We start from the raw sequence: 63,083 nt of genomic DNA on the forward strand, positions 1-63,083 counted from the left end.
AATAACAATAAACCAATTATTATTTTTACTAATGTTATTTTAGTTATTTATAACTTATTTATTTTTTATTTTTAACATTTATAGAAATAAATTAGTATTTTATTTTCTTATTTTATTATGAGGGTTAGTTTCTATAGTTTCTAACGCAATCATACATTCAAGAGAAAAAATTTACAATACATAAACCAGATAAAATAAATATTTCAATTATCTTATCATATCCTATTGTCACATTAAACATTCTCTTAATTTTATTATAATTTTTTTCTAATTAAGAGGCTTTAATTTAAATTTGTTTTAGGCCTTGGAAAATGCTGAGTATAGTATAGCATTCACTAGCATTTTCCATTTTAAAAAAATGTATATTTATAACTTGCGCCACTTATATGGTAATAAATTATAAAAGGAGGAGTTTCCTAAAGGCATGGAAAGAAAATCTTCAAGATTCGGAGTATTGGTTCTTGCAAAATCGGAAGTCAACGCAACAATCATACACTCAAAAGAAAACCCGTTGACTAACGATGACGTGGCAGAGAGAGAAAAAGAGATCCGTGAGTTAGTTAGTCCTTGGAGAATTCAGTTACAGTGATTCTTGAAATCATTTCTGTTAGGCGAAGAAGTTCATACATTTTTCTGCGTTTCTCTTTTCATCATCCATCGTCTCTGTTATCGCTTCTTTTCTGCATTTTCTCAACTGCTCCGTTCTTTCTTCTCCAAAACGCCTTCCATCAAAGTCGTTTTGCTCTATCACGACGTCATGGCTTGGAGACGTTTCGCAAAGCAGCTTACTCCTTCAATCTTTCGAGCTCGAACGCAGGTTAGGGTTTACAATGTGATCTTTCTTTTTCTTGAATTGGAGACGTTGTAATGGAATCAATGCGTACATTTAGGTTGATGCTTGAATTTGTGAGTTATGTTTGCAGGTTGAAAGGCGTCAATCTGAATTGGGAATAATCAAAGATTTATTGAGTCGAAATCATGAATCTCGTAATAAGTTTCAAGGTAATATTCATAAATTATAGCAATATATAACAAAGTTTATACAGAAAAAAACGGCAATAAACTGCATTACTCTCAAATTTATGTAGGGAGTAGGCTTTTGTTCTCCCGGGAGAGATCTCAGTTCAGGTTTCTAGGAAATTTGGCCGGACCACCGAGTGATTCATCTAAAGCCAAGAAGGCCTCTGATGATCAGAATGATCCTGAAGTTGTGATTAGAGCATTTGAAAGTGATCCATCTCTGCATACAAATTATTTGGCTTTTTCTGAGTATGTCGAAGCATTAGTAAAAGTTGGCAGGATGGGAGAAAGTGAATTTCTCAAGAATTTGATAAGAGGTGACTAATTGACTAGAATTTTCTCATTTTTTCTATTGAGTATGTTTGCATCTCATTGTGCTTTGCTCTGTTTGATCTTCTAACCTTGCTCAAGGAATTAAGATTTTTCCCCCAAGTAAAATGATTGAATGTGTGGATCTATTTGCATTGCATTTAGAAGCTTAACTTGTTGTGTATTATGGTAACTTTAGTCATAATCTTTTGTTGGGGATTATGAAGTTTGATTAGCATTTCACTTATAATCATTGTGAACAAGAGAGTCGTACTTTTATCTTTGTTGGAATACTGCGGTTCTTCGTTTCGATCACAATCATGATACCTCTTTTGACCTTTCGTTTCGTATAATTTCATAAAAATTGAATTTCATGGATGGGATGTACCAAATCCAAAATCTTATGTAGATCTATGGTGTGTGCAGAATTCAAAACTTGGCATTGCAACTATCCACTTGTCCAAATTTGTTATTTGGCTACTTTTTGAAATAACTTTTTGAATATTCCTTTATTTTGCACATTTTACCAACTAAAGTTAGATATCTAAATTTTCAGCTATTCCTAGTTCAGCGAGAAAGGAAGAAAGTAGTACAGGTGGCCTAACTGTTCTTAAAAATGTGAAAGAGCCTACAAAAGATGAAATTCTTGGAAATTTCAAAGACAAGCAATGGCATACAATTTGGTTGATTGCTCTGGCCTTCATCTTAGTTTGTGGTGTAGGAGCTTTCATCGTGTATGAAAGAATTAGTAAAGGTATTTTGTGTTAACATAACTTACAAACCACTGAATTTGATGGGCATGTCCTTTGTTTTGTTTTTTACCCTTTTTTCTTTTACATTTTTCACCTTTCTTAGGACTTCGCATGTATGAAGAAGTGCAACCCAATATGCAGACAAGTACTAAATTTAGCGATGTGAAAGGTGTGGATGAGGCAAAGGCTGAACTTGAAGAAATTGTTGATTACTTAAAAGATCCTAAGGTAGGCTTTTCCAGCATAAATCCATGCTCTCTCTCTCTTGCATGCATTTCTCACACTCGATTGAAATATTTATATGATTGACATGTGTCCTAAGCTATTCCAATACATTTGATTCCTTATATGATGCCATGGGAATTTTTGTTATTCTTTGGGTCTGGAGATGTTGATACAAAGTTATGAAATAGTGATAATTCTTTTGTTGACGAGAAAATGTCGTTTTAATACAAGACGCAAATAGTCAAAGTTGTTGAGAAATCAGTTCTATTGCTTTGGATAATAATTTCAAAACAAATTGGATGTATATAGCACATACTCTTATCGTTTGGTTTTCTACATGCTTCCTCTTAGTTACTAGGGTTGAAGCTTTCAATATGCTAACTCAATATCAAAATATGCCTAATATAGTGTGATAAATGTCTGTTGGTAACTGTTACATTAGTTGGACTGAGTTTGTAAGCATAAATAGAGCTTCTTGTTGGGTTATGCTTCAAACTTAAAACCCCAAAACAAAATTTTCCAGACTCTCATTTGTGTTTCTCATTCTGATTCTTCAAAGTTTCAAACGGTGCTGCCGCGCTCACTTTCTTCTCATGTTGCATGCTCATTAATTCTGTTCTTTTGTATATATTTCTTTCTCCTTGGTTTTTTTTCTGCTCTCTTTTCTTTTAATTCTTGTTTATGTCTTCATTTCACAGTAATTATTTTTGTTCTACTTTTTCTTTTTTATGCTGTTATTTTCTCTCTCATTTATCCTCTTTCATTTATATGTTGTACTAGTTTTCATTATCCCCTACCTTCTAACTCCCTACAGATTCCAGCATGTTCCCTAGTATTTATAGTCAGATTTTGTAATATATTTATTTATTCTATTTACATGCTTTTTCCATGGATTGCAATTGTTTTTATCATGTTTCTCATCCGACTCAGTTACTGTTTTAATTGGTGTCCAAACCTTTTCTTATTTGAATCTGACAATAAGTTCGCGTGACAAGTTTTAACATAAATGCTTAAAATGGTTTGTGCTCTATGTTGAACCTGAATTTTGTGTGACTCTCTTGATGTCATATCCAGTTTTCTTATGTATATCATTTTCTTCAAGATTAGATTCTGTAGTGTTTTGTACTATCTAGAGATTACTCTGTTCCCTTTTCACAGCGCTTTACTCGTCTTGGTGGTAAACTCCCAAAAGGTGTCTTGCTTGTTGGCCCGCCTGGCACTGGTAAAACAATGTTGGCAAGAGCTATTGCTGAAGAGGCGGAGATTCCTTTCTTCTTGTGCAGTGTAAGTGAATTTGAAAAGATGTATGTCGGTAGTGCTGCACAAAGAGTGAGAGATCTTTTCACAGCTGCAAAAAAGCGCGCCCCTTGTATAATCTTTATTGATGAGATTGATGCTATTGGTCGAAAACGAAATCCAAATGACCAAATGCACGTGCCTATAAGTCAATTGCTTGTTGAGTTAGATGGATTCAAACAACATGAAGGCATAGTTGTGATTGGTGCTACTAATTTTGAGGAGTCACTAGATAAGGCTTTGGTGAGACCTGGGCGATTTGATCGCCGTGTTGTTGTTACCAATCCAGATTTAAAAGGACGACAACAGATTTTGGAATCTCTGATGTCAAAGGTATTCTTTTACTCTATTGTAAGAATATTTTTCTTGTATCTTGGGTTGGATGGCTTAAATTTTTTGAGGTACATGTGCAGTGCTTGGTGCAATGCCTAATGTAATGTAGAATTGTTAGAACTTAGAAGGAAATTTTTTCACCTGTGTTTCTTATTCCAATATGATTCAGGTTCTCAAGGCAGATGATGTTGATCTGATGATCATTGCTCAGTGTACACCTGGGTTCTCCGGTGCTGACCTTGCAAATTTGGTTAATGTTGCTGCCCTAAGGGCTGCAAAGGTTGGCACCAATTCTGTGAGCATCCATGATTTAGAGTTTGCACGGGAGAAGATTATGATAGGAAATGAACGCAAATCAGCTGTTACATCTAAGAAGTCAAGAAAGCTTACTGCTTTCCATGAGAGTGGCCATGCCTTAGTGGCAACATATACTGATGGTGCGCGTCCTGTTCACAAGGCAACTATTGTTCGGCGTGGGGGGACTCTAGGCACGGTTTCTCAATTGCCGGACAAAGATCAGAGTAGTCACTCTCGTAAACAGATGCTTGCTAAGCTTGATTGTTGTATGGGGGGTCGGGTTGCTGAAGAGCTAATTTTTGGAGAAACCCAAGTTACTTCTGGTGCATCCTCAGATCTTGCGAAGGCAACTTATTTGGCCAGGGAAATGGTTACAAAGTATGGTATGAGTACTGAAGTAGGTCCGGTCATTCACAATTACCTTGATAATGGGAGAAGTATGAGCTCAAAAACTAGGCTGCTTATTGAGAAAGAAGTGAAGAACTTACTGGAGAGAGCTTACAACAATGCAAAAACTATCCTAACCACCCATGAAAAGGAGCTTCACGCACTTGCAAATGCTCTTCTGGAGCACGAGACACTTACAGGAAGTCAGATAAATGATTTACTTGCAAAAGTCAAATCCCAGCAGTCGGAGCCGCAGTCACGTGTAACCAAAACCAGTGAGTAGGTAAAGATTAAAAAAAGGTAGTGTGGCATTAATAGATTGGAGTGTGATCATAGCATTCATCTTCTGGTTATATCTAGCCCACGTGTTGCTTCCTAGCAGCTAGTGGATTTGTTGGCTTGTTGAGAATGTCTCTGCAGGGAAAACTGACTCACATTATTGGGTCCTGTCCCTTCCACTCATTTTCAATCTATTTTTACAAATGACACACTTTTTCCGTTCAGTTTTAGTTTTGAACTCTCAGCTAATTACTGTATATTGATAGAAAACTCTCTCAATATTATACATGATGCAAATTACTCTATGCTATTGGCAAACAATGGTTACAATGCACACTCTGTCTTTTATGTTAATGACAATGAATTTTCTTGCTATTGGAAAAATTCAAAATGCAGAGATTATCATTTATTTTGAGAAAGTAAAAAACCTTTAAAGTTGTGGAGATGGCAATGGGTACCCATCATGGGCATGGATACTAGTCCCTTGCTGGTGCAGTTACCATGCATAGATAAAAATTTATGCACCGTGCATAGATTAATATGAACCTTTGGATCATTGGATCAAATTCTAAATATCAATTGTTATTATTCAATATTCAATACTCACTACTCAATACTTAATACTCAATACTCAATACTGGATTAAAAACATGATCCAATGGCTTATATAGGCTTATGCACGGTGCATAAGAAAAATCCTTATGCATATTAGTCAAAGCCCCTTGCTACCTGTCCCATTTAAATTTAATAAATATGATATTCGTATTGCGTACCCGCTCAATGCTCATACCCGTGTGGGTATCCGTTAAACGGGTATCTGTGAATTTTGAAATACCCATGAATATTAAACGGATATTCATGAATACTATTATTTAAATATTATATATATATATATATATATATATATATATATATAATTATTTTTTATCCCTATTAAAGACAATATTTTTAAATTTAACCCATAATAATAATAATAACAAAAATGAATCACATTCGTTTTTTAATCAAATAAATAAATTCAACAAAATAATAATAATTACATATTCAACTAAATAATTCTAATAATATATAATAATAATAATAATAATAATAATAATAATAATATTTTTATATTAAACAAATTAATATTTAAGTAATTTTGTTAATTATTAATGGATACGAATATCCGTGGGTACGGATACCATCAAATCCGTGTCCGTAGTGAAACAAGTAACTAAATATATATATCGTGGATACCCATTAAATCATTAAACTTGTATTTGTGTTGAATCTTACCCGTGAGTATCTATGAGTATGATTTTTTTTTGAGAAATGCTAACGACACTCTCTTTTCAACACTCTCTCCAATACTCTCCTTCTTATAGGTTCAAACATGTGTGGGTCCTACCACTTTATGTGGGATCCATTTCCAAAATGAGGGACCCACACATGTTCTAACCAATAAGAAAGTGAGTGTTGGAGAGAGTGTTGAAAAGAGAGTGTTGCTAGCACTCCTCTTTTTTTTTTGTCATCCATAATTACAACGTATCGAGTATTTTCTTTTGATTTATGATGAATTGTAAGCAAACATTTATATTTGCTTATTATCATGTTTTACTTGTTGATATAGTATTTGTAGACAAATTATGCGTACTTGATTGGTGTTTAATTCAAATTGTAATAATGTTTGTATGTGTGATGGTTTCTTTAATGTTTATTTTATTCATATTATTTGTTTTGGATTGGACAAAATAATCCCATATTTCTTGGAATCAAAGGTAAGACTAATTTATACCTAACATTCACGTTATTTAATTTAATAATGCGTCTTTTTTAAAGAAAAAAGATGGTGGGATTCTCATATTCAAAGTAGACAATACTAAATATGCAAAATCGCGTGTTAGGTCGATACTTCAAATGTGTTGAATCACGTGTATGGTCGATACTTCAAATATGCTTAATCATGGTTTGGTCGTTACTTCAAATGTGTTGAATCCCGTGTTTGAGTTTGACCGATGATTAATTTGTTTACTTTGCCATGGCATTACTTATATAAAATTTAGAACCACCCCAAATGATAGATCCTCTTACCAGTGGTTTTCACAAATCTGAGTGTTAAAACAAAGATTCAACTTAAATGTATGATACTTCAAGAACAACTATCCTATACATGGTGTGAAAGACTATTCTACTATAAAATATATTTAATTGTCAAATATTTGTTTAATGCATAAACTAAATCATATAATCAAACATTAATTTATATTTAATGGTCATTGACGCTCTAGGAGTATTGTTCGATTCTCCGCAATTGTGATTGTGATTGCGAAGGTGATGACAAACTTGACCTCTAAACCAGATTAGTTGGCCTAGTAGACTAGATACTAGTAGTGAAAACAAAAAAAAAATTATATAAATATATAGGGCATATCATATGAGAATGCCATATTTATATGAGAATGTGAGAATGAGTCTGAACCATTGGATTTTAAAATAAATGGTGGAGATTATGAGTGAATCTTTTTTTTGTCTCCTACATTTTGAAATAAATGATGTATTTATTAGAAACTTGTTGGTTTTTATTTTGAGATAATCAAAATAAAGAAAGTTTATTTTAGTTGTGTTGACATTATTAAAGCAATGTATTCGGATCCAAAAATGTATATTATTAGAAATGTGATAACTATGTCGTGATCATCATAATAAAAATTTAAATAATAAAAATTTTATGTTAGATTATAATAACAAACTAGTAGGTAATTCGTGTGTGACACGTGAGGGAGTGGTAATTCGTGAATGGTGTATGGGAAGTGGTGTTGCCGCTCTTTTTTAAGTAAGAGATCAATATTAATTTAGTATAGATATATTTAGTTATATATTAAATTCAGTTATATATTGGGAGCAGCTTGCCGCTCCCAATCTTCAGAAAAAATTTATATTAATTAAGTGGTGAAAAAATAATTTTTATGTAATTTATTCGTTAAAAATAAAATAAAAAATTTAGAGAAATTTAGTTCTTGCAAGATGAACTGAAAATTTATTAATCATTGATTTTACAAAATATGAGAAGCAACAAATAACACGGTAACACAACTTTTTATAGATGAATCTTATATACATGAAACTTATTGTTTGTTGAAATAACATCGATTTTGAATTTGGTCCTATTGGATTAGTCGTTCGCAAAATCGGATACGAAGATTTAAAAAAAAAACATCAATTTTGAACCGAATTTGTCTCCCGCTCTAAACATATTCGATTTACAAAAGTTATCTCATTCATATGCCAATTTTGTTTTGTACGAATCTGCGATATTTAATAAAGTAAGCAACTTTTTCTTGTCGCTATCACTACACAGAAGAAGACACTGATAGTCATAATTTCTTAATATTGATCAAAGTCTTCCTGTAATTTCTAAAAAAATAAAAAGAAGTCAGAAAAAAAGTTAAATAAGAATATATCATATTAATAGATATTGGAAAAATTATAAGAACTTAACTAATTTCGACAAATTGATATTAATAAGGGTTGGTGAAACATCGAATGCAAAAATGTTTTTATGGCATAAGCATCAACTGTGACATATGATATAATGATAAGAAACTACCTTCTACTTAGTTTAAAAGGCCGATGAGAATCAAATGGTGACATAGTCATTCTTGGAATATAAGTGATATTTCTAATATTTTTTTCAGGCATGATTTTTGACTCAAGAATATGATCTGCCATCTTTGTCAAAATAAGTCTTGTACCATTACATAAGCCTTCAGACTGGTCCAAATTCCTCATCAGCATTATAGGTGTACCTATCTTTAACTTCAACTTATGGTTGGACAAATAAAAAAATCTAAGGATGTCTAAAAAATCTAGTGTGATAGCTTCTTAAATCTGGATGTCCCTAACTTCAGCTTTGTCCACACTATTAACACTTAAACATTACCTTTCAAGACCTAAATAATTATGAAGCAAACATTTAAAAATGTTGAAAGTGAATGGTAATGATCGTGTGTGGACCGCAAGTGCACTGTTGTGTCAAGTAGTAAAAAGAATCGAACCCATAGAGAGATAGGTGATTACCAATTCTTACTTCAACTACATTTATCTAAAGTGATCGAAAAAGAATGGTTTGATGCAATTGAAAATAGATTTTAACAAATAATAAAAACAAGACTATAAGCTAAGAGTATCCATCAAGACTTACCCCTATGGTCATCCATATTCCAATCACAAGAATTTATAAGTTATTTTTATAGAATTTCTTGTTAAGTATGTGCGACGCCCACTTTCGTGGCATGTACATCTAAACATGTTTCAGACACAATTATGCATATCAATCAAGAGTGTACATGTTGTCATGTAACGCCGCATTCTAAATTGTTTCTCAACTGAGATAGTGTTGCCTTGTCAGTGGCACCTCAAAACCATTTTTTTAGCAATTCTTTTTTGGATGTTGGATTATTATCTTTCGATACAAGATCAACATCTGTTTTGCCTTTGCTTTCACAACCGATATAGACATGGATTAGAATTCGAATCCTAAAATAAAACAACCCTATAATACTCGTGTTTAAAAAGGTTGACACTAATCACTAAAATAAAACAACCTTATAATACTCGTGTTTAAAAAGGTCGAATCACTAATTTCGAGCTTAATTGACACTAATCATTAATCATGACAAAAATATAAGTTATAGATGTCAAAACGTCACAAAAGTCATCCAAAGATCAATAGTTTTGTAACTGCATGAGGCCTGACATGGGCCGTGTCAGGGGACACGGGTTAGCTGTGTTAGCCTCTGGCTGCTTGTATAGGGGTTCTTCAAAGGGTGGAACATGACCCGTGTCGTGGGAAACGGCTTGGTCGTATTGGACTCACGAAGTTTTCGCTCGAAACGCTCCTTTGTGTGCTTATTTATTGTTCGTTTTGGGACGATGTTTGAGGTTCAATTACAATTGGGCTGAGTAAGCGGGCAAGGGTTACCCAAATTAGAAGGTGAAGTGTCCTTTTATTGCCTTTTTCACTATTTTGGTGCTTAGATTTTATTTTTTTCCCAATCAATCATACATGATACGTGAATCTAAAGTATGCCAGACTGCCATAATAAACTATTTAGGTAATACTTCTCAAGATTCAATTACTATGGTACAAAACACGTGCTAAACTCGTAACCTATTTGGGAAACTAAGGGTGTACGTGTAATACCGATTTTATGTATTTTCCACGAGCCCCTAAACTTAGCCAATCTTCATTACAAACCTATATACGTTCTCCATAAAACAATCAAGTTTAACAACTTTTTTAGGAGAAAAATTATGGCTCAATTTTTTGGTGTTTTAACAATGGTATATGCAACTTATTTAATCAAAATTATCCTACCAACACAAAATCACACAACAAACAAATAAGACTATAAATGCAATAAAATAAGGGAAATACCCTCCCCCTAAACTTAAACTGGACATTGGCCCAAATGTTTCAATTCAAGTAGGGAGAAGTAGAGAGAAACTCGTAAACACCTCACTAAGGAGGTGGGAAGCACAACGTGAGGTTTTGTAATAACCTTTGTATGTCTTTAACCATAGCACTTTGTCGTTCTTGTTCTTCGCCTTGCCTCTGTTATTCGACCCATTGCTTATGTTGCTCTGCCATCAGATACTCAATTTTTGAGTTCATCCATCCCTACTGGTCCTGATACTGACTAGATTGTCTGGTTTCTTGATATTTAGAGGGACTTGAGCCTCATTTCCATCCATAACACCACCTGGATGGTTAATTTCAAGTTAGGGAAACCTTTCTCCTTAGATTCCTCTTTGGGGGGGTTTCCAACAGTATACAACCAATTTTTCTGAGCTCATATTCTTATTTTCTGCTTGGAAGGTAAAAATTAGTCTTCCCATGCACCATCAAGCTATATGATTCACCATTGTGGTAAATCATCCACATCTATAAAAGGGACTCCAAATCACAGCATGCGCGACCCGTAAGAGGGAGCTCGATGTCCTCATAAAAAGCGATATACACATGTCACTATATCTATCATGGCAGAGTTAGCTACGCGACTTAGCTGTTTGGCCAAGAAAGCACAAACATTAACAGAATCTGTGACAAGCAGAAGGTTTGGCCTAGAAACATTAAGTCGTCTAGATAAAACTGATTATTGGAAACTCAAATATGCGCACAATTATAAGAAATGGATAACAATGATAAGCACGTTGATACACACAATTCTCAATCAATCGTTTCAATACCCTTGCTATGGTAACCTATTTCCAACAAAAATAGTAAGAAAAACGTAAATTGACAAATTATCAAACACTTGGCGTGCGATCGGTTTTTCAGATTTTCCTTTCAAGTTTGTTTATATCGAAAACCTCTTATAATCACTTAGATTGTAAGGCAATAAACAAATTAATATAGCTTTTACCAATCAATGGAAAATTGTGAGGAATCGATCACTTAATCAATGTATTTATCAATTTGCTAATGAAAATTTAAATGCAAGAGATAAAGAAAAGGACACGAGGATTTGTTTAGACAGTTCATCGGTCGTCCTCGCTATGGCTACGTCTGCCCCCAATTCCAAAGTGGAATTAAGATACCAATCTTACTATGCAAGAAATTCTTTAGAAGATAAATGTAGCAATTCAACCCTATAAACCCTATGTTTGATGTTGATCCTTGCACTTATCTTCCCTTGATCTGGCTTATATCAAGTCACCCAAAAAGTCAATTGATTCACCGTATCGCCCTACTCCTTTTCAAGAAACCATAATTTTTCAAAGCTTTCAGTCGGTCGAATCCAAATTTTGAATTATTGTCACCCAAGATTACCAATTGATTCATCGTCTCACGCCACTCATTTGCAAGCATCTTCTGTTCTTCAAAGCTTTCACTCGATCGAATCCAAATTACGTAACTCTTATAGAAACCCCCAAATCAACACCTTGAACTTGGAGGAAAAAACCTCACAATTTTCTCAATGAAACCCCCAAAGATTCTCAACCCAGTTACTCGGTACATCTACCTAAATTATGTGTAGTTTGCTCGTGTGTATGCATAGATGGAAGGTTGAAGATAAAGAGCAATATTTGTATGTGTTTATAGGTTCATCAAGTTTGGAATGATGCATGTATGTAGTATTTATAGTAGTGCAAGTTGGAGGCAAAAGGGAAACCTATACATTTGAAAAAGAATGCAGTTTTTTAGAAAAACTACAACATGTGCCGACACATATAAGTCATGTATCGAAACATATTAATGCATGTGTCGACACATTCAAATAGATGTTCAGGCTTTAAAACTACAACACATGTGTCGACCTGAAAATTGTATGTGTCGACACATAGAAGTAATTTTCTTAGTATGTGTCGACCTAAAAGACTCTATGTGTCGACACATAAAAATACAAGCTACAGAATGTATCATTACAGTACATGTGTTGACGTATACAATGTATGTGTCGACACATACACTTGTATTTTGAGTAGGGGTGGCAAAACGGGCCGTGGCCCGCCGGCCCGACCCGCGCACCCACCAAAAAATGACGGGTTGGGTTGGGATTTTAGGCCCGCCGCTCGCCAAAGTCCGCCCCACCAAAACCCGCCGCTCGCCATAGCCCGCCCCGCCAATATCCGCCGCCCGTCAAAGCCCGCCTCTCCTCCAAAATACCCTCTTTTTTAGTTAATTTTAGTAATTCCAATTCTTGATGGTTTATTTTATATATTTATTTGTAAATATATGTGATATTATTTTAACTAAAATTTGTTAAAAAGTTGCTTTTATAAAAAATTGTTTTAAAAAATAAGTGAAAAATTTAATTTAAAGGTTAAAAAAATGAAAAAAATATATAAATAAAATTAGGCGGGCGAGCCCGCCGCCCGCCAACCCGCCATCTTGGCGGGGCGGGCATGATTTTTATGCCCATATCACTTTGCGGGCATGCCCGCCCCGCTCGTTTTTTGGCGGACTTAAGGCGGGGCGGGCGGCGGGCGGGCGGCCCGTTTTGCCACCCCTAGTTTTGAGTAAAAATTGATTTTTAAAGCTTGCAGTTGAAGTTTAATGCCATGTAACTAATTTTTTATGCATGGTGACTTTTTCAAACATGTTCAAAGTACATTATAAAATCCCAATGCAAAGGTACACATAATGACTTAGAGATACAATCCAATATACAAAAATGCTAAAGTTTTCCTAAGTTTTGACATCATACAAAACATCTAATGGGCAAGTGCACTCACATAAGATTTTTCTACTGAGTTAAAAATCCTCCAACTATAATATATGGCTCAAACAATTCTGTTTTTCTTTGTTGTTAAATTGCTCCTTGATTGCTTTACTTTCATTATTAAACCATCTACTGCGTTCTTTAGTTGCACACAACCCTCAATGTTGTGGTTGTTTCTACTGCGGTAACGATAACATATATACTTTTCAATGTTGGGATATTCATGGATATGTTTGGGAATCTCCACTTCTTCTTTGTGGAATTCAACATCGATACATTCTTGTTGAATTCGTTTCATAGAAGTTTGAAGGGGCGTGTAATATTGATACTTAGACGGGAGCAATTTGCTTCCTCTATTTTCACAGCTGGATCAATTATCCTTTATTCTCCCCCATTTGCTCGTTTGTTCTATGTTTCCCATTGGTTAATAACCTCATCCTTTTCGATACTTATTCATAAATGGGTTAAATATGTTTTTGGTCCCTATAAAATAATCAAAACTTGTTTTTGGTCCCTATTAAAAAAATAACATGTTTTGGTCTCTACAAAATTATTATGCACGTAATTTTAGTCCCTACTTTTAAATCGATGTGTATTTTTGAATGATTATTTTACAAACATGTTTAAACGTTATAAAAAGTTCCTCGAAAAAAAGAAACTCAAAATTTGCATTACTTTTTTTTTTTTGCTATTCGCACCGGTGTCGACCCACCACAGGTGGGCCACTAATCCGGCTCGTGCGGAGAGGCATGCGCACTGGCCAAGCAAGATTGTTCCGCCTGGGAATCGAACTCGGTATTCCCCGAGTACGTCCTTGGACGGGGCTCCTTGCCAATGGAGCTCAACCGCTTGGTTAAATTTGCATTACTTTTATCATTATCTTTTGAAATTTAAAAAATTCATATTTAATTCTTCTCATTTTAAAAATTTTTATAATTTGGTAAAGAAATATTTTATAGTATTCTAAACACGTATAAAAAATTATTCAAAAACTTAAAAGTTTAAGGGTAATTAAACAGTTTTCAAAATTTTAAAAAATAGCAGAGACTAAAACTGCATGTATAAAAATTTTATAGGGACTAAAATATGTCATTTTTTTAATAGGGACTAAAAATAAAATTTGAAATATTTTTAGGGACAAAAAACATACTTAACCCTTCATAAAATTACTTGCAACCAATTTTTCTTCATGTTGTATATACCTTCATGCCATTGCTAGCAATTTGTAAAGGATTTTGGAGCCCTAATCCTGATGCTTTCGGCGAACTTAGATCATGATTGAAGCCCCGAGTCTTAGAAGATATTCATTCATCTCGTCATTAGTGCTTTTAACAAAAATGGTTTCTTGGTTAAATCTTCCATATATATATATATATATATATATATATATATATACACACACACACATACATATACATGACCGCAGAGGTCTTCCATTTTTATGCCTTATTTTGCTTAAGGTCTCCACTGATTTTGGATGCCTTCAGATATTGTGAAATGAGCGGTGAACCGCATGTAGATTTCTCCCCACATGTCAATGACTTTGTTTCTCAGGCCCCATAACCATGCCATAATATCGATCTTGAAGGTAAAAACAAATATCTTACACTTCTTTGGGTCATTTGCCTTCAAATTTTGTGAAATGAGCGGTGAACCGCATGTAAAGTTCTCCCTAATGTGTCAATGGCTTTGTTTCTTAGGCCCCATTACCATGCCATGATATTAAGCTTGAAGGTAAAAACAAATACTTTACATTTCTCTGGGTCTTTTGCTCCTCTAAAATTCAACAAGAAATATATGAGTTCCATATGTTCAGTTGGATATGTCATTCCACCGTAAGTCCCCATCTCCAATGATTTATGGAGTTCTTTATAAATGAGGATAATTGTTTGTCCTTTTACTTAAGGAGTGTCTTTGTTGCCCTTAGAGCCATCATATGAAGAAGAAGCCGATGTATGTCTACGACGATAATGACAATTCCCAATGTGTTATCCCCATGACTCAAATATAGAGGGCGAGTATCCTCGGAGTAAGTGAGAACGTGTTATACACCTCATATGACTGTGTGATCAGTGATCACGATATGATTCAATATAATATTCATTGTGATACAGCAATCCTCTATAATCGACCTGGATCAGACCTCTCACAAGTCTACGAGACTCTGATTGTGCTTAGTGGATGGGTCACCCGTCTCAATTTTTCAGAATCGTTCGTTATGTAGTTCTAAAACTATTGATAATTTAATTATAACAACGATTTTAAGGATGTATGCCTCAATTCCGTGAAGTCATGATTTTACTATCAAGTTAAAATCTCAATATAAAACAAAAAACATATACGTAATTTTGTACAAGTAAAGTTAACTTTCAATTTCCATGCTTTTTACAAGAAGTAGGAAGTGCTTAATGCTACAAAAGCTAGAAGAGACCCTTAACTTTTCCATTAAGTGCTATTGAGTAGGGGTAGCAAATGGGTCCGCACTCTCTAATATGTCCGTTATGTTTTTTTTTGGTTTATGCGGGCTCAAACATTTATATGTTTTTTCTTTATATTTTTATACTTAAAATTTGTAGTTCTCACCCCATTTTTTGTGGGCTTTTGTGGGACGGTCCGTAATAGTAGGAGTGGCAAAACGGGCACGGTCCACGGAGAAGCCCGTTTTACCCGCACTTTTTCGCAGGGCGGGGCGAGGTTTTAGGTCCGCTCCCTTTACTGTGCCGCCCCACCCCGCCCTGTTTTTTTGCGGGCATGAGTTTTTTCATACAATTTTACGATTTTTAGGCCTAAAAAATTCAATGCCCGCGGACTTTCCCCGCCCTCACTTTTTTGCGAGGCGAAGCAAAGTTTTAGACCCGCACTCTCAACTATGTCCGCCCCGCTCCGTCTCATTTTTTCGCGGGTTTTTGTGGGCGCGGGCCTAAACGGGGCGGGCATGCCCGTTTGCCACCCCTACCTAATAGTGTGGGTATTAATGCAAATTTCTCTTTTTATTTGATTAAAATTTTCTATTTAAATAAAAGGTTTGTGACGTGGCATCTTGTGATTCGTGGGATTGATCCAACGACTAAAGTAATTGAAAATTTGTTCACCTTAGACAATCCTTTTCCGCATAAGGTCTCTAAATTCTGACCATGTTTTACTGAAACACCAATCTCGCAAGAAAACAAGAAAATTGCGAAACCGAGCCAGTGCAGAAAACAAGAACAAAAGCTTCACAAGGTTTAACCTATTAAGGCTAGCAATGTTGTTTCGGTGCTGAGAACGAAGATAATTCGTTTGATCTTTCATTTCATATCCAAAACGCCGTTAATCACAGTCGTTTTGCTCTGCTACACAGATTCGATTCTATTAACCTAATTATCAAGGTCACATGGCTTGGAGGCGTTTGATAACACAGGTCAGTTATTCAATCAATTTCAATTTCATATAATCTAATTTCCCTTTTTTTCTTATCGTTTGGGAAACCCTAATTTTGTCTATGTTTTGTATGGTATGGCTTGTTTGGATAAACAATTTAATTTGTAGTTTATTGCCTATATATAAATAAATTATTTCTGTAGTTAAAGATAATTGTTTTTGTATAAGTTAATAAGTTCCAATAAGCCAATTCAAACATACCTTATATATTGCTTAGGGTTAAAGATTACATGTATGTTAATCAGCCTATCTGGGCATTGGTTGGGGTTTGTTTTGTTTTGAATTGAAAGAGTGCTAAAGGTGTTGTTTTTACTAATGTACCGATAGCTTAATTGGACTCCCAATTTAGTTTTTATATTTATAAAGCCGATTTCGATCTCTATTATGTATCTTGTATTACTTTTATGTATTATATAATTTATAATTTATTTTTCCAGGTTGAAAGGCGTCAATCAGAATTTGGAAAGGTCAAAGATATATTGAGTAGAAGCTATTTATCACATAATAAGTTTGATGGCTGTTCAAGTAAGAAGCTTTTGTTTCTAAAATATAAGTTTTTGTTTCTCTTGTTTGCTGACACTTTGTTTTTCTGAATTAGTTATGCCCGTTGTTTACATCTGTGTTTTAAGTTATTAGGAAAGTATTATTGGCTTTAACTATTGTTTGCTGGACTCACTTTCAAATTTATGTAGGGAATGGGATTTTATTCTCCCAGGAAAGATCCCAGTCCAGCTATCTTGGAAATCTGGCCCGACGACTACGCGATTCATCTGAAGCTGAGGAAGCCTCTTATCTAAAAGAACTTTACCGTCGAAATGATCCTGAATCTGTGATTAGAGCATTTGAAAGTCAGCCATCTCTGCATACGAATTCTTCGGCACTTGCTGAATATGTTAAAGCATTGGTTAAAGTTGATAGGCTGGATGAAAGTGAATTACTCAAGACTTTGCGAAGAGGTGACTTTTTGGTGCTCATTTTCACTTGTCTGTGTTTACATGTGACCATACTTTGCCTTTTCTCTGTTTGACCAATATTTTGCAGACCTTCTATCCTTGTTCAGGGAATTAAAGTAGTGTATTCAATTAGGATTTGGAAGGATTTTAAAAGATTTTTATAATGAAAAAGTCTAGTGGTATTCATTCATTCAAGACTTTTGTTTAATTTATAACAGGTCAATGTTATTCAGTTATTGTTTTCTAGACTTTTAAAATTGAGTACAGAAATCCTGTGGTATTCAATGAAGACTGTTTTCAACTTAAAAGAAATCTCGTGGTATTCAAATAATTTCTAATTTCAATTGTTTGTTTAAAAAATGGAATTTAATGGACAATTTTACCAAGTTTCTAATTTCCTCCCGACCAAGAAACAAAACATAATCTTGAAGTGTTTATAATTTGATTGGAAAGCTGAGTTAATTGCTATTATGTCATGGTTGTGCCACAAAATAGAATCTAAACTTGCTGAGTGTCATGATTTAAGGTTAAACATTGCTAAAAAAGTTCACTTGACAATATTCTTTTTAATGATTTGAATATTACTACTTAACTTTCTTCTCTCATTTGCTGTTAACTTTTTGGTGATTTATATTTTGAGGGAATCCTGTTAGCAAATATTTTGGATAAATTATGACAGCAATATTTTCTTGAAATACTCCCTCTGTCCCAAATCACAAGCCCCCTATAGCAAATTTCACATATATTAAGATAAATTGGTAGTCTAGTTAATGCGTCCATTTTATGTGGGAGTATTACTAAATTTTCCTTTGGGTATATATGTATTCAATATTGACTTTTCATATTCCAACCGTCCTTTGGGTATATACGTATTCAATATTGACCTTTCATATACCAACTGTTCTTTGAGTATATATGTATTCAATATTAACTTTACATATTAGTAAATATTAATTAGGGTTATGTTTAAAAAATGCATCTAGTAATTTAAAATGAGACTTTTATTTAATTGACAATTTTTTTCCAATGAGTACTAATATAGTAAGGGACTTATGGAACATAGCAAGCTAATTGGTATATGTTTTGGTCCTGGATCTTGTTTTCCCCCAAAACCAGTGGAAGCCATTGTGTACATGGTAAAGTTAGCCCAATGGCAATAGGCCACATTGATCATAACCTTTAGATGGGAATTATGATGTTTGATTAATATCTTACTCTATTAATCATTAGGAACAAGAGAGTCATACTTTTATCTTTGTTCTAATGCTGCAGACTTTCAGTCACAATCATGGGATCTCTTTTCACCTTTCATTTAGTGAAAGGAATAGGGATAATTTCATAAAACTTCTTTTCATGGATGGGATAAATAAATGATGGATGGACGGAATCCAAAATCTTATATAGATCTATGTTGGGGTCTTCAGAATTCAAAAGTTGGCATTGCTATTGCACACTCGTCAAAATTTGTTATTCTTCTTTTCAATCAGCTATTTGAACATTCCTTTCTTTTGCATATTTACAGACTACATAATATAACCTGGGGTATCTAAATAATATTTACCGACTACATAATATAACCCGACGTATCTAAATAATATTAACCGACTACATAATATAACCCGAGCTATCTAAATTTTCAGGTATTTCCAATTCTGTGAGAGAGGAAGAAAGTAGTTTGGGTGGCCTTGCTGCTCTCAGAAATGTGGGTAAATCTACAAAAGATGGAATTCTTGGAACTGCAACTGCTCCTATTCATATGGTTGCTGCATCAGAAGGTGGAAATTTCAAGGAACAGTTATGGCGTACAATTAGATCTGTTGCCGTGGCCTTCCTCTTGATTTCTGGTGTAGGAGCTCTCATTGAGGATAAAGGAATTAGTAAAGGTATACTGTGTCATTGTAACTAGTAACTTACATACCTCTCAGTTTAATTCAATGTTCATTCTGAATTTGATGGGCTCATTCTCTGTTTTTCTATATTACTTTTCATTTTTTAGGTCTTGGTATGAATGAAGAAGTGCAGCCTAGTGTGGAGACAAGTACTAAATTTAGTGATGTGAAAGGTGTGGATGAGGCAAAGGCGGAACTTGAAGAGATTGTTCATTACCTTAGAGATCCTAAGGTAGTGTTTTCTGTCTCAAATCCATGTTCTCTCTTGCATGCGTTTCTCACACTCGAGCATGAAATAGTTATTTGATTGAGATGTGTCATAAGCTATTTCAATCTTGTTGGTTACTTATATATGACGCTACATGAAATTTGTTATTCTTTGGGGCGTGAAGATGTTGATACAATGTTATGACTTATGGAATAGTGCTAATGCTTTTGTTGATGAGAAATATGCCATTTTAATACAAGCGGTATATAGTAAAAATTGCTGAGAAAAATCAATTTTATTGCTCTGGATAATAATTTCTCAACAAATTGAATATACTCTCTGCCTTAGGTTTTCTATGTGCTTCTTTGTCATTTTTCATGAATTGCTTGGTTTGTAACTTTCAATATTCTAACTCAATATTGAATTATGCCTAATATAGCGTGGGTAGCTGTCTGTCTGTAACTGTTAGATTAGTTGGACTGAGTTAGTTAGCAGAAATATAGCTTGTTGCCAATAAATGTGAGGAGAGGTTGGCGGCAGCTAGGACTGGACAAAAATAGGACACAGCCTAATAACCGTGAAAATAGAGTAAAAAAACTGTCTTACAGGTGGATCAGTTGTCGTGGCAGAAACAAAAAGTCGGTGTACTGTGTCAATATACCAAAAGTCGCTGTAGTTGAAAAATATAGCCTGTAACCTATTAATTTTGGGAGTTGGGAATTAGTAAAAAAATAGATACTCTTATCAATTCATCATTTAGATGATCTTTGATTTTGGACACTCTTCTATTTCCAAACAGAACTCCTTTCCAACTATCCAACTTTCATGCACTTCAAGTCGTCATTCATCAACCACTGTCACGAGCATCATCTTTCTCCTTGACTCTTTTCACTCTTAAGCCATGTTTTTTATACTCTTTCGGCTAGAAAATAGCACCACCGCAACATACTGCGACTCCAAGCAATTGGTGCACACTCGGAAACCTTAATTTGACCACCGTTAGTTAGTCACTCGAAACAACCTCCCTTTTAACCTTCAAATCTGTACTGTTTTATTTTTCCTCATCCTTTTATATCGTTAACTGATCATACTACCTACCCGTCAAACCTGCACTCTGTCCAAACGACTACCCGCCTTACCCGTTCCCTCCATTGGATGGAGATGGGTGCTAATTTTCATTCCATTGTTTGCTTTGGGTTAGAATTTTGAGCCGGATCCAACCGGTTCCTACCCCAAGCGGTGGCTGTGGACAAAAAAAGAGAAAAGGGTTGGGTTACGCATCCTGACCTAGAAACGCTGGCCCAGTGGTTAAAACTCAACCCTGAAATTAACTGCCAAACTCTCAAATGATGCTGGTGCTCACTCTTTCTTCTCTCGAAGTATGCTAATTAATTCTGTTTTTTTATATTATACCTATTTGTTTTACCATTTTTTTTTTCTGCTCTCTTTTCTTTTAATTCCTGTTTATATCTTATGTTTTAGTTGGTATGCATTTTTCTCTGCCCTATAATTCTCTACCAATTTTAGCATGTCAATCAGTTTTTTTTTTCTTCCGTTGCATTTTTTGTCCAAATTTTTGTGTGCATCTGTTTATTCTATCTACATGTTTTTTCCATGGATCGCAATACCATTTACCTTGTTTATAACCATAATCTGCTGTTTGCCATAATTAGCACTATTTCTTAGAAAATCAGGTGCCTTTGGCTGGGAGGTGTGCAGACCCTTGAGGATCTGCGTAATTGTAGTTGTAATTAGAAAATTGTTCTGTGTCTCTTTATTGCTATTATGTGCACGGTAACTATGCGACAGTTTCCCTATTTACTGCACTACCCTGCTGGTGTTTTATCCGGCTACTTAACGTAGTTTGTCCTGGAACAAACTGGAATAACGGGTTTGAGATTTACTTCTGCGTGAAACTTATTCTGTCTCATCTGGCTCAGTTCCTGTTTCCATTGGTGGCCAATATTTTTCATATTAGAATCTGACAAAAAGTTCGTACAAGATGTTTTAACATAAATGCTTAAAGTGCTCTTTATAGAACTTAAATTTTGTGTGACTATTGTTATCACATATCATTTTCTTACTTTTTAAATTATATTGTATATACTTTTTTCTTGATCATATTCTGGCCTGTACTGTTCTGTACTATATTTAGATAACTCTTTTCCCTTGTCACAGCGCTTTACTCGTCTAGGTGGCAAACTCCCAAAAGGTGTTTTGCTTGTTGGCCCGCCTGGCACTGGAAAAACAATGTTGGCAAGAGCCATTGCTGGAGAGGCTGGAGTTCCTTTCTTTTCATGCAGTGGAAGTGAATTTGAAGAGATGTTTGTTGGTGTTGGTGCACGAAGAGTGAGAGATCTTTTTACTGCTGCAAAAAAGAGGTCGCCTTGTATAATCTTTATTGATGAGATTGATGCTATTGGCGGAAGTCGAAATCCAAAAGACCAAATGTACATGAAGATGACTTTAAATCAAATGCTTGTTGAGTTAGATGGATTCAAACAAAATGAAGGCATAATTGTGATTGGTGCTACTAATTTTCCTGAGTCACTAGATAAGGCTCTGGTGAGACCTGGGCGTTTTGATCGCCATGTCGTTGTTCCCAATCCAGATGTAGAAGGACGGCGACAGATTATGGAATCTCACATGTCAAAGGTATGCTTTTATTCTTCTGGAAGAATATTTTATTTTGGGTTGGATGTCTTAAGAATTTTGTGCAGTGTGTGCAGCCGTGCACTATATTGGTGCAAAAAATTGTGTAGTATGATTTCCTTCAGCTATGTTAGGATGTCTGCTGGATACGCCACATCACATGAGCTAACAGCCTAACATCCATGACAACTCATGATACTTTTTGAATCATGTCTATTTTTATTCGAGTTTCTAAATTTACTTGTGAATGTGCACAGTTGTGAGATATAGTAAGGCTGTGTCAGATATGGACTTCTCAGAACTTAGAAGACAACTTCTAACCCGTGTTTTTGTGTGATTCTTTGCCCAATACAATGCAGGTTCTGAAAGCGGATGATGTTGATCTGATGATCATTGCTCGGTGTACACCTGGTTTCTCTGGTGCTGACCTTGCAAATTTGGTTAATGTTGCTGCCCTCAGGGCTGCGATGAATGGTTCCAAAGCTGTGAGCATGCATGATTTAGAGTTTGCCCGGGACAAAATCATGATGGGAAGTGAACGCAAGTCAGCTGTTATATCTGAGGAGTCAAGAAAGACTACTGCTTTCCATGAGGGTGGCCATGCCTTGGTAGCAGTTCACACTGACGGTGCGCTTCCTGTTCACAAGGCAACTATAGTTCCTCGTGGGATGGCTCTTGGCATGGTTTCTCAACTGCCGGACAAGGATCAGACTAGTCACTCTCGTAAACAGATGCTTGCTAGGCTTGATGTTTGTATGGGAGGTCGGGTTGCTGAAGAGCTAATTTTTGGAGAAAGTGAAGTTACTTCTGGTGCATCCTCAGATCTTTCACAGGCAACTTCTTTGGCCAGGGAAATGGTTACAAAGTATGGTATGAGTACTGAAGTTGGTCCGGTCACTCACAATTACTATGATAATGGAAGAAGTATGAGCTCAGAAACTAGGCTGCTTATTGAGAAAGAAGTGAAGAACTTACTGGAGAGAGCTTACAACAATGCAAAAACTATCCTAACCACCCATGAAAAGGAGCTTCATGCACTTGCAAATGCTCTTCTGGAGCATGAGACACTTACAGGAAGTCAGATAAATGAATTAATTGCAAAGGTCAAATCCCAGAAGCAACAACCGCAGTCACGTGTTGTCGAAGCTCAGGGAAATTCTCGGCCCAATCCAGCAGCTGCTGCGGCAGCAGCGGCCGCTGCAGCCGCAGCTTCTGCTGCTGCAAAAGCTCAAGGAGTTGCACCAGTAGGATCTTAGCGCAGAAAACTGGCGATGCTAAATAATCACTACCGGATTAATATGTGCAGATAGTAATTAATCGGTGTTTTTGTGGGTTCCATCAAATTCAGTCCATGGAACTCGACTGTGTTTTTGTGGGTTCCATCAAATTCAGTCCATGGAACTCGACTGTATTCAGGGTCAGGCTGACCCCATATTTTAGTGAGTTGAAATATCTTGTAGGAGTTCCCATTATTATTTTTAATAATTGTCTTGTTACTTTTATATAGGATTATTATCCGTCAGAACTGCAATCATATTTTTATCTTAAACTTTCACGTTACTCTTTTTTCTCATTATTTATTCTCGTGTGAGATGATGAAGATGGACACATGTTTGAGATTTTTCAGAACTAATTTGCAGTCTGAATAAATGCTTTAGAGAAGATACTAACTTCAAGAACTAATTTGTTAGATAGAACCAATCATTCTTTTTTATACTTCCTTTTTCTTTATCTACAGGATAGTAATTTTGAGCCATTTTGTTAAGTTCCGAGACACGAAAATGGGTTCTCTCTAATTTTTTTCATTCAGCTCCTATTCAGCTCTAAATCCAACGAAGTTAAGCAAGAAAATAATAATGACATAGAAGAGAGATAAGCACAAAATATAATCTAAAGGTTACAATTATGGCTGAACAAAGGGCAGGAGAAGAAAAACTGCGAGGATCCATATCCCAGAGACACATATGTCAGTAACTTTGCCATTGTCCTATTTGTAGCTATTTTGTAATTTTATGCTATTAAAATACTTGATGTGAATTTGTTAGCAGATTTTATTTTCAGTTTTAAAACAATAAGTTTATGTTATTTTCTTTTTAGTCTATCAATTTGAATAAAAGAATATTACAATTAATCACACAAAAATAGTTGCAAGCATTTAAAGATAAAACACAATCTCTCTTACTTAACTAAAAAGCCTCCTATGATAAAAAGGCCAATCACTTATTTTTTGGAGTGTAACCAAGGATTAACTCAACTCGTATGTGCTAATTGAGTTTAATGTTAGTCAAAGATTAAATAATTGATTTAGGGTATTATTTATTTATATATATGCATTTATGCATATATGCTTATCGGTACTATATTTCTATATGAACTTAAAATTAGTATTAAGTAGAAGCAAATAATAAAATTAAGGATAATAAAGTAGTGAGATCACATCAACTTTTTCCTCCAAAAACCCTCTCAATGTGAAAAGGAAATACCACGAGATTTAATTCAATAAAATATCTTCACTATAGAAAAGTATGATTACAAACTTTCTTGATACAAGAAAATATATTTAAGATTCTCTCTTTCTCTCAAAGAAGTTAGAACCATATTGCTCATTATCAGTTCAAGGAAGATAATGATCATCAATGCTTAGATTTCACGACTATTTGTAAATCTCATCTTAATATTTCTTATGTTGGAATGTGCAGCCTCAACCTCAAGGTTCAAACAAATTATTTAAACCTTCAAATGTCGATCCCCTTTTTAACATATTGAAATTATTTTGATGACTTGACTATGATTTATCACAAATTAAAGAGAGAATACCAAAAAAATCTCCATGTCGATGAGAAATGCACTTTCATTGCCAAAACATAAGCACTTTTTGGATATTTCTCTCATATACCTTAATATCCACTTTACAATATTCCACTGCTATTGTCATATGTTTGATAAAAGTATACTCATAATTCCAAAATATATATATATATATATATATATATATATATATATATATATATATATATATATATATATATATATATATATATATATATATATATATATATATATATATATATTAATTCCACTGCTATAGCCTATTTTTTAGGAGAAAAATATGCTATGTATTTTTTTTTATTATTTTATTTCATTTAGTATCACCGTTTGATCAATTATTTTATTTTGGATATTTCTCTCATATACCTTAATATCCACTTTACAATATTCCACTGCTATTGTCATATGTTTGATAAAAGAATACTCATAATTCCAAATATATATATATATATATATATATATATATATATATATATATATATATATATATATATATATATATATATATATATATATATATATATATATATATATATATATATATATATATATATTAATTCCACGGCTATAGCCTATTTTTTAGGAGAAAAATATGCTATGTATTTTTTTTTATTATTTTATTTCATTTAACATCACCGTTTGATCAATTATTTTAACGGTTGAAATTTGGTGTCAAATTAAACTTTGACACCTTTGGTGTCATTTGATCCTATATATATATATATATATATATATATATATATATATATATATATATATATATATATATATATATATAATGGCTGGTTTTGTGCAGACCACTTTGCATAAAAGGTTACTCTCAAAATGGGCCGAAGCCCATGGGCCGGCCTATTTGGCCCGAAAATTTTTAGGGCATGCGCCTCATTTTTCGAGCCCATTTACATCCGGGCCTTTTTTAGCCCGACCCTAAAAAGCCCTAAAAAATATGGGCCGGCCCGTATGGGCCATGGGTAGCCCACCGGCCCGAAAAAATTAAATATTTTTAATATAATTAAAATTTATCCTTTCCTAATTATAATTATTATAAAAATTTATAACATTTTGTTGTTATAATTATCATAAAATTATAATTGTTATGAATATTTATAACTTAAAATTTGTTGGAACAAGTTATTTAATTATTTGTGCTACATTATATAATTTGTGATGTATTTTGGATAGTTTAAATTAAGTTAATGTGTTGTTTTACATTTTAATTATTAACTTATATGGATTATTTAGAAATTATAATTTTGTATATATATAAATATATATATATATATATATATATATATATATATATATATATATATATATATATATATAGGGCATATCATATGAGAATGTTTTTTTTATATGAGAATGTGCGAATGAATCTGAACCATTGGATTTTAAAATAAATGGTGGAGATTATGGATGAATCTTTTTTTTTCTCTCTCTCCTAGATTTTGAAATAAATGATGTAGGAGAGAGAAAAAAAAATTCACCCATAATCTCCACAATTTATTTTAAAATCCAATGGTTCAAATTCATTCTCACATTCTCATATAAAAAAGGCATTCTCATATGATATGCCCTATATATATATAATGTATTCTTGCATGCAATTATATGGTTACTTACAAAAATAAGGAGAAAATTTTAATTTTTTATAGAAATGGGCCCGTTTAGGGCCGAAGCCCATTTAGGGCCGGGTAGCCCGCAGCCCAGACAGGGCTGGGCCTGGGTAGTAAAATTAGAGCCCATTTAAAAATGAGTTTTTTGGGCCCGGCCCTATAAAGCCCGAAGCCCATATGGGCCGGGTAGCCCATATTGACAGCTCTACTCTCAAGTCTCAATAGAAGAATATGACACATTGTTCATTTCTTGATTTTCTTGGTCGTTGTTTGGGCATTTACCTTACTATGTTTTAAATGACCAGGTAGTGAAAGATCCACATGTATGACATTATGCATGTTAAATCTCTAAAGAATTTATTGTTTTAGATTTCTTATGACATCCATAACACTCTTTTAATATCATCTTTAATAATCTTCATTCCAATGATCATTTCCGCGACACTCAAATCTTTCTTAAAACATATTGCTTAATCGTTCATCTATCCTTTTTTCCAATAATAATCATATCATCAAAAGTATGATGAGCTCAAAATTATCGTAATTCTTCAAAAATACACAGTGCTAAGTTGCTATCTTTATGAACTTATATTTGGTTATAAAGAGATCAAACTTCTTGTACCATTATCTTGATACTTGTTTCAAATTATAAAGACTTGTCTTCAAACAATACACAATGGGTTTTTTATTGGTTCAACAAAACCTTCTAGTTGCTCCATATACATTTCTTCTTCGATGACTTCATGTAAGACTGCCGTTTTAAAATTAAGTTGATATATCTCAAAGTCTAATTTTGCATCTAAATCAAGATATTTTTGAAGTCTAATTCTCCAAGTCTAATAAGCCAAAAGAACCAGAAAAACCCACAGATCATTTAAAACAAGGAAGCTATCATAAGTGACCACTACCACAACTCCACCCAAGACAACCAAACTAGAGCTCCAAACTACTAATCCACCAACAACAGAAAATGAACCATTAGACAAAAAAACCAACCATTGTGGACCTCAGGAGAGAGACTGATCTCTAGAACAACTATTGATTTAAGCATGTGATAGGGTTCTTAAGCCAATCTGAGAAAAGAAAAGAGATCACAATAATCTGCAAGAAAACCAAGTCCAAGCCAAAAAGATACTATCCACCATCTCTTTTACATTTGTTGAAACATCGTTGAAAAACTTATCATTGTGCATAGCCTAAATGGTCCAAACCCCTTCATGCCAGATCATAGAGAAACCCCCTATAACCTTAGCCATATCACCTAGAGAATGAAATAGCTCAAAAAGATAACTAGAGTTCATAGAAAGAACAATTTGGAAGCCCATCCAACTAAAAATCCTATACCAAACACTGGGCTCAAGACTATAGGTAACAAACAGATGGGAAGCATACTTAATCCGCTATGTGCACATGATACAAGAGATCACCTTCAGATCAATTAATACTTTCCTCTTAAAAGATTCTCTCTGGACGGGAACCGATCTTGCATAATCTTCTAAGAAAAATCTTCACCTTGGAGGGCCCCCAACTATCCTAGGTCAAGGGAAGGGTTGTGAACTCTTTCGCGGCTCAGGTAGCAACAAGAGGGACAAAGCTTAATTGAAAGTGATAAGCAGATGCAACACAAAAAATACCTCCCTATTATGCCTCAAAACCCACCTATGTCTCTCCTCATGAAATCGGACATCACGAAGAATCGAGAAGAACTCAACAACTAAAGGTTCTTCATGAATAAGAAAGGGGCTCCTTTATCTCATCTCTCAAGTAAGGTTACCTTCCACCCACCTACCTATCTCTCCCACAGCCCCATCTAGAGAAAGGATTGCTACAATAGATGTCATCTTCACCACTGGTGCAAAGATTTCTTCAAAATTTATGCCTTTTTTTTAATGACATTTGTTTATGACAATCCTTACTTTGTACTTGGGGTTTGAGTTTGTATCTTCAAACTGAGTTTGAACGCCCACTTGTTTTAAATCCCTTTATTCCTTTTGGTACCTTTATCAAATCTCATGTTTGGTTATCCTATAGATATTAATTTATTATTCCATAACTTGTGTCCATTTCTCCTTATCTTCAATTTTAATAGTTTTTATGAAGCTTTGACCCTTTCATCATTGTTAGTAAATTATAACTTGAGGTTATTGTTCTATCTCATCATCCTTTACCAACCGTTCTTCTTGCATTGTCTGGTATTGTTCTATATGACCAGGTTGCTTTATATGATAGAGCTTTGTGGAACTATCATACTAATTATTCTCTAAATTAAAGTTGTGTAATAAAATGGTCTTGGGACTATTATATTGAATGTCATGGATCATTTGGTCTTCATAAAATACCACATCTCTAATTCAAACAACCATCCTCTTTGTAAGATCCTATAATTGAAACCCAAGTTTATCTCTTAGTGAACCAAGGTATATTCATCCTTTAAATTTCTCAACAATGGTTCAATTCATAATTTAAAATAAATTATTCATATGAGGAATATTGGGAGGTAGCTTATCATGTATAATTCTATGGGTATTTCAATAATCCTCAAATGAAACCATGTACTCCACACCATTATTAGACAACAAATATTTCAACTTTCTTCTAGAAGCTCGTTCAAAAGAAGCATGACACTCTTTGAAAACATTTAAAACTTGATCTTTTGAATTCAATAGATACATTAAAACTTCCATATAGTCATCTTAAATGAAGGTGACATAGTTTTAACACAACTAAGAACCATTCATATGTTGCGCATACATTTGAGTAAATTAGATCTAGAATTTTCCTTCTTCTTCATGTACTATCTAACCTTTAAAAAGATATTATACGTTGCTTTACTTCTATAAAATATTCACATGATTCAAGTGTTTGATCCTTTATATTTGGAAGAAGATATTAAGAATATCCAAACCTTTATGTACTTCCAGTAAATACAATAAGGTGGCAAAACCTTATTACGTATTCGACATCAAAAGAGCCATGTACTTCAATTTAAGAAGCTAACGAATGATACTCCAAACTACGAGGGTTGTGATATTTATAGATACAATCTATGTTTCGTATCATGGAAGGAAACAATATTTCCTATACTTCTCAACGAATACATGGGAATAAGGAGATATGTTTTTCCTCCTAGATTGAAAGAGCGATTTCCTCCTTTGTAACTTTGACAAAAATAACTTTTTTGGAGACACCTTGTCTATCACATTTGGTAGAAGTTGACTAGAAATGGACACAGAATCGGTTGGGGCGACCTAAGATCTAGTACGAAAACCCATGCTATAGTCAGGTGACCTGAGTCACGCCCGTCTGTTTCCTCTTATGGCCCTTTCCTGACTTCCTTGGGAAGATAAAATCATGGAGTGTTCTCCTTTAAGTCCTATTAAAAGTCATCATATCCCACAATATCTTAAGCATGAGGTTGGAGAGGGTGAAGTGATTAACTTGGGAAATGGTTCCCTTTAAATTAAATTTAGGGAAGTGAATCTTAAGAAAGGCCTAAAGAGCGAGTTCCTCAAGCAAGGCTTTTGAGGGAGATCCCTTCAAGCAAGGCTTGAAGGGATGATTCCCTTAAGAAAATATTAAAGGGTGAGTCCCTCAAGACATACTTGGAAGGAAAGTCCCTTAAGTAAGGCTTGAATGGGTGTTTCCCTCAAGCATCAACGCGGGGAACATGCAAAACATTAATTGCCCTGTCATGATGAGTCTGTCTAAGGATGACACAAACATTGTGAGCTCTTATACAAAGTTCATACATTGATATTGGAATGTATATGCCCTGAACATTTATAATAGGCGTGAATATATTATCGAACAATGATAGCTTATACGACCTAGGCACTTGGCTTCATAAATAGTTGAGTCTCACTTGCTTCTCCCTCCTTTCTTCACACTTTCTTCATTTTTGTAGTAAAATTCATTAAAACTTTCCTTCCAAGTTCAACTTCCCCATCTTTGACGCATCATCACCATCAATCAAAACATGTGTTGAAATTTTCCTTTTCCATTGTCCTCTTTTTCTAGAATGAAGATTATTTGGAATTTAGACGAGAATAACAATGTGATAGAACATTTTAATCGTGTAGATTATATATATAGATGGGATCACCGTGTTAGGAATGCGAGGTGACAAAAAAGGAAATTTGATTACAATCTTGTAGAATTAGGGATGTTTGGCAATTACGGTAGTAACTATGATTCTAGTAGTGGTAGTGACCCCTTTTCCACTATTCTTTCTTTGTAAAATCAAGACCATTGATGTTGTCCAACTCTTCAAAACATTTGGGAGTTGAAGATTACGAGACGATTTATACAACCCAGGAGAAAATGGGTTCGTTTTGTAAGAGCGTAAACCTATCTAGCTCAACGGACAAAAAAGATGTCCTCAAAGAACATTATTTAAAAGAGTAAAAGGTTAATATGGCGTCCCCTGCTGACTCTGAAGAAAACTTCTTCTACATGCACCCCATAAAATATATGATCCGGGGGGGGGGGGGGTGATCCCCTTCACATTAATTGAGTTTGAGGTTCTTAGTGCCATCAACATCGCTCCTCTAAAAAATATCACCCAACAGACATGCCTTCATCAAGGCGTTTGAGGTCATGTGTAGGAACTTAGAAGTCACACATTCGGTATGAGTCTCAAGGCTGATATAATCACATACTATTCGCCTCTAAGGCCCAAATGAAAGTTATCCCAATCCATATTTCCTCAAACACTTTCTAAGTGGGTTGGGATAACTCAATTGTCATAGTTATTTATGCCAAAATGAAAGTTATCCCAATCCACAGTCCCTCACGTACTTTCTCACTCATGTGTCATTGTTGTTGATATCATAAATCTTTGCTTATATGTCTTGAGCAATATTGATATCTCCCTTGTCTAACTTCCCATGCATAATATACAAGGAACCTTTGTAGTTTCAAGCTTCTCCATAATTACTTGAAGACTTAGTTTTGATGAAGACAACATATTTCAAAAAGGATGAGCAAAGATAAATGGATAAGAACATCAAGATTTACAACTTTCATGAAGATTAAAGACTTGGTTTGATTGATCTTAAAATATTGGTACAAAACTAAAACTCTTTTACATTGATATCGTTTAGTGCTCAAAAGATATACTTTCATACAAATGCATTATCAAAGTTTATACAAATGCACACCATAAAGTCTTAGCCCTTTTAAAATATGTTTTTAAACATCTTTAGTATGATGTAACCGGTTACCAAAAACATGTAACCGGTTACATTGCTGGCAGTAGCGTTTCTCTTTTGTTATTGATGTTTTTCAACATGATGTAACCGGTTACATCATTTAGGTAACCGGTTACATGGTCGTGAATTTGAATTTTCTGGGCATAACGTTATCATGTAACCGGTTACATGCTTTAGGTAACCGGTTACATCTGAACCAGTGGCACTTTTTCAGAATGTTTTGAAACCAAACGAATTTGTCTTTCAAGCCATTAACCATTGCATTGTTTCATCAATATGCAACCATTCTAAAAGGTGTAAAGTCACCTATATATTCTATACATTTTCAGATTTTATTTTTTACCTCTTTCATAATATTCACAACCTTTTTCTCACAAATATTTTCAAACAAAGTGTTCCATATTATTCAAATTTCATTGAGAAATTTTCTGCATTGCTACATATCATTTCAGAAAAATATTCTCATACATTCATATACATTGAGCACTAACATATCCTTGTGAATTGTTTTATTTGAAAGAGAAGATCAATCCAAGATTGATATTGCTATACAAACTTCTACTCAAATTATACTTAGAAATTATATCTTATTTTTCAGGATTGTTGAAAATAAGATTGTTTTGTTCCCTTACTATCCAGGATTGTTGGAAGTAAGTGTTGTGTTTGAAGAGGATTGTTCTTCATCCACATTAGTATTGTTTTGATCTTAAAGGTGTTAAGAACCTTTGATCACCCTATAGGTTAGATAGTAAAGCATAGGCTTGTACAATAATTCTAACTATAGTGAAATCTCTTTCGTGTTGGAAAGGGGACTGGAGTACTCTCGGATTGTGAGGGGAACCAGTATATATCCTTGCGTTCTTTACTTTTCCGCATTTTATCGCTTTCATCACCTTTACCAAAGAAAAGAAAAGAACCATTCAAAACCTTCAAACACTTAACCAAAAATTAGTATAAGTATTCTCATAAAACCTATTAAATTTTTGAAAGCCTAATTCACCCCCCCTCTTAGGCGCACTCTTAAACTTACAACCTTGGTTTTCTCTCACGAGGAACAACCATGCTTCCTTTACAGATCTTCCATATATCACATTCGAATTGATTTATCATGCTAACTTCATTTAACTTACATGCTGAGAAAATGTTTAGACGCATGTCTCAGACATGACTTACCTCATTCAACACAAGCTTATTTCCATTGTCTATAATGAGAGTTACTTCACCAATACCAACGATATTACGTGTAACATGGATTTTCATCTTCATAGTACTAAAATCTCCTTTCTGGTATGATGATATCTCTTTAGGAATTGACACTCAAATTTTCTATGGTCGGGTTCACCATAATTATACCAATTAAATCTAATGTGAGACTTGAATCTATCTTAGGATTTTTTGCGGCTACCATTTTTTAGATTCTTACTCCTTCCTCTATTTTCAAATACATTGGCTTCGAACTAATTGTTCAAGCCTCTTTCCCTCCGTCTTGCCACTTAATTAACATGCAGTCATTAACAAAATCCATGTTTATCTTTCAGATAGTAAATTGAAGAAAAAAGTATTTGCAACTCGTCATTTGTCTTCATTTCAATCCCCTTCAACAAATTTACAATATTGTTGAAGATATTTAGATACTCAATCATCGTCAGATTACTCCATTTTCATAGGTCGTCTAACAAGGTGAGCTTTGTTTCTAGGTGTTTAATTTTAAAAATGATTCAAACTTTATCTATAACTCATGCACACTAGTATACATCTATAAATTCTTCTTTCTTTATATATATATATATATATATATATATATATATATATATATATATATATATATATGTTAAAATTATTTTGATGAAATGACTATAGTCTATAACAAATTAAAAAGGAAATTCTAACCGAAATAAGTTAGATTGTGATAAAGTTTTTGATAAAGTTACTAGTTAGTGAATTGTTTTACAATAAATAATTTTGTTACTAGTTAGTTAATTTTCTTTTTTATCCAATGAACTTAGAGGTCATATTTCTAAATGGGACTGCAAGTCTGCAACCGAGACAAAAGATATACATCCAAACATTATGCATTCTTTATAAATTAATAACTAGTGTCTTACCCGTGCGTTCCCACGGGTACCCGTCGTTTTCGCGCATTGTGATTGAGGGAAATAAAAGATGATAGGGAAAGTGTTATTTTGTTCAATATAGATATTATTGTTGAAGTAAATATCCTAAAAACAAATATGTAAAATATAGAAATTTCTTTTCAATAGGTTGGACCAAAGTTTGGGATATATTGATTAATAAACATTATTTTCCTCTTAATATTCAGTATTTCGATCAGTAACTTCGTGTTCCCGTTAATATTTAATATTTTGATCAGTAAGTCACGTTCTCGTTAATATTGAATATTTTATTTAGTAACTTCATGTTATAGTCAATATTTTGATAAGTAACTTCATGCTCCCGCTAATATTCATTATTTTGATTAGTAACTTCCCGTTAAGATATTTTGATCAGTAACTTCATGTTCCCGTTAATATTCATTATTTTAATCAGTAAGTTCGTGTTCCCGTTAATATTAATTATTTTGATCAATAACTTCGTGTTCCCGTTAATTTTTCAAATTTATTCCCGTTAATATTCAAAAAAATTATCAGTAAAAGGTATCAGTAAAAGATTAAATTTGGGTTAAAATTGAAAAAGTTATAAAAAATGCTAATATTAAAAAATTGAATTTTGAAAATAAAAAGTAATTAAGAAAATAAAGTTTATATGTTGTTTTATTAGTATGCAATAAACATTGGAGTAAATATAATAAAGCAAATAAAAGATTACATTTGGAATGAGCTAAATAAAATGTATTAATAAAAAAAATTATTTAAAAGAAAAGTTAGAAAAATTATAATGTAAAAAAATCGAACAGTAAATATAAAAAGTAATTAAGAAAATAATATTGATATTGTTATAGATTGAATAATAAAATTAAGAATGCATTTAAGAAATGTAGAGATTCTATTGAAAAATAATAAGTGTAAAGAAAATTAATGGATTACTATTGTTTCAACATATTAACATCGCTTCCCGTTACTATTCAATATTTTAATTAATAACTCTATGTTCTCGTTAATATTCAATAGTTTGATCAATAACTTCATGTTTTCGTTAATATTCAATATTTTGATCAGTGACTTCATGTATTTGTTAAGATTCAATATTTTAATCAGTAATTTCATGTTTTTGTTAATATTCAATATTTTGATCTGTAACTTCATGTTTTCGTTATTATTCAATACAGTGGCGGAGTCAGAAATTTTAGGGAGCCTTTGGGCAAAAATTTTACACAATGTTTTTATTAATTTACATCTTGTTTCTACTAATTTTGCCTTTGATTTTGTCTAAAAAATTTGTCCTTGATTTTGTCCAAAAATTTTACACAATGTTTTTATTAATTTTGTCTAAAAATTACTAATTTTACCCCTTGTCTAAAAATCGACTATTAGTGTGGGGAGTATATCCCGGGCTCGCTGGGCTATAGCTCTGCCCATGATTCAATATTTTGATCAGTAATTTCATGTTCTCGTCAATATTAACATTTTAATCAACAACTTAATGTTCCTGTTAATATTAAATATTTTTATCAGTAGCTTAATGTTCTCGTTAATATTCAATAATTTAATTAATAACTTCATATTTCCGCTAATATTAATATTTTGATAAGTAACTTCATGTTCCCGTTATTAGTAAATTCATTTTTGCGTTATTATTCAATATTTTGATCAGTAACTTCATGTTCCCGTTAATATTAATATTTTGATCAGTAACTTCATGTTCATGTTAATATTCAATATTTTTATCAGTAACTTTATGTTCCCATTAATATTCAATATTTTAATTTGTAACTTCATGTTTCCGCTAATATTCAATATTTTGATCACTAATTTAATATTCCGGTTAATATTCAATATTTTGATTCCTAACTTAATGTTTTCGTTAATATTAATTGAATTAAAATCAATTTACAAATCAAATATATTATTTCATATATAAAAATATTTGAATGAATTGTATAATTATTTTGAATAGGGGAGAATATTTTACTGGTGTGTTCAATTGGCATATCTTATACCTTTTGCGATATAATTTTATTTTGAATTTCCAAAAAAATAGTTGACATCACCAATATATCTGGTTAATGTGAATAATTAGTAGTCAATTAATAGTAAAATAATCAAATCATAAATAATACAGATATTATAATTAATATTTATTGTAATTAATGCATTATTATTAAAGAATTTGAATAAATATAATCTGTTAATAGTTATGAACAGACCAACTTGAACCATTTAATTTGCGAATTTATGTGTATCAAGTTAAACGGAATGGGGCAGTTGAATAAATATAATCTGTTAATAGTTATGAACAGACCAACTTGAACCATTTAATTTGCGAATTTATGTGTATCAAGTTAAACGGAATGGGGCAGTCTACATACTCAGCTCTAATTATAATTAGAGGAGTTAAATAATTATTATTCAAGTTAAATTAAAATAATAAAGTAATTTCTAAAATTAAATATAATTATTATAATTAGTTTTTATTGTATTATTATTAATCCATTATAGTTAGAGAAGTTGAATAAATATTTTGTGTAATGTTTTATCTTTTTTTTACATACTACTCACAATTAGTTAATAGTTGCAGATAAACAACGCTAAACTTGTTTAATTTGCGGATTTATGCGTAATAATTAAAGAATTAGCCTGCATACTCAACTCTAAATATATTTAGAGAAGTTGGACAATTATGTTTCAAGTTAAAATAAAATAAAATAATATTTTTTAAAATAAAGTCAATAAAATATAACGTGGATTTATTTAAATTTATCACCATTATATTTAGAGAATTCAAATCATTATTAGTAGTCAAATAATATTAAAATAGTAAAATAATTTATAAAATTAATCTTTATTAATGATATATTTATATCTATTCATATCACAAATAAAATAACGATAAACTAAAAATAGTTATACTAACTATTAGGAATAGTTATTTATCCAAAATTTCTTATATATAAAATCATTCTAATTTAATATGTTTCATATATAGATTTCTCCAAAATAGAATTTTATTATATCTACTTTTAATTTTTATTATAAGACATAAAATATTAGGGGACAACTTCTCTACCCATCACAAAAAGATGGGTAGTGTACCTTCAACCAATCACATGATTTCATCCCATTTAACACATTTAATTATTTATTAAAATACTACAAATATTTGTTGTTTTCAAAGCATTTTACAAAGGAGGTAACCTTACCCAACATTTTGAGTTGGGTAAATAAGAATTCACCAAAATATTATAGGGGACAACTTCTCTACCCATCACAAAAAGATGGGTAACGTACCTTCAACCAATCACATGATTTCATCTCATTTAACACATTTAATTATTTATTGAAATACTATAAATATTTATTGTTTTTAAAGCATTTTACAAATGAGGTAATCTTACCCAACTTTTTGAGTTGGGTAGATAAGAATTCACCAATATTATATTTGTATAATATGTTCATGTAAATGTCATAAATATTCATTCAATTCTATTTATTTTCATTATTTATATCACTTATTTATATTATAAATATACATTCAATTCTATTTATTTTTATTATAATGCTATTAATTTATCCACATAATAGTGTTAAATTCTATTTTTATTTCCATTTATCTAATCATTATCAATTGCATTGAATGCACGTAGCTAGAATCATTCCCGTATGTTGACATCATTTATAATTGTAACAATAGTTATTTTTAAAATAAGTATTGAGAATAGGCATTGAAAATTGATAATTGTGAAAAATAAAAATTAATTCCATGTATTATTATCTTAAAAAAGATTGTATCTTAAATGGAAACCATAAATATTAGAATTAGAAAGATTATCACTTACAGTCAAATAATCAATGAGAAATTTGAAAGGTAGTGCAATTAAAATCAAATAATATATAATTTATTTGTATCCTTAATGATAAAATATTTATACAAAATAGCTATTGTTATGAAGAATGAACAGTTAAATCCTCTTCACATAATAAGTATTAAATTTATACATTTAAGTATTAAAATGATACATTTAATCATCTTAAATAAAAAATAATCAAAGGATATAATTATTAAGTATCAATAATTATTATTTTTTTAAGTTGAAATTAATTTAATTTAATTTTTTACTATCAAATTCATCATAAAAATGATAAAATTAACACTCAGTTTCTGTTATAGTAAATTTGAAAAGATAATTGGCATTACAATAATTTTGGAAAATTTTAAATAATATTGTTGCATATTCAATTGGAATAAATTTCGTTCAACTATTAAATTATTAAAAAAAATAGTAAAATAATAATTAGAATCATGTGTCTGAACATAAATAAAGAATTTGTCAAGCGTAAGGGACAAAATTTATGGTTCGTGCAATTATTTGAAGCGACTGTATTCCATATATCATTAGTCAAAAATAATAAAAAAATAATAAAAGTTATATATTATGTCTACTCCTTTATAGTAATAATAGAAAGTTGTCTCTCATTTTAAATAATTAGAAAAATTGTTATTCTATTTCAAAACTATACATATTCATCCATTTTTCTTATTTCAAAATTTTTCTGTTATGAAGAATGAAAAGTTAAATCCCCTTCACATAATAAGTATTAAATTCATACATTTAAGTATTAAAATCATACATTTAATCATCTTAAAAAAAATAATCAAAGGATATAATTATTAAGTATCAATAATTATTGTTGTTTTAAGTTGAAATTAATTTAATTTTTTACTATCAAATTCCTCATAAAAATGATAAAATTAACACTCAGTTTCCGTTATAGTAAATTTCAAAAGATAATTGGTATCACAATAATTTTGGAAAATTTTAAATAATATTGTTGCATATTTAATTAGAATAAATTTCGTTCAACTAATAAATTAATAAAAAAAATAGTAAAACAATAATTAGAGTCATGTGTCTGAACATAAATAAAGAGTTTGTCAAGTGTAAGGGGCAAAATTTATGGTACGTGCAATTATTTGAAGCGATAGTATTCCATATATCATCATTCAAAAATAATAAAAAAAATATTAAAAGTAATATATTATGTCTACTCCTATATAGTAATAATAGAAAGTTGACTCTCATTTTAAATAATTAAAAAATTTGCTATTCTATTTCAAAACTATACATATTCATCCATTTTTCTTAATTCAAACTTTTTCTTATATTTAAAATCATATAACATATGATTCTGTCAAATTGCTATTATATAAAATCATATAAAATATATTATAATCATTTATATAAATATAATAGCTTACTATAATTGAAGATTTTGCTTTATTATTATGGCAGTTTGCCAACAATATTTTAGGACATTTACATTATTCCTTTTGAGGCAATTAGAAAATATTGAAAGCATCCTTTTGTGATATCATGATGATTTAAAACTGGATTTATTATAAAAATTGAATTTCACAACCATCATAGTACAATCTAAATAAATTTTACATATGAGTGAAACCTCACAACAATGCAAGAAATATCATCAGAGTTTTTTCTGTTAAGTGCTTCTTCAGTAAGTTACTTTGCTGCAGCCCGAACATCCTTGATATCTTTGATAGTATCATCCGTTTCTTGATTTGACATGACCTGTAATAATAACAAATGTGAAGCTAAATCCAAACATGATGCTTGTGGGAAGGAGGAATGCAATCCATATATATATATATATATATATATATATATATATATATATATATATATATATATATATATATATATATATATATATATATATATATTTCATTAGACCTGCACATGTAGGCTTATAAAAAAACATAACGAAACATCAAATTAAAATAGAAATCAGACAAAGCATGCTTAATTCATCAACAGTTTTAATAATATATTTATGTACCTACCTTTAAGAGACCGCCCTTGCACCACCATGATCACACTACACATACGTTGCTATATAACTTTCACCAAACCACACACAAAAACCTGCATCAAAACAGAATAACAACTGTATACCAACAATCATCATTAATCAATCCAATTCAAAAAATCTGGAAAAAATGATTATGAGATGCAGCCTGCAAGTTACAACACAACAGAGTAAAAAAGAAAAAATTAAAAAAAGCGATGGTATAGAAGGAACCAAAACAGGTCCGAAAACACACGGGAGAACTACCAACGTTTCCGACGAAACACCGGGCGTAACCTCCACATCATGCCGCTTCAAACCGTGATAACCCACATAGACCACCACCATCTCTGCTATTCTCTCAACAGGCCTTGACATGCAAGCATGGAAAGAGAAGAATAAAATCACTGATAAATAGGCAAGCCATTTAAACACATAATTACTGCAATTGTGCAGTTTGGAACGTGGACAGGCACAGAATAATGGACCTTACATAACTGCAGCAACATGAGAAGCTGTGAGGGTGAAACTTCCACAGCAATAACTGCCGCAGCCCACCAGGCAGTTGAAGGATCAAAAATTTTGTAGTAACCACCAAAGCTGATGTGGATCAACCATAGAAGAGTTGCTGATGTGGATAGCCTAAGAAAGTCTCAAATGGTAGACTTTTCTTATATGATAGATTAGTACTTATTAAACAGACCGGGTCCATATAAAACTTAGTCCGAAATTATATTTATATTTCAAAGTCGTTAGTACTAAGCTAACTGTTCAATAGTTAATGTAGAACACAAAAAGCTTTCAATAATTGGTGTAATGCCAATTCCAAATCATTTGCATTGACCATTAACGCCAAAACACAAGCAACTGTTGTTTGATTGATGTTCTCTTTTCCTCCACGGGTATGTTATGGAGTCACAATCATTTTTTCTTTTCTTCAAGAAATAGTGTTTTGTCACCAAACTACTAGCATGAACCACCGCAACAACTAGTATGCATTTAATTTGTGCTTGACATTGGTTTTGAATTTTGCAACTGTAATTACTAGTAGAGTTGTCACTCAACAGAAAAATGCATTGATTAATTTAGTTTACATAGTATTGAACTATAGCAATGAGGGTCAATCAACTATCTAGCCGAAATGAACATACAAATCACATTGGTTATAGGGACTATAAAAAATATATATAGATACAATGGTATGACCTAAACAACACAATTCAAAACATATCATGAATCACTAAATAAAATCATACTTTAGAATAAACAGTAAATCCAATAGCGAGGTCTATAGCTACTTTACAAGTGTCCTTCTCAGCAGCATATGATGACACTATACGGTCTTTCACCTTTGATATCTCCTTGTGAACTCACACCTATTAAACAAGTACCTACACCGAGGTGCTAACACCGTTCAAAATTACACATAACACATTCGAAATGGATAGATTCTACCATCTATCTTAGAGTCGGTTACATTCATTGATTTATGATATAACCTCAATAATTATAGAAATTTTTGGGAGCACATTAGATTTCACCTCAATAATGTCGGGCTCACTTTCCATCACATCCCCTCTAAGGGCAGAGGGCTTAGGAGTAGTTTGAGTCTCGTACACCTCATGTAAGATCTGCTCCCTCCTCGTATCCAATGGTGTGTAATTTTTTAGAGGTCTCAAGGTAGGTTTGAATGCACCTTTTTGGCGCCCCACTATTTTGCATATTAGACTCTTTTCTTTTACATTGATCTCCTATTCCTTTATGTAGTATTCCTCACATGGGTAAGGAATTCGTTGAAATTCATGGCCTTGAGGCCTTTTTTGGAAGGCTCTAACGAATATATCCTTCTTCAGATCGATGACTTTTATAGTCTCCTCAATAAACATTACTGTCGCGCACTCGGTTTTTTGCCATACCTCTCGCGGAGAGATACACGAACTGACTCTTTTTGTTTCTGCTTTTGTGTTTGAAAATCAGAGAGTCGCCACCGACCTTTTATTTTATCCAATTAAGGAAAGGTTTATAAAAGAAACAGAAAAAAGACCTTTAAGAAATTTTGGGTAAGGGGGTAGGTTATACAAAGGGAAGGTGTTAGCACCCTTTGTATCCATGGTTATCCATGGGCTCTTTAATTTGCTTAGCTCACTTGTTTTCAATTGCTTTTAAATGCTCGTATGTGGTTTCAAATACCTTTGTAAATTGAATTTGTAATGATCCTTGTGCGGATGTATACAAAGTGTTTTTATCTTTCAAAAGATGCTTTGGAAAAAAGAGCGTTAACTTCGTAATGATCCTTGTTTGGATATATACAAAGTATTGTCTTTTTGAAAGTTTTATTTTGAAAAAAAAAACAATGATATATGAGAGATTTGTTTGTTTTGATTTGAGCAAGCAAATTAGGAGATCTACCCTGAGTTATAAGGTCTTTATCCTATTTCCTTTAAAAATCAATCCTTTCACCGGATATAAACAAAAGTTCGATTTTGCGTTTGAAATAATAGAATTTGATTTTGATTTTGAAAAGAATGAGAAAGGGATTACCCTAAGAGGTGCAAGTGTGATTGTGTTTGGATTCAGATATTTTATCTTTGAAGTTAGTGATCTAACGATTCAATTTTAATCTTTGACATACACGCAGTTTATATGTACTGGAATTTAAAATGCGGAAATGTAAAATGCGGAAAGTAAATCTACGCTATTACATCGATTGTGCAGGAAATGTAAACTACGCTATTTACAAGAATTTGACAACCTATACATTTATCTAGGAATTTAAATTGCAAGAAAATAAAAAAATGTTTTTGGATTTTTCATGATTTGTTTTAATTATAATTAATGCATGATTAATTAAATTAAAATGAAAAAAAGATGAAAATAAATTTAAACCTAAAAATTAAGCTTAAAATATGTTCAAAATGTTTGTTAATTAATTTTAAAACAAAACTATTTTTTTTTTGTTTTTTTTGAAATTGATTTGAAATCTATTAAGTTAATTAATACATAATTATATAAATAATTACACAAATAATTAAAACTTAAAGAGAAAATTATTCAAAATTTGTACAAAATTAGTTCACAATATATAAACAATATTTAATATAAAGAACAATTTTTTTATGATTTTTGATTGGTTGAAAATAATTAAAAGATAAATATATGCATATTATCTAATTAATTATACAAAATATTTAAATTATGAAGAAAAATAAAATATTTTTATATTAAAAAATAAAACATTATTTTAGAAACTTAAAAATATTTTTATTATATTTTTTTTGATTTTTAAAACTATTTTTAATTAATTTAACAAAGAAATTAAAATAAAATAGAAAATAAAACAAAACAGTGATCCTGTGTGGTGATTTATGAGGGAACATGGTGTGGCTGCGTGTTTTGGAACGTTGGATGAGATTATGAGGTGATCTATGGCTCAGATTGAGAGTCACATGAGGCGCATGGATAAAGGTGTAGCATGAGATCATGCTGACTTTGAGAGTCCAGCGTGGGGTCCACGCTGGTTGACCAGCGAATGGGAAGAGAAATATATGCCACGCGTGCGGTCAAAGATTCAACCTCACTATTCATCATCTTCTTCCTTGGTATCTGCGGATTTTCTTGCAGACTTACCTGCGGATTTTCCTGCGGATTTTCTTTCAGATTTCCATGCTTTCAAAAAACCTACAAAAATGGTTATTAACAAAAACAAGGGGCACCCAGGTCACCTTAAAATGACCTCTTGAACATGATGGTGGCATTAGTTTTGGCTAAAAACGCTTGCATCATGGGATTCGAACGTTCACATGTTTGAAACTTCAAGAATGGTACATGTGTATTCTCACGTTAAAACTTGCATGTAAGTGTTCAAATCTTCCCTAAACCATCTTAGCAACTTGTTAGAAGTGTTAGTTGGTATTAAAACATGTTAAGTTGTGAGATTCGAAAGTTAGAAAAATGCATGAATATGTAACTTTTAAAGCATGAGTTTTATGTACATGTAACCACGAATTATGATCTCAACTTACTATATTAGATCCCAGGAGATGATTGGAATGATTGGTTTGTATTAATAATGGTTGGAATATAGAATTCGAAAATTACAAAGTGTATGGAATTTTTGAGAAATTTTATGGAGTTTATGACTATGCTCTTGCTGTATTCGTGTCCCCCCTCCCCTTTTCTTTTTTTGATGGAGTTTGCAGCTTCATTTATAGGCCATGTTGTGCTTAGAATCCAAGCCAAGAAGCATTGATTGCCTTTGTTGAATTCTTGATTTTTAAATATTAAAAACCTTTGAATTGTTGACCAAGTCTTGCTCCTCTTCAATTCTCTTGCCTTGTACTTCAATCTTCTGCAGAAAATTAAAGATTCTTTGGTGACTCATGCTTAGAAACTAAGCTATGCATTATCCTTCCATTTTCCATTTTCATTTAATCTTAAAATAGGATAAAATTAAACCAAAAATGAATAAAAATGGTGTGGGCTTTGTCTTGGTCGTGGGAGGCCCATTATATCATGGCAAACATGTTTGAACTATGAAAACTTGGTCCCATTTGGAAAAAATACATTTTTGAGCAATGTTGGTTTTATGCATTTTCCCAAAATTTAGCCAACTTAAACAAGGTGTAAATCCCTCAATTTTTGTCATATGAAGGAGATCTTGCACTTTTTGGAAACCTCAAAGAGTCCTCTAACCAATGTCTTTGGTCTCATGTCAAAATGATTTTTGATGCTCCTTGTGTATCCTTTTGAAAAAAGTGTCTTTTTGTTGACTTTGAAAATGACCTGTAATGTCTTGGTTCATATTTTTCAAATGGTGAACCTAATGACCATGGGACCAATTGCATTTGAAAGATAATTGAATTTCCTTCAAGATGAGATTTGGTTTGAATTTTTTGGATGAAGGATGAGAGAGTTATGACCAGTCAAAGTTCAGTTGACTTTTTAGGAGAAAACCCTAATTTTGAATCTTAGGGTTTTGTTGATTTTTGATCTTTCCTTGATGAATTATGATCATACAATGATCAAATGATGAATCCTTTGACAAAATATGGATGTTGACAAAAAATTTTATTTTTGACTGTCTGTTGACTTTTTGGTCAAACGGGTCGTCTGTTGACTGTTTGAGCTGCTGACGGTGCGTCTGAGTGAATTGAAATCTGAAAATTTGTATGATGGTACTTTGAGATATATGGAGGTCCATGAAATCCATTTGAGGTCTCAAAAACTTGTTTCTCCTGAAAAAACAAGAAACCCTAATCAGGGACTGTTTGTGTAGGAGACAGTTAAGCGTACCTGATTTTTGTGCAGTGCTGAGTCTCTGCTAATCATGTGATATTCAGAAGACTTCTAGGACAAAAATCTTGGAATTTTGAAATGCAAAAGTTTGATTTGATTGATGGTACAAAACACGGAGAATTGTACTGTCAGCAGTTTGACTGTCAACTGACTATTCAGGCATGTAACAGCTAGAGTGAAAAATCAACAGTCAAAGTTAATTTTCTTTTTGTTGTTTTTGTTTTATGTGAAAGATGAAAGTTTATTTACATGACTTGTTAAAAAACACAAACATAATAAATAACTATTATTTACTGTACGCGAGCAAAATTACCGATAATAACCCTGAAAATCATTTAATGCACAGAAACATAAATATTTGACTGGCAGAAAACACACAAAATATTATCTGAATAATTAAGCAACAATATGACAAATAGTACAACATTTAATACTGACAGTACAAACATTACATACTATAATGAACAGTACGACGAGTAAACGGTACTTTTAAGAAAATAAGAGATACGGCAAACTTTAAGAGTGACGATTAATAACCCATGCTATGACCAACAGAAAGTAGATGATCGGGAGTGTAACCATCGCAGGTCCACATTTTTCAGGACTATGCAGACAGAAGAAGGACATGATCACCGTAGCAATGGTGATGACCATAAGAAAACATGTTTCCATCCGCTTCGCCATTTTGCCGGGGGAAGAAGAGAGAATGGATATGAAGTAGAAATTTGAGAAATGATTTAGAATTTGATGTGAGATTTTATGGAAAAAATGAGAGGTATTTATAGAATGGAAAGAAGGATAGAGACGTTGGGGAATGAAGTGATTCCGTACAAAAGGAAAATTTGAGTGGAAGTAAGATTTGAAAGAAAGTGTATGGTAGTGTTGGGAAAAAGAGAGATGTATGGAATAAAGTTAAGATTTGATTTTTGAAAAAGAGATTTGAAAAGAGATTTTGAAAATAATGGAATATAGTACAAAAGTTAGTGGGAAACAAAAATTAGTAATAATTTACTTGTTACCAGTACAGTCTGAATCCCGGACTCTGCGCCTGCAAAAGATTTAACTCTGTACCAATTGTGTCAGTACTATTTATCTGTAAACAAATATCAAATAAATAGCGTGTGTGAAGCAATAAACAGTACTTGGCGTTTGCGTAAGAGTAAATCCAACAGCGAGCCAAAATACTGTATAAGAAAAATTCTAAAAACTAAGTATTTCATATGTCAGGATATTTGTGAAATAAAAATCCATGATTATATGAAACTCCTAATTTTTAGATTGGAGTTTTCTTGAAAAAATATGCGGGCAAATTTTGGGGTATAACAATTACCAAATACTTTCCTAATAGACTTGACGTACGTTGAATAAGCTGGTGGTGGAGACTTTCCAGTGCTTGCTGGCCGATAAAAGATTAATCATTTTTCTAAGATCATGTTAACTCGATATTGAGAATATGTGGAGAATCTTATATCATCAAAGGACCTCCTCTTTTTAGTACATGGCTATGAGCTTGCTTTTCAATGAATATGTCGCACTAATTACCGCCATATGAGTGTTGGTAGCAACGATGCGTTCGTAGGGATCACTTTTTCCATCGAACATCACTGAAGATGGCGATTTGAAATTGTTTAGGAATGGGGCATCCCATATTTCGGCGAAAAGCTTGGGGATTTATGAATTCTTCGTATTTGTTAATTATCAATTGAGTTTGCTGTTGCTCCAGGCCGCAGACATTGGCCTACAATATTTCAATTTGACGATGCAATTCCTCCATAATGGCTAGCATCTCCGCAATTGAAAATCGGTCACTGTTGGTACTACTTGTGATAACCCTCACCGTCACAAAATGATGTTAGGCCTCGCAATATGGTTGTATGTATGTGGCCCTAGTCAGTCTTACTAAGGCCCACGGTGGATGCCAAATGTACTTGGAAAGTACAATGATGTAGCTTTAGTGATTGTGAGACGAATAAGGCCTCAATTGTATGGTAATTTGAATTGTTTGCCTTCTTCGATACCTCCTTATGACTATCTATATGTCTCAATAAATCTGTATGATTAAGGCAAGTTAATGACCATCAATGTTGTTGTTCCCTTGTCTGAGCATGTACATTAATCTCCTTTGAATGTCTTGTCTAAATACTTGTATCCCTAAATGGAATGTCCTATCCATGTCACTATTAAGTTACTTGGCTGAGCAAGCCTATTAACTTAGGGTGTGTTGGGTTTGAATCCAAGGGGGTCACCTTTGTTTCTTTATGTATGGCTCTTTCGACCTCATTTCACGTAGTTAAAAACCACACACTTATTGGAGGGTACTCTCCAAGATATTGGCATGGTTCTTTCACACTGGATTCCAATGTTACTATTGTTAAATATGTTTGGATCTCAACCCCAAAAGCTCTCTCAAAAGGGGTGAGGTTCCCTCTCACATTTATACACTCAACAACCTGAAAATCTAAGTAATGTAGAAGTTCAAACAAACACAACAACACAACTACCAATTTTAACATTCACCCTCACACCTAGCAAGGACTTGAGTCAAATGCCCACATTACAATTTTTAACCCAACTTTGATATCATGTTAAATATGTTTAAATCTTAATCCCAAAAACTAATTTAAAGGGGTGAAGTTGCCGTCAAACATTAAAATCCAAATATATTTAACAACTATGTCAAAATAGATCTACCCGTATATAATCTCCAACACGAGCGTGTAGAAGCAAAATACTTTGAGTGGAAGATCTTGTAAGTTAAATTTTTTAGAAGTCTCTACAAAGAGAAAAATAATTATAGTTGATTTTTGTGCACTTGACCACATTTTAGTGTAATATCAAAGTTCACACTCCACAACTATAGGTACAAGTCCATTTTAACAAGAATCTAGTAAGAGTTATACTAATCTACATTAATTAAGACAGAACCAAATTATTTGTTACTAAATACTGTGGGGTCCAGCCATTTCCACATAGCAAACTCACATTTGGCAAAATGGAAGGTTGCATGTGATGACATCTAGCAAGGTTTATGGTATACACTTATTATGGTGCATGTATTTCAAAATACACTTGTTGTGGTGCATGTATTGCAAAGTACACTTGTTATGATGCATGGAAGGCAAAAGACAAGTGTCTTTATGCATGTAAGGGGTCTTTGCCTTGCTTCTCCTATAAATAGGACCAAGAGCAAACATTCAATTCACACAACCACAAGAGAAACAAGAAGCAAGAGAAATAGATTTTTTCTCAAGAGAGAAAATTGTTTCTTAGAGAGTTTTCTTGTGAGAGAAATAGTGAGCCAATTTGTGAGAGTGTTTCTTACAAATTGAGAGATATATTGTAGAGAGTTCCACCTAAGGGTGAAGTTGTTGTATTTCCATTATCATTATAGTGGAAGTTTTAAGAGGCCTAAGGGTCCCGTGATTTTTTCCTTTCTCACATTGAGAAGGTTTTCCACGCTAAAAATTCTTGTGTCATTTCGCTTATATTTTTCACGTTTCCGCTAGTGCCTAATTTTTGAGTTCACGTAGGAGGAAAATTATGGAGGTTATTTCCCAACAGTGGTATCAGAGCCTGGTTGAGCTCTGGGTAACTACGGTGTTGTACCTATAATAAAGTTCTTAGTATGCTCTGTGGTTGCAACATTGTTTGATCTTCCACATCAGATTTTTTTTTATTGTTGGAACTAAATCGTAGTATTGCGAAAGTGTGTCTTTGTAAGTTCTGGCTAAGGAAAGACTTGGTATTTAAGCGTGTCAATATTGACCCACCTCTATTTCCTGGTAACTTCCTAGTTGCACTATTCACAAACTATGGTGACTTTTCCAGTGTACAGTATTATTTAGAAAATTTCCTAGTTGAAGAAACTACTTTCCCGTGTTCTCAAAATGGAGGGTTCTACCAGTCACGATGGAGATATGTTCAAGCTGACGGTTGATAATTATACTTATTGGAAGCCGATGATGGAAGACCACATATATTGCAAAGATTTGCACGAGCCAATTTCCGAAAAGGATAAGCCAACTGAGAAGAAAGATAAAGACTGGGAGCTCCAAAATCGGAAGGCAGTTGCCATGATTAGAAAATACATAGATAGAAGTCTATTCGAGCATGTATCAACTTATACCAATGCGTATTGATAAGTGCCAAAATGTCGATATTTTGAGTATATAATTGTGGCACTTATCGATTCTATTCATTCCATTTTTGTAATAAATTCCCCACTTTTATGTAAATATTAGCATAATTGAGTTTTGATTCATTTTATGTATCATTTAATAGTTTTCCCTTTGTTTTTATAGGTATTCGTGCTTATTGGAGCCTTGAGGAATAAAGTGTCAAAGGCACGGCTTCGATTTCGCAATTTTGGTGAAAGCCCGCTTAGCCACCGTCAAGCGGACTTCCATAGGTTCAAAATAAGGATGATAAAAATTATCATTTTGGTTTCCATTCATTCATTATTGGATAGAGCATTGAATAAGTTTTCCAACGCTTCGAACCGGGCGCAATTCGGAGTTACGGTTCTCGAGTTATGGCGAAAACAAAATCTGATTTTTAGCAGACTCCGCTGAGCGGAGCTCCAGCGGAGCAAATCAGAGTCTGGATGCAATTTTGAGTCCTCTGAGCGGAGGGGGTCCACTAAGCGGACCTGCTAAGACAGCAGCTCGTTAAAAGGAGCCAAAACATAATTTTTAGGTCATGGGTTGGGTATTTTTGAGTCCCAACACCATCAACTTCATTCTTAGAGTATGATTGACTTAGAAAACAACTTCGGAGGTTGCATAAGGATGATCGGGGGTGGATTGAGCATCGAACGAAGCTGACAAACTAGGAGATCTTCGATTCATTTCTCTTCTTCTTTGTGTATTTCTCTTTGGTTGGGTTTTGTTTGTATATTTACTTGAATCTTATGTATATTTACCGATTATAATGTTATATTTAACTTGCTTTACAAATCTGTGTTGATATTATTCTGGATTTTTGCTCTATGCTGGGGATTTGGGGTGCTTTAGAGATAAACTTCTTGAATCCTTATCTAGGATGATAATCTATTGGTTCTGAACTCTAGAGATAGATTTAGAGATAGCATTCACAGTTTTTATCTGTACGTAATGTTTTCGTGTTTGAGCGGCGCGCGAGAGATCGCCGACGCGAGAATACGGATGTTCTCGTGACTTCGCGTTAGAGATAACCTTAGTTGTGAGATGATCTCGTTTGTGCTCCAGAGATGGCCGCTTATGTGAGAGATACGTGATGACATAGATGAGTATCGTAGGTTGAGTATAATGGGTTGGTAAGTGTATGTTTGTGAAGAGTGAATATATTAACATTCCTGATAAGTTATTTCTCTTCTAAGAATGTGTTTATTCTTTTCCTGTCTATATCTTTGTTTACTTTTTGCTCATTCAAACCCAAGCTCGAAACCGTAGAAACTGTTGAATGGCATCTCTCCATCTCTGTGGACGATAATTCCCGGATCAATATTTCCAAATCATTTTTGTTGCTTGCCCTATACTGCATTCAGCACGTATGAGTTATGGACCAAACTTGAATCCTTGATTCAAAATAAGACACCGAGAAACAAAGCTCACCTTGTTAGACGACTGGTGAAATTGGAGTACTCAGATGGCCAAAACATGATCGAGCATTTGAATACCTTCAAAGGTATTGTGAATCAACTGACAAAAGCTGACATGAAGATAGATGATGAGTTACAAATTCTTCTAATCCTAAGTTCTCTACCTGAGAGTTGGGATATTCTAGTCGTTACTCTTAGTAACTCTGTTCCTGACGGAAAACTTGTCATGGATTCTGTTACAGATTCCTTGCTAAATGAAGAGTCAAGACGGGGAGAAAGAGGATTCAACAACCAGTTTGAAGCCAACATTATCGATAATAGAGGAAGGGGTAAGAATCGTGAAAGAGTAGGTCGTGGGAGATCACAAGCTAAATCCAAGTCTCGCACAAGACTAAGTTGTTATTATTGTGGCAAACCTGGCCATAGAAGACCTGAGTGTAGATTCTTGAAGAGAGATCAACATGCTGAAACAGTCCATCTAGATTCGATAAACCCAAAGAAGAATAAGGAAGATGGAACGACAACTGCAGTAGTCTCGAATGATGATAATCTCTTCCTTATCGGAGATGACAATTATCTAAATGTTGTATTCGATGATTGCACTTGGATAATTGACACAGGAGCATCTTTCCACGTTACACCTCACGAAGAACTATTCTCATCATACCAAAGAGGAGATTTTGGTACGCTAAAGATGGGAAACCATGTCACAAGCAAGATTGTTGGTATTGGTGAAGTGACTATGATCACAGAAAATGACAATAAGCTCGTGTTGAAGGAAGTAAGACATGTACCAGAAATGCGTCTAAATCTTATCTCCGTAGGAAAGTTGGATGATCTGGGGAGGATAAACCAGTTCGGTAGTGGTAGATGGAAACTTAGCAAAGGGAGCATGACAATTGCTCGTGGCAAAAAGGAAGGCTCCTTGTACATTATGCAAGGAAAGATAAACAAGGGAGAGACTAATGTTTCTCAAGATGCAACCAAAGAATTGTGGCACAAACGACTTGGCCACATGAGCGAGAAAGGTTTAGAGATTCTTGCTAAAGATCACCTTTCAAATATCAAGGGACAACCACTTGAATCCTGTGAAGACTGTCTAGTAGGAAAATAACACAGAGTATCTTTTCAAAGATCAGATGATGTAAGAAGACAGAAGAAAATCCTAGATCTTGTTCACTCATATGTTTGCTCCACATCTGAAAGGTCTCTTGGTGGCGCACAATACTTTGTTACCTTCATCGACGATCACTCTAGAAAGGTGTGGGTGTATCCATTGAAGAGGAAAGATCAAGTTCTACAAGCTTTCATGGAGTTTCACGCCTCTGCAGAACGAGCATTTGGAAGAAAGTTGAAATGCTTAAGAAGTGACAATGGAGGTGAATACCTAGGTCCGTTTGAAGCATATTGTAAAGCTCATTGAATAAGACATGAGAAGACACCTCCGAAGACTCCCCAAATGAATGGAGTAGCTGAAAGGATGAATAGAACGATTGGAGAAAAAGTAAGAAGCAATCTTTCTCATGCAAAACTTCCAAAATCATTTTGGGGTGAAGCGGTGAGAACTGCAGTTGATTTGATAAACTGGTCTCCTTCAAGACCGTTAAATGGAGAGATATCGGATGAAGTGTGGAATGGAAAGAAAGCCTCCTACAATCAATTGAGAGTATTTGGATGTAGAGAATTTTTCCATATCCCGAAAGATGAAAGAGCAAAACTCGATGCTAAGACGAAGGAGTGTATATACCTTGGTTCACCAAGATATGAACTTGGCTTCAGATTATGGGATCCTGAAAACAAGAAGATTGTTCAAAGCAGAGATGTGGTATTTTATGAAGATCAAACAATCCATGATGTTCAATCTAAGAAGCCAGAGACCATAGTGGTACAAAACTCAGGGGGGGAGATTCCTCAACGAGATATTGAACCTGATCAGGAAGTACAGTCCCATCATATGGAGGAACCTGACCAAATAGAACAAGGCCAGGAAATACAGGAAGAGAAAATGATAGATACTGATCAAAGAGACCAAGAACCCCAAGTGAGAAGACCCGTGCGAGTAAGAAAACCATCAACAAGATATTCCCCAAATGAGTATGTCACTCTCACTGATGAAGGAGAACCCCAAAGCTTCGTGGAAGCCATTGAGACGGATGCCAAGGACAAATGGATGCAAGCCATGCAAGAAGAATTACAATCACTGAAGGAAAACCAAACTTACGACTTGGTGAAATTACCAAAAGGAAGAAGGGCTCTGAAAAATAAGTGGGTGTTCAAACTCAAGTCTGAAGAGAATAACCCAAACCCTAGATACAAAGCAAGAATTGTAGTGAAGGGATGCCATTAGAAGAAAGGAATAGACTTTGAAGACATATTCTCACCAGTAGTAAAGATGACATCCATAAGAGCAATTCTTAGTCTAGCTGCAACGTTAGACTTGGAGATATAGCAACTTGATGTTAAAACAACATTCTTACATGGAGACTTAGAGGAAGAAATATACATGGAGCAACCCGAAGGATTTGCGGAACCAGGCAAAGAACACCTTGTGTGTCGCTTAAAGAAAAGTTTATATGGGTTGAAGCAAGCTCCAAGGCAATGGTACAAAAAGTTTGAACTTTTCATGACCCGACATAAATTTGAAAAGACATCCGCAGACCATAGTGTGTTTGTGAAGAAATATGATAACGGTGAACGCATCATACTTTTGTTGTATGTTAATGATATGCTCATTGTTGGGAAAGACAAGACAGAGATAGCTTCTATAAAGAAGGAATTGAGCAAATCTTTTGCCATGAAAGATTTGGGTGTAGTTAAGAAGATTCTGGGAATGAAGATCATTTGAGATCGACCCAAAAGAATGTTGTGGATGTCACAAGAAGATTATATCAAGAAAGTCCTTGAGAGGTTCAACATGCATAATGCTAAACCTATGCATGTACCACTACTTGCTCATCTGAAACTCAGTAAGACACAATGTCCAAGCAATGAAGAAGAAAAAGAAGAAATGAGCAAGGTACCCTATTCTTCAGTTGTGGGTAGTCTTATGTATGCAATGGTTTGTACAAGACCAGACATTGCTTATGCTGTAGGAGTTGTGAGTAGATTCCTGTTGAATCCAGGAAAGGAGCATTAGAATGCTGTGAAATGGATATTGAGGTATCTAAGAGGAACTTCCAAACAGTGTTTATGCTTTGGCAATGAAAAAAATTACTCATTGGGTATGTAGATGCAGATATGGCAGGAGATGTAGATTCAAGAAAATCTACTTCCGGATATTTGATTACTTTTGCAGGGGGAGCTGTCTCATGGCAATCACGATTACAAAAGTGCATTGCTTTGAGTACCACAGAAGCTGAATACATTGCAATCACTAAAGGATATAAGAAAATCCCGTGGATGAAGAAGTTCATGCAAGAGTTAGGCCAGAATCAAGAAAGTTATGTTCTCTATTGCGATAGTCAGAGCGCAATTCATCTTAGCAAGAACTCAACATATCACTCAAGGTCAAAACACATTGATGTGAGGTATCACTGGATTCGTGACGTGTTGGAGAGTAAACTATTGAAAGTAGAGAAAGTTCATACCAATGAGAATGGGGCAGACATGATGACAAAACCTCTACCAAAAGAGAAGATAGAGTTTTGCAAACATGTTGCTGGATTGGCAGCAACCCCAAACTTATCAAGGACATTCCCCCATGGCTAGAGGGGGAGAAATGTGGGGTCCAGCCATTTCCACATAGCAAACTCACATTTGACGAAATGGAAGGTTGCATGTGATGCCATCTAGCAAGGTTTATGGTATACACTTGTTATGGTGCATGTATTGCAAAATACACTTGTTGTGGTGCATGTATTGCAAAGTACACTTGTTATGGTGCATGGATGGCAAAAGACAAGTGTCTTTATGCATGTAAGGGGTCTTTGCCTTGCTTCTCCTATAAATAGGACCAAGAACAAGCATTCAATTCACACAACCACAAGAGAAACAATAAGCAAGAGAAATAGAGTTTTTCTCAAGAGAGAAAATTGTTTCTTAGAGAGTTTTCTTGTGAGAGAAATAGTGAGCCAATTTGTGAGAGTGTTTCTTACAAATTGAGAGATATATTGTAGAGAGTTCCCCCTAAGGGTGAAGTTGTTGTATTCCCATTATCATTATAGTGGGAGTTTTAAGAGGCCTAAGGGTCCGTGGTTTTTTCCTTTCTCACATTGAGAAGGTTTTCCACGCTAAAAATTCGTGTGTCATTTCAGTTATATTTTTCACGTTTCCGCTAATGCCTAAATTTTGAGTTCACGGAAGAGGAGGAAAATTATGAAGGTTATTTTCCAACAAATACATATATGCAAAGTAACACCAGAAACAATGCGAAAAAGAAAAGTACAAGATAAAGTCAATAGTGGGACACAAACTGAGAAAAAAGAATTGGAAGACAGATCCAAATCCAATTACTTGCCGACCAAACTCAGAAGAACCATAGTAACCACGTGCACCCATATTAAGGCAACCTATTACTATCACGCGCTTCATTTGATGCTCATAAATGAAAAAAATCACTTAAACTAGTAACAGTTATATCAATTATACATGTTATTTTTATCTCCTTTTACAGTATACTATTTATTCTTTAAAATAATTTTATGTATGAAGAGCAGGGTAGGGCCATAGAATCTAATCTGATATGAGTGTTTTCGTCTTCACATGTGGTTTTGGAGGAAAGAGTGATTTTCAGAGGTGAGATAGGTACCCATAGGAAGGGTAGAAAATAGAAAGCAATTAAAGATTGTTCAGAAACCACGACCCACTGCCTTCAGATCTATGGACACTATTTTTTTTTGGGATCTATGCTTTGGCCTCAAATTCATATTTTTTTGACCATACCACTTGTAAATAAAAGGTATATTTGTGCCCCACACCACACCAATTGGGATATAGGAGTATACTATAAAACAACTTACTAATTAGGTGATTAATTTATGATAATACTTGTAATTATCTTAACCTTTTTAAAGAAAATTAGACGTCATGTGATGTGAGTATAGAGTTTTTTGTTATATGGCACATGCAACACTTTTCTATATTATTTTCAATGCTTTGTGAGAATCAATTTTTGTTGTTGATATAATTGGAAATCATTTTCTTCAAAAGGTTTATAATGTGGGTGAATTGTGTAATTTATGTGATAATTGAATTAAAAGGGTGTAAATTATAAGTCTAACATTTAATCACTATTATATTTATAAATAAATAGAGTTAAGTTATTATTATTTAAAAATTAATAAAATTTTATAATGTATTTTATGACAATTTCATAGTTTCAAAGCAAAATAAATTTAATTTAAAATGATATAAATCTCCGAAATGGTTGTCTTTTGTATGCTTGAATTTCCAAACAACAATTTCAATAAAATACGACAGCACAAAACTTGTTTCAACATTTTTTTATTCACTTTCATTTCAAATTTTCATTTTATTAAATTTTGAAACAAAACAAAATACATAATATCCAATAATATAGGACCAGACATGACTTGTTTCAACATGTTTTAAATTTCTTTATTCATTTTCATTTCAATTTTCCATTTTATTCAATTTTAAATAAAAAAAATACATTTCCCTCGTTATCTTCTTTTTTCTCTAAGAAAATGATGGATCATTAATTTTTTCATTTTTAGTAACGATTATAATTTTGAAAAATTATAATCTTATCTTATTTTTATACAAATTATTACAAAAAAGAAGAAAATATATTTTCACAGGTGATGGATTAATTATCATACATAGATCTAATCAAGATAACAAATCAAGACATTATAATTTGCAATTGCATTACTATTAAAACCAATTACAGATTACAAGTTACAATAATCCGAAGGAAAAAAAAAAAAGAAAAAAACTCAAATCAATTTTTTTCCTTACAAATTTGACCTTCTCAACACATTTTCATGATAACCATAATCAATCCATAAAAAGCAATTATGAAACCAAAAAAGAAGAAAAAAAAATAAAAGAAATTTGATGATTGGATTGATTATTAGTATTGATTAACAAATAATCCGCAATAATAACAATAATCAAAGATGATAATGATAATGACATCACTCACAAAACTAAACGGAGAATTTCCAGATCTTGATTCGAAGATCCACCTTACATTCCGAGTTGATAACCGACGCCACCGCCGGCGATTTTCCGGCGGGAACAGTTCCTCTAATTCCTTCACACGTCACTCTAATCCCAACCTTCTTACTCTTCAACCACTCCATCTTCATCCTCACCTTCGTATCCATCTGAATCACCACCGGGAAGCCTTTCTTCTTCTTCAAACCCGATCTCAAACTAGTCAACGAATCCGTATCCAGATCTTGAGAATCCGATAGCACCGACCGCAAACTCGTCTGGTTGTTCTTCCCGGAGTCAAACGCTGGCAACGATCCGTTCCCGATTTGAACTGAGTCCGAGAAAGCAGTAACAGTGAAAGGCTCGTAGAAGAAAACGAGGTGGTTGTTAGGGTTCTTAGCGATGAGAGTGAGGTTGAAGAGTGTGGTGAGATGCGAAGGTGAATCTGTCGAGGTTTTGAGATTCATCTTCGCAATGCGGAGGTTCGTGATGGAGAATTCCGGTTGGTGAGGATGATACAGTACATAGACTGCAGCACCGACAATCGCTACGAGAAGTGCGGCGGCGAGAACGGTGAGGATTGTCCAGAAACAGCAGCAACAGCAGAGGCTACGGTTAGATCGACGGCGACGGTTGTATTGTGATTGCGGACGGTAAACTTGACGGTTTGGATTGTAAAGCTGAGCTTTAACAGGAACCGGATTTCCATTTCCATTACCGTTAGTTGTGGCGGCACCGTTACCGTTACCGTTAATTGCACCGTTAACATTAGGTTTGGAAGTTGGTTCGGTCATTGTGAATTGTGAGATGAGAAGAAAGTGTTGAGAAATGAAAGAAAGTGTTGAGAAATGAAGAAGCTTTGTAGTGGAATGGAGTGAAGAGAAGAGAAAAGAATTAGAATGAGAAGAAAAAGTGGATGTTTCCACTACACCAATATTGGTTTGGTCTTTTCTAATTTATTATTTATATTTATCTTTTTCTTTGGATTTCGGAGTTTATATTCTCTCTGTCTATTGTGTGATCTTAATCTAAGTTAAGGTTGATGTGATTTTAATTAATTGAAATTGATATTGATATTGCATTTACTAACTACTACTAAATGACTTGAATTCCAAGGCATGGTTTGATTGAATTTTTTGTGCCGTGTTATATAATTCTGCTTAAATCTAGCACACACGTCGCTTGTTGCTTTTTGTACTGGTACTTGGATTTGTTGGCCTGTTTACATGTGATTGAGTGAATTTTCAGTAACATTGTTGGGTCCTGTCCATTCATTTTCAAGCTTTTTTTACAGGGATTCACACACTTTTTCACTTTAATTTTTAACTTCTAGTTCTCAATGACTCATGTACGGTGCCTAATTTTCTCTACCTCAATAAGAGAAAATTTTCCTTCTATACACCTTGCATTAAGATTTTTGTGTTTTTCATACAAAAAAGTTTTATAGAAAATTGTAAAAATAATTTAAATTGATTATTGAGAAAAGGAAAGAGAGCAATTTTACGAGAAATTCTCAATGCACCATTGATTTTCTTAGGTATACGGTGAAATTCCAATTTTGTCTCTGCTTTCATATATACACACTCAAAAGTACTTTTTTTTTTCAAAAATTAAATTATTCTGGAGGTGCATCTACAAAATATTTTAAACTAGTAAACGTTGGCAAAAATACAATTTAATTCAGTTCAAAGATTTTTCCGTAGATTCATCTACGGAACGGCTTAGCACCAGAATATTTCCGGAGGTGCATCTACGAAATATTTTAAACTAGTGAACGTTGGCAAAAATACAATTTAATTCAGTTCAAAGATTTTTCCGTAGATTCACCTACGGAACGGCTTAGCGTCAGAATATTCCGTAGATGTATCTACAAAAGTATCAGATATAGTTTGAATCAGCTTGATCACTCCTCCATTGTTATATTTCTTCTTCAACACTCACTCTCCACAACCTAAAAATCCTACATCATCAGTATCATTTTTCACTTCAAAACTCAAACTTTTTGGTGCAACAAATCAAAGGGAGCAAGAGAATACTGAATTTCAGGTAAATAATTATCTTTGTCCATCTACAGAACGATTTTGTGTTGTTTTTTCAGTAGTCTTGTGATTTTGTGTTGTTTGTGTTATTGTTTACAAATAGGTATGGTGCACCCTAATAATATCTCAAGAGAATTAGTTCTTTCCGCAATTATTTCTCTGAATGTTGAAGGGGTAGTCGTAAAGGTGGTAGATATCGGCGGTGACTTTAATAACAAGTAAGAGTTTGATGATCGTGAAAGCATGTTCACATGGATTCGTAAGAATGCAACAAACCTTGATTTTGGTGTGGTAATAGGAAGATCGGATAATGGTACGGCAAGAAGAAACATTTTCGTAACAATGTTGTGCGAAAGAAGCGGGAAATACCATATAAGGCAAGTGTATAACATCTTGTACCGCAATAATAAGGCGAATAGTGGAGATAGAAGTGAGATGCAACAATTGTTGAAATTGTTTGATGATAACAAATACGTGTCACGGTACCGAACTTGCGACGATGGAGTTATGGTCCGAGATATTTTTGGACTCATCCAAATTCGATAAAGTTGTTCAACACGTTTTCGACAGTGTTTATTCTCGATTCTACCTACAAGACCAACAAGTATAGACTTTTGTTATTTGAGATGGTCGATGTTACATCCACCGAGAAGACATACGCGGTTGATTTTTCTTTTTTGGAGTGCGAAAAAGAGGATAATTTTACATGGGCATTAGAGGTGTGTTAGTCACTTTTGAAGGAACAAGTCGAGATGCCTAAGGCAATTGTTACGGATCGCGATACCGCGTTGATGAATACAGTGGCAAAGATATTTCCTTCTTCTGATGCATTACTTTGTCGATATCACATAACATGTAATGTGAAAAGTAAGGTTAAACCCGCAGTAGGGACGAAACAAGTAGAGACTGAAGGTGGAAAATCGGTGAACCCCAGTGTGATTGTTGAACAAATAATAGATGCATGGAGTCGTATTGTAAATTCTTCGACAAAAGAATTATATGTCGATTCTGTCATGCAGTTTTAGAAAGTGTGTGGAAAGTATTCTGATTTATTGAAACATGTTGAACTTGAAAGCACCATTCTTGATAAGGTGAAGCAGAATGTTGTTTGTGCAGGGACTGATAATGTCCGTAATCTTGGAAATACAACCACCAACAGAGTTGAGTCGGCACATGGTAGTTTAAAAAATTGGTTGGTTAATAGCAAGGGTGACTTGTGTCGAGATTGAGACTCCGTAAATCTCATGATTAAAAACCAACACAATGAGATACAAACTACATTTGGTAGGAGCATTACGGTGTTGGAACATCGATTCAAGGACAACATACTTTATTCTCAATTGATCGATAATGTGTCTCGGACCAGGTTGAACTATATTTTTCACAAGGCCAAAACGAGGTGAAGTTGTAGGTTCCGATAGCGCAAAGTGTGGTTGTACTATTTCTAAAACGCATGGTCTCCCGTGTGCGTGTGTTATTGCTAAAAATATAAAATTAGGCGAGGCAATAAGAATGGACGAAGTTATCCCTCGTTAGAAAATACTTAGTTTGGATGATGATGGTTGCATCGAAGGAGAAAAATTGAATATCTCGATTACTTTCGAATTGGAAGCGATACAAGAGAGATTTTCGAAGGCCGGTGACAACATGAAACTCCATATCAAAGAGCAATTGCGGAAGATTGGGTATCCCAAATAACCGACATGAAACCGCCTTCTCAACCGGTTAAGACAAAGGGTGCTCCGAAGAAATTGAAGCCTACACCGAATGACAACTCGACTACACGGGCTCCTTCGTATTGTGAGCACGTCGTGTTTACGGTGATTTCCGGTAATCAACCGCTAGTCTTCCAAACTATAATAAATAAGATTTGGTTACTCGCAGGATCGACTAGATTGATCCTAGGACACATAGTCAAGAAGATTGTCATCAATGTTTATTCGAATCATATTCATTATTTGTCTTCTTCAATAAGCGTTGTTCGATTAACAGAACAAATAGTCTTGACAATCACTTTGTTACATATAAATGTGACTTCAACGAAAAGATAAGTAACATAACATAGAAAATTAAAAGGACGATTGAAACGTAAAGAATCTTAAACTGCAGAAATATAAAAGACTTTGAAAGTAAATAGCATGAAAGTAATTCGAAAGTAAGTGACATTAAAGTAAAGATACAGAAATGTAAATGGCAAGAAGTAAACGAAATGCAGTAATTCTGAAAGATATTTAAAAGCAAAGGATAATACACATGTATTAAAATGGTGGTGTCATACGTACATTTTCTCAGCGAACTCTTTCTCTTAACGCTTGATACTTGAGTAAATATGTGAGTGATTTGTACAAAATGAACACACGGAATCCTAACATTAAGACTCCTATTTATACTAGTTTCGACCTTAACGGTCCTATACTAATCTGCTGCCACGTTTCTCATCAGAACTTCCAGCGAAGCCATCTGTTGTTGAACGGTTACGAAACCGTCTTTGAATTTCAAATCCTCCCGCCTGAGTCCGTCTTCGACGCGTGGCAGTGTATTAAACAAACACTACGAAAACACGCTAAGTAGTAATACTTAAATACATATTCTATGAATTTTGTCTAAGTCCCGAAGACACATACTTTTCACTAGCTTTCAGTATTCATTATCTTCATAGTGAACTTAGAAATATTTACTCTCGAAGCATGACCATCAGTAGTCATTCTTTTACTTTTTAAAGGATGGCCATCAGTAACCATCTTTCCTCCGATTCTCAACTCCTTTGAAGGACAAATAATATAAAACGAAATCTTCAGCTAACAAATTGCCCCCAATAAATGCCTGTTTCGAGAATCAACAGAAATAGGCGTTTCTTGTCATTATAAGATTTCGTTTTTATGATCCTTGAAAGTTCCAAGACTGCTGACTAACGTCATAATCACTGATAACACTGTTTCCGAAACGTCTTGTCATTTTCAAAGATGTCTTCTCATAACTTACATTCCCACGTTTTAACCTTACTTCCTGATCATTACTCCTACATACTAGGAGTGAAGCTAACTCATTCGACCGCCGTTGGATTAAATCACCAGCCGCCACGTGTCTCTCGGGCTTTACCCAAAAGATTTAAAAAGGTTTCCGTTAAACCTTTAAATACTTGATCTTGTGCCTCTATACCGCCTTTCATTCATCTTCTTCACCGAAAAATTGAAACATCTTCACTCTTTTTAGAATCTTGTTCTTTTAATCAAAAATTTCTCCATGGCTTCATCTTCAAATGTTCTTCAACCCGCTTTGAAGCTCCAATCAACAACACGTTCTGGGGAACGAGAGTTCGTTCCAAACCCTAACACTGAAGAAATACGCGCTATTTACGCTTCCCAGGTAATCATTCCCTTTGAACTCTCTGGAAAAACTCTTGCCTTTATGGGTCCGTTACCGAGTGAAAGTATCCAATCTGTGAATAAATTTTTTCCTGCTTACTACAAGACTAGACCATTAGTTAGCAAAGTTAAGATAGATGAAGACGGTCGCTCTCCTTTAGGCAAATCTGCTAATGTTGAGGAAACTTCAACCGCAACCCCTTTAGCTTTAACCAAAATTAGGTTAAACTATATAACCAATTCTGTAAAAGTGTTTAGGTCAATCCCTTTAGCCAAAGATCCTGACTTGTACTATGCCTGGCTAGAAAAGGTAGAGAAACAAAAAGGATCCTTCTGGGAAACATTAGGAATATACGATTTGATTCAACTGTCAAGAACGGGTTTAGAATACAACCAACCCATGTTAGTAGCAGCGGTTCATTTTTGGGATGCTTCTCACAACACCTTCCATCTCTCATGTGGAATGGTTACCCCCACGCTTTTCGACGTGGCCGCTATTACAGGACTTCGACCAACTGGTGAAACCTTCGATCCCAATGAAATGGATAATGACACTATTGGTTTTAACGATTCGCAAGTCACTTATACGGCATTCATCCAGAAGCATCATATTACCACTGAAGCGACAGTATCTGATGAAGAGCATATTGCTTTTCTAGCATTATGGCTTTCACGATGTGCCTTCTGTTCAAGGTCTATCCAAGTTGCGAAAAGGTACCTTTGCATGGCTAATCAATTGCATGCTGGGAAAAAGCTCAACCTCAGCCAACTACTTCTAGGGTCTCTTTATGAAAACCTTAGTGAAGCTGCAAACCTTACCAAGAA

The 63,083-nt window shown here is 33.7% G+C and overlaps 3 protein-coding genes across 4 annotated transcripts; 2 read left to right on the plus strand and 1 right to left on the minus strand.

Moving 5' to 3' along the window:
- The first annotated feature begins 417 nt into the window (after positions 1–417).
- On the plus strand, positions 418–5,285 carry LOC131660775 (ATP-dependent zinc metalloprotease FTSH 4, mitochondrial-like). Of its 2 annotated transcripts, none has more exons than XM_058930091.1 (7): positions 418–817; positions 912–1,002; positions 1,089–1,337; positions 1,886–2,083; positions 2,185–2,309; positions 3,465–3,935; positions 4,105–5,285. In XM_058930091.1, the coding sequence occupies exons 1-7, from the start codon at positions 758–760 to the stop codon at positions 4,900–4,902; spliced, it is 1,992 nt and encodes a 663-aa protein (XP_058786074.1). In that variant the 5' UTR covers positions 418–757; the 3' UTR covers positions 4,903–5,285. The 2 variants fall into 2 exon arrangements, with proteins under 2 accessions (XP_058786074.1, XP_058786075.1); XM_058930092.1 differs by having other exon boundaries at positions 924–1,002.
- A 10,950-nt stretch (positions 5,286–16,235) lies between these two features.
- On the plus strand, positions 16,236–23,779 carry LOC131660774 (ATP-dependent zinc metalloprotease FTSH 4, mitochondrial-like). The gene is made up of 8 exons (XM_058930090.1): positions 16,236–16,324; positions 16,443–16,502; positions 16,960–17,047; positions 17,215–17,478; positions 19,116–19,358; positions 19,472–19,596; positions 21,751–22,227; positions 22,584–23,779. The coding sequence occupies exons 2-8, from the start codon at positions 16,476–16,478 to the stop codon at positions 23,478–23,480; spliced, it is 2,121 nt and encodes a 706-aa protein (XP_058786073.1). The 5' UTR covers positions 16,236–16,324; positions 16,443–16,475; the 3' UTR covers positions 23,481–23,779.
- A 32,763-nt stretch (positions 23,780–56,542) lies between these two features.
- On the minus strand, positions 56,543–57,840 carry LOC131655250 (NDR1/HIN1-like protein 6). The gene has a single exon (XM_058925145.1). It carries the CDS (start codon positions 57,646–57,648, stop codon positions 56,845–56,847), a length of 804 nt encoding a protein of 267 aa, XP_058781128.1. The 5' UTR covers positions 57,649–57,840; the 3' UTR covers positions 56,543–56,844.
- Between the last annotated feature and the right edge of the window lie 5,243 nt (positions 57,841–63,083).

The sequence above is a fragment of the Vicia villosa genome, linkage group LG3, assembly GCF_029867415.1.
Source record: "Vicia villosa cultivar HV-30 ecotype Madison, WI linkage group LG3, Vvil1.0, whole genome shotgun sequence".
Taxonomy (NCBI): domain Eukaryota; kingdom Viridiplantae; phylum Streptophyta; class Magnoliopsida; order Fabales; family Fabaceae; genus Vicia; species Vicia villosa.

Bases quoted from the DNA above. Each gene is read 5' to 3' on its own strand.
- LOC131660775 (XM_058930091.1), top strand. From the start codon at position 758: ATGGCTTGGAGACGTTTCGCAAAGCAGCTTACTCCTTCAATCTTTCGA. The intron at 2,310-3,464 runs GTAGGCTTTTCC...CCCTTTTCACAG, and splicing joins ATTACTTAAAAGATCCTAAG to CGCTTTACTCGTCTTGGTGG. The intron at 3,936-4,104 runs GTATTCTTTTAC...AATATGATTCAG, and splicing joins TGGAATCTCTGATGTCAAAG to GTTCTCAAGGCAGATGATGT.
- LOC131660774 (XM_058930090.1), top strand. From the start codon at position 16,476: ATGGCTTGGAGGCGTTTGATAACACAG. The intron at 16,503-16,959 runs GTCAGTTATTCA...TTATTTTTCCAG, and splicing joins GGAGGCGTTTGATAACACAG to GTTGAAAGGCGTCAATCAGA. The intron at 19,597-21,750 runs GTAGTGTTTTCT...CCCTTGTCACAG, and splicing joins ATTACCTTAGAGATCCTAAG to CGCTTTACTCGTCTAGGTGG.
- LOC131655250 (XM_058925145.1), bottom strand. From the start codon at position 57,648: ATGACCGAACCAACTTCCAAACCTAATGTTAACGGTGCAATTAACGGT.